This window comes from Eretmochelys imbricata, chromosome 1, assembly GCF_965152235.1.
Source record: "Eretmochelys imbricata isolate rEreImb1 chromosome 1, rEreImb1.hap1, whole genome shotgun sequence".
In the NCBI taxonomy this organism is placed as follows: Eukaryota; Metazoa; Chordata; order Testudines; family Cheloniidae; genus Eretmochelys; species Eretmochelys imbricata.
Window position 1 is genome coordinate 197735382 of NC_135572.1, and position 60948 is coordinate 197796329.

At 40.1% G+C, this 60948-nt stretch overlaps 3 protein-coding genes and 1 long non-coding RNA gene across 7 annotated transcripts in view; 2 read left to right on the forward strand and 2 right to left on the reverse strand.

Annotated features, from left to right (window-relative positions):
- Positions 1-9493, reverse strand: part of CEP97 (centrosomal protein 97) — a 19266-nt gene extending 9773 nt beyond the window's left edge. The window contains exons 1-7 of one of the 2 annotated variants that reach the window (XM_077821239.1): positions 9345-9493; positions 6378-6520; positions 3887-4045; positions 3329-3430; positions 2123-2236; positions 863-1029; positions 1-106 (exon numbers count right to left, since the gene is read on the reverse strand). The exon at positions 1-106 is cut by the window's left edge and continues 59 nt beyond it. In XM_077821239.1, the coding sequence (XP_077677365.1) occupies positions 1-106; positions 863-1029; positions 2123-2236; positions 3329-3430; positions 3887-4045; positions 6378-6520; positions 9345-9396 (843 nt within the window). In that variant the 5' untranslated portion in view covers positions 9397-9493. Of the gene's footprint in view, positions 107-862; positions 1030-2122; positions 2237-3328; positions 3431-3886; positions 4046-6377; positions 6521-8819; positions 8935-9344 lie in introns of those variants that run through there. The other variant, XM_077821246.1, reaches the window with a different exon arrangement.
- A 108-nt stretch (positions 9494-9601) lies between these two features.
- On the forward strand, positions 9602-15735 carry RPL24 (ribosomal protein L24). Its single transcript, XM_077821296.1, has 6 exons — positions 9602-9735; positions 9864-9939; positions 11281-11391; positions 14061-14197; positions 14827-14890; positions 15602-15735. The coding sequence occupies exons 1-6, from the start codon at positions 9731-9733 to the stop codon at positions 15680-15682; spliced, it is 474 nt and encodes a 157-aa protein (XP_077677422.1). The 5' UTR covers positions 9602-9730; the 3' UTR covers positions 15683-15735.
- An 11443-nt stretch (positions 15736-27178) lies between these two features.
- Positions 27179-57865, forward strand: ZBTB11 (zinc finger and BTB domain containing 11). 2 transcript variants are annotated; one of them, XM_077821320.1, is made up of 11 exons: positions 27179-27871; positions 32820-33055; positions 34663-34894; positions 36070-36890; positions 41790-41969; positions 42386-42622; positions 43488-43632; positions 44836-44953; positions 47156-47314; positions 50087-50135; positions 51417-51557. In XM_077821320.1, exons 1-11 carry the CDS (start codon positions 27562-27564, stop codon positions 51420-51422), a joined length of 2493 nt encoding a protein of 830 aa, XP_077677446.1. In that variant the 5' UTR covers positions 27179-27561; the 3' UTR covers positions 51423-51557. The 2 variants fall into 2 exon arrangements, with proteins under 2 accessions (XP_077677446.1, XP_077677436.1); XM_077821310.1 differs by lacking the exon at positions 50087-50135 and adding an exon at positions 54026-57865 and having other exon boundaries at positions 27180-27871; positions 51417-51592.
- Positions 32896-41794, reverse strand: LOC144267412 (uncharacterized). 2 transcript variants are annotated; one of them, XR_013346617.1, is made up of 4 exons: positions 41166-41794; positions 38962-39096; positions 36116-36199; positions 32896-33014 (listed from the first exon to the last, which is right to left on the reverse strand). It is a non-coding gene; the product is annotated as an uncharacterized LOC144267412 (long non-coding RNA). The 2 variants fall into 2 exon arrangements; XR_013346615.1 differs by having other exon boundaries at positions 38962-41794.
- Positions 57866-60948: the final 3083 nt, after the last annotated feature.

The window sequence follows — 60948 nt, forward strand, 5'->3', positions numbered from 1 at the left end:
AGCGGTAAGAGGACAAACAGTGGCCAGATACTGGACTAACTGAACATGCTGGCCAGGTCGATATGATCGTCCTTTACCTTGACTGTAAAGCCATTCTGCTTTCAAACTGGGGGGAGAAAACGCACAGTCATTGTCTTGGCATAAAATCATAGTTGTATACAAGTCATTTTCTTATTGCTAAGCTCTCTTTGTAACTTTTCTTTTACTGCATGCCTTTGCCATATAAATGCAAAGCATGTTCCCCTGCACAAAGGCCAAAGAAACTGGGATCTTCAGAGGAGCTGATGGATAAGAATCCCTCACAAAAAAAAAAAAAAAAGAGGCTGTGAAGTAGAAGATCTATTCTGCAACTGATATTCTAGTCCATGGGCTGGCAATGCTCTTCACCTACCATTCTCTGTTCAATTTTTTAAATTTATTCACTTCACCTGTGTTTATGGCCCTTTTTGTAGTCTATAAACATATGGATGAATGAGTTTATTAGCAGGAATGTTCACTGAAAAACTTTATAAGTATATACTGCAGAATATTCACAGAAAGTACACAGTGAATTTTAAATTGTGAGTATTCACACTGTAAACCTTATAAGAGTTATGCTCATCCAGTCAGGGAGCAGTAATATACCGACAGATACATACCATGTCCAGAATATCTATTCACAATTAAATGAATCATGACAAAGCAGAGACTGAGTATTTTTTCCTCTAAACTCGAAGCATATAGTAGCAAACAAACAAAGACAGAATGGATAAGTACAGTTGATCCGGAGATACATTTCCGCTCACACAAAAATAATATACTACTTCACTTTATCCAGACATATGAACCAATTTAAAAAGAGCAATTAAAAAAATTATTTCACCTCTCTTTCTGAGAAATCACATATCCATCCAGAACTTTAAGATTCAGACACCAGCTGACAATATATGGCCGATAGTCAAATCCAGGAATAGAAGGTGTGGCCATCACACAAGGGTTGTTCATAATTGACAACTGCTCCAACTCAGGAAAGGAAGCCAAGAAAGAAATCTGTAACAAATGATGTCTTTGTTGACAGAAGAGAACTACTCCATGTTTATAAAACGTAATGCATTTCCATTGGTTAGACATCTTGGGCAGAGTACCAGCATTATAGATGCGGTAACTTTTACTTGCAACACATACACTACTTCAAAAAAAGAAAGAAATACTAACAATACTGTGAACACCACTGTCATGTAACCAACCACTTTCCTGCAACACAGCAACCCCCATGGCCTTCGGAAAGAATCACCTCCTTTCAGTGCCCGGATAGGTATAGTATGATTAAATATTTGTGTTATTCTGCATCAGCACAGGAGAGAAGAATGTCTTTCGATGGTCAGGCCAATCAGTAGAAAAGATGGACTGTGACCATGTGATCCTAAGGAAAAGGACGGAGGAATGTAAATCCGACCAAATTAAGGGGTCCCTCCAACATGAAGGCTATGCTGACAATTTGGCAGGAGCAACTACTTATTTATATAATTTTTAAAATAAAATAAATAATAACAACAAACAACTATAGCCAGACTATTTGCCATCTGCTTCATGGTAAAAGAACAGAACAGAGATGGGCCCAAACCAAAGCTATGAATACAAATTTTAGGAAAAGTTTGGGTCCAGGCTGTGCACTTCAGACCTATCCTTTTGAGAACAGAAATTGTTTGTTGGATTTCTCAGCTGTGAAAGCCAGCAGCTGGTCAGATTTGTTCTCACTCTGTAGATACAGGAAGAAAAGCCAGGAGCATTTATTTTATCAATTTGTAGGCAACATCTCGCCCTTGGACTGGACTTTTGGGATCTTTGAGCAATTAAACAAGGAAGGGGAAAAACGACAGCTGAAAGTTAAAACTTCCATCCCAACACATTTCTTTTTGGTTTTAAGGAAAACATCCAAACCAGAGGATCAGCTGGTTCGTGTAGTAGTTCACTGAATGAATCTTTACTACAGAAACAAATGAGTATAAATAAACTCCAGTAGTCTAGCATATTTGGAGAAAGCAAAGCCAATTTTACATACATTCTTGATACTTTGCTCTCAAAAGAACTATCCTTTTTTATTGTAAGTAAAAATTTGAGGATAAATATTCCACATTCTTACCTCGTTCAAGTCTCTGATTTCATTTTCTGCTAAAGAGAGAATAATCAGACTTTGAGGTAGGCAAACAGATGCCATACGAAGTGAGGTTATAATATTTCCATGCAGCAGCAGAGTCTATGAAACAAAAAATATTGTAATGAAATGTATGCTTTTTTTTGTCAAAACATGAACGTTGTGAACAGTGATAGCTGCAGAACACACACACAGTGAAATGACAATGTAAAGATTTGCCAGTGTTTGCAAAGAGATTATTGGTTGTTATAGTCAGGGAAATAGCAATACCTTGAAAAAACCTCACATTTAAAAGCAAAATTTCCCTTTATAAAATGTACGGGTTTAAAGTTTCTAACTACCGATATTTTTAAAAGTACATTTGGAAACGTATCTTTCTCCTATGCAGACAGTTCAGTGCAAAAGAGGTAGCAGAACTTGCTTTGTTCCGATCCAGTACTTAAGAGGAGGAGGAGTAGTTTATTCTGAGGGCAGGTCTATACTACCGCGGGGATTGATGCTCTGAGATCAATCCACCAGCGATCGGTTTAGCAAGTCTAGTAAAGACCCACCAAATTGACTGCAGATCGCTCTCCAGTCAATCCCTGTACTCTACCCATGACGAGAAAAGTAAGGTAAGTTGACGGGAGATTTTCTTCCGTCGACCCCTCACGGTGTAGACCCCACAGTAACTCGACCTAAGGTACGTCGACGCCAGCTACGTTGGGGGAGGAGGGATAGCTCAGTGGTTTGAGCATTGACCTGCTAAACCCAGGGTTGTGAGTTCAATCCTTGAGGGGGCCATTACGGGATCTGGGACAAAAATTGGGGATTGGTCCTGCTTTGAGCAGGAGGTTGGACTTGATGATCTCCTGAGGTCCCTTTCAACCCTGATATTCTAGGAGTTACTGCAGTAGTGTAGACATAGCCTGAGAAGAGAACTGGGAGCCAGGAACTTAAGTTCTCACCACTACTCTCACACCAATTCACTATGTGGCCTGGGACAAAAATTAAAGATTGATCACAAGTGAATCACAAATGCTCTGCCTCAATCTCTTCATCTTTAAAATGGGGATAATAAATTTTTACATACCTCTGTAGTACAGCAATTATGGTGATTAATTAAAATGCTTTTAAAAGTGAATGGATAATGAAAAATGCTAACTGTTTTTTGCAAAGAATAGTCCAAAGACAGAAAGGTAAGGAAGCATTTACCTTTAGAGACAAAAGCTTGGAGAGATCTCCTATCTGAGGTATATTGTTATCTGACAAATCAAGATGTTGAAGAGATGTGCAGCTATTGATCTGATCTATGGTCTACAACAAGAGAAATAATCATATTAGTTACTCTAAGACTTTCTTTTTCTATTAAATAAAAGTTGATATCAACATTCTGCAATCTTTTCTGAAGCCAATTAGACTGGACAAACTGTACCATTTCAAAACTACATTGTTAATATAACTATATTAAAAATGAGATTATTAAGTTTAGTATCTGACCTGCATTTCAAAAGATTACCCAAATCCCTTTATATTTTGGGATTCAGTTATTTAGGTCAGTTTTCCTAGGAGATCCCTTACACAAATACTACCTTTCTCCACTTCAGAGACTGGAAAGACACAAATAATCCCATTAAAGTGAATGGGAATTTAGTGGGCACAAAAATGGAACAGAATTAGGCTATGCCGGGATGTTTTTTCAGTATTTTCCAATTTACCCACTACCGTCGGAAATACAGATTTCAGAAAACGTACAAAGAATAAATATTTCACCTTAAGGTTATTTCCTGCCAGGTTTAGCCACTCCAAGTGCACCAGATCCTTCAGCCCTTCCACATAACCAATACTGTTGTGAGGCAAGTTTAATACCCGGAGCTGCGTCAGTTTTGCCACACCCATCATCCTTACAAGTCGATTGTTGGCTACAGATAGCTGTAGATTGAATATAAGAAATGTTTTATATTTACTATCAAAGCGTATGAACAACACAGCCTATCAGAGATCTTGCTCTGATTTAACAGCTAAATATCCAATCCAGCAAAAATACTATGAATCTAGATTTTCCATTTTCACACAAAAGGATAAGGTGGACAAGACAAATTGCAGAACTATACAGACTCTTTCTTCATCAAACTCTTAAAATCTCATACAACAAACTGGGACAAATTCACCTGGGCTTTTACCTGCTGAAACCAAAGAAACTGAAACCTAGAATGAATTTAGTAACTGGTAATCAGTATTTTAAATCAGCTTTGCAAACTCACCATGAAAATGTACTATTCCAGGATCAAAATCTACTTGCTTATCCTCACCATAGTAGAGAATAAAAAAATAAAATATTTTACACAACTGTTAAAAAATAGTTTTTATCCCCAGAAAAAGAGTAATTTTTAATTATGTTTTAAATACAGACCACGTATAATGGCCACTTTCTACTCTAAGAATTTGTCAGCAAGGATTAAGACCCAGGCAAATGTTAATTCTACAGTCAAGAACTCTCAGAAAACTTGAATCCATATTGAAAACACACTTACTGCCCTTTAACCATGGTGAAGCTACCATGCACTGATACCAATATATGCTTTAATATGAAAGCGTCATGAAAAACTGACCTCGTACATATTTTTGATACGTCAACACCAAGTAGTAAAACCGATAATTTCTTTGTTATAGTTACTCTGATACAATAGAACCTGTGGTTCAGCTGTGAAAAGGATTAACTACTCTGTTTTTCTACTGTAATTTTAGCCGGAATTGAAATTTACTTGTGTGAACTCCCAGCGCATTTGTAGCTCCAAGCAGGTATAATAAATCTAAATCCTAGTCCATCCCAAATGTAATGTATGGGCTTTAGGAATGATGAATTCCTACATGAACAGTCAAAGCACAAATTAAAACAACATTCTCCTAAGCCAATATTGTGAGCACTGGGCTTGAAAGACTCCTTTCATGTATTAGTTTAGATTCTCCTCTGGAAGCTAATAAGGGAACTCAAAAAGACTGTTATTCATGTCTGGCTGGAAGTACGTCGAATGATAGTTAATGATGGACTTGGACTTGTTAGAGATGTCCTGTGGAGACCAGTGCCCTGATCCTACAAACACGTATGCACGTGTTTAACTTTACTACTATGAATAGCCCTATTCATTTCAACAGACTACTCCTGGGACTAAAGTTAAGCATGGACATTAGTATTTGCAGAATCAAGGCCTAAGTGGCTCAGGGCATTAGTGTCAGAATGTAAAACCATTTAATTTTACAGTTAGCATTTTTGCTTCTTGTATTTTATCCTGTTTTACATTTATTTTTTTCTTCACCTCTACTTGTGTTAATAAATTTTTACACCACATTTCAATTTACCAGTCAATTCATTTTAGCAGTTGTATATTGTGTAACTTGGAAGTTTACATACATTAGCACAGGACTCACTTATAACTATGGTCTTACATTTTATGTTGCAAAGGCCTGGCTATTAGACGGATTGCCCTAAAAGTGATATTGGAATTTGTGATAGCAGTAGTTATAAAGGCATGAAAATAAACTAAGTATTTTTCTTTTTAAGCACCAATAAAAAGTTTTTTGACAAAACGGAACAAAGATGAACTATAGGTTAAACTGAAAAGAGTCCTGTTTAAGAGAGTGCAAATGAAAGGAGGACTGCATGGTCTGGTGACAGGGCATAGCACTAAAAGTCATGAGATAGGCGTCTACATCTAGCTGTGCCAGTGTGTGTGACCTTTTGAGTCACTAAACCTCCTAGCACCTCAGCTACACCACATGTAAAATAAGGATAATGATGCACTCTCTTTGTAAACTGCTCTGAAATCCAAGGATGGAAAGTACTATATACATACATATTTATTACACATGGAAAATTTATGTTAAAAGAACATTATTATGGTTGAGTCAAGCATTAAGCATTAAGATTACTTTTGACTTCACTAGGAACTGAGTTCACTCAATATCCGAGTACCAGGCACCAGCATTTTTTTAAGACAATGAAATAATTTTTCTCTGAATTATATAGGTAACCAGGGAGACAATTTGTGCTACTATCAGCTGCAGACCTGTACTGGACTGAAAAAAAGTCTCTAATTTTTAGCTATCACCTCGTCCATTCAGAAATATAGGAAGTTGCGTAGTTAGTTTACTATGAAAAAGGAATTTTTTGAGCTCAATTCATTCATTCTTGTGACAGAATTATTTTAACAAGCACAGTGTGGTTAAGTTATTTCATGGCCAACTCGAACCATATAATACTGACCTGCATTAAGTTCCTGCACTTCTCCAGGTGTTCCAGTTTAATTATTTGGTTTTTATCCAGAATTAGAGTATGAACGTCAGCATCACAGGGTAATGTTGGATCCAACTTTTGCAACCCCTGACCTGACCAATTAACTACCGAACCTTGGAGAAAGGGGGGAAAAAGAAGTAAAGTATGAGCACGTGTGCGGCCAATTCGCAAGCAATATAAACAGACTTGTATTCATGACTAGAGAGAAATAACTGAATTCTATCATTTGCATCTCTGAGACTTTGTCAAATGAATATTTCAGACTGAATAAATGAGAAGAAGGGTGACCCAGCGATTAGGACACTACCTTGAGACTTGGGAGTCCATATTCCACCACAGACTTTCCTGTGTGACCTTTGGCAAGTCACTTAGGTTCTGTGTGTCTCAGTTCCCCTTCTAAAGCAGCAATAATTCTCTACCTCACAGATATGTAGGGGTATGTAAAACATTCAAGACTGTGATAATAAAGTAATAGGTGCCATATAAGTATCTCAGACTGACAGGTAGCTATAATGGCTCTACAAACAATATTATAATGCTTCAGCCTTGAAAAAATGCTGTGAAAATTTTCCATCCCAGTCACCAAATCTTCTCATCATCTTTTACCATGATTCTGGTAATGAAAAATTTAATATATCCCTTGCCTTTCAAAAAATCCGATCTCCTTTGTTGTAGTAGTCATAAGAGAAGGTGCCACAAGTACTCCTTTTCTTTTTGCGAGTACAGACTAACACGGCTGCTCCTCTGAAAACTGCAAAAAAGGGATCACTATATTTAGTGGAAATAAGAGCTAACAAAGATTTGTAATTCTTTCCCAGCGAGCAATCCCATTAATAGGAAGTCGAGGAGATTCATGACACTACTCTGAATAGCAATAACAAAACAGAGCAGAGTCTTATTAATTTCATTCTGCGGCTTCTTGGGAAAGCTACGAGCAGCAGAAGTGCTGGGGCAGTCTGCACATTCAGGAAAATGACTGCATTGTTTTTTTATCTGGAAGGTTGTCTATTTACACCAACTTAAGGGGAAGGAGTTTTTTCTTTTAAATGGCTTAAGTCCCAATACAGAGAAATCTTCCCATGTGTCGCTGGAAAGGTTTTCCCCACTCCCCACCTGCTAAACTGGGAGCATGTATACTAGACTGATTGGAATTTTTCTGACAAAATTTTTTTTATTGTTGTTTTTGAAAAATGCTGTTTCATCAAAGCTTTAATGTTTTGAGGAGACACAGATTTCAACAAAGTTTCTGATGGGAAGATTTCTGATCTTCAAGTGGACTTTCTGGGTGGAAACTTGACACAATTCTGTTTCACAAAAAATGTCCAAAAGGTTTTGTTTTCATTCCAATGTGAAACAAAAAATTTCAAAACCTTAAAAGTTGTCACAAAACAGAATAGTTGTTCTCTGGCCAGCTGTAATGCATATTACAACTCTACACAGCATCAAACTAACTTTCCCATAAGGTCCAGAAATCGGGAAATGCTAACTGATGGGCTAACTGTTCCAGATTCCAGCACTGCCTCTAGTGGAAAGCCTGAGCAAACAGTACACAGTAAAAGTATGCAGTGCTTGAGTCCAGATATATTTTGGGCAAGACAAAATTCTAAAAAGTTGAGACCCACCACTTAACTCTGGGGACAGAGTTAAAACATTCCAGATGAAAGCACTTGTCGTAACAGAGCTGAGAAGGAGGGGCAGTCTCCAAAATAAGTGAAACTTAGACCACTAAAGCTTCAGGATCTACAGCTTCCAATTAGCTCTTTCAGATATTAACCCAGCTTAGGAGGAGGTACTGACTGTATCCTATTTACAGCACATGTAAACCACTCTCCCATTCCTACCCACTGCTGGTTCCCCTCCCACCATCAGCTCAGTAGCAGACCACGACCCTCCAGTGTCAAACTCTGTGGTAGTAGGAAACAATCAGTTCTGACAATCAATATAGGTTCTATATGACTACATTCTTATACTCCTGCTGGAAGCATGCTATGGCTAAAAAGAGACTGTTGGTGAAGAACAGTTTTCAAGCACTGAACTGATAGGCTAAATACAAAATTAACAGTTATGTCTGCTGGTCGCTTTCCCAAACAGAATCAGAGTTAACCGCACATTACTTTTGTCAAGTTCACACTTGTCCACAGAATTCTGAATAGCAGCAGTGGCAATGCTACCTACAAAAGCTATAATAGCAATAGAAACATAAAAGCTGTCTGGAAATTCAGGGAAACAAGGTATATTTCTTATTTATAAGGTTATCTTTGCAATAAGGCCTACATTTTTAAACAGATAAAACAACTTCTGTTTTAGCTCTCTCACTCATGAAGGAAAGCCCCCCGAACAGCGAACAGGATATTTTAGGAACTGTTTGTTGTTATTTACATACACCTGTGGGACTGGATGTCAGCTGCTTACTTGCAACAGAGCCTCCCCCACACCCGAAACCCAGCCACATCTCGTGGGGTGATTTCAGCACCACTCTGGCAACGGGAAGGTGGATGGCAACCAGTGCTATTGTCTCATGGTCTCTCTCAGCTCACTGTTTTGTGGGGGAAGGGAGAAAAGGACAGGTAACCCCCCCCCCTTTCTGACATGACCTGAATGGGGAAGGGACCGACTCGCCTAGCCTCCCCTCCCCCAGTTGCACCCCCATTAATGGGCTCCGCGAGCGACCACAGCCCCCACTTTAGTTGATCCCTCTGCGCCCCATGCACCAGCACTGTTGTGGGGGGAGCGCAAAGCCCTCTGGAATTTGTAGTCCACTCCCTGAGCTAACACCCAGGCTGTGCTAAGGAAAAAACTACAAATCCCATAATGCAACGCGCGACCAACCTACTAAAAGGGTAGGAGAAAAGACACTAAGTAAACCCCTGAGCCCGGCTACCAAGAGTCCCCAGGATCCCTGTAACCCACCCGGCCGGTCCCCAGTGCCCCCGATACCTTCCCTGGCTCCCAGAGCCGACGTAGCCGCCTCGCTCCTTGCCGCCGCCATACTTCCCGCTTGCTAACGACACCAGGCAACCGGGCGCCGCACGCGCTGATTGGCTGCTTTAAGCCGCGAGGAAAAAAATAATTTCTGGGTATTTTAGCTGCGAACCCCCTGGACGAGAAGCCCCACGTCGCCGCCAACGGCCATTTTTAAAGGAGTTGGGAGGGGGGTGGGGGGGAGAGAAACTCCCTCTCGGACTGAAGCCGGGCCGCTGCCTCCCGTGATGCACCGCGCGGCAGGCGTTTCCCAGCGTGCTCTGCGCCGGGTATAGAAGGCAGTTTCCCATGATCCTCTCTTTTTTTTGGCCGCTGGAGTCGTTGGGGCTGGCGGCGCCATCATGAAGTAAGTGCCGCCGCCGGCGAACGGCGAGACCATCCGGCCCCATCCTCCGGGCCGAGCCCCCGCCACGGGGCCGGGCTCCTGCGCGGCGCTAACCCGCTCTGCTTTCTCTCCCCTCCCCTCCCCCGCAGGGTCGAGCTGTGCAGCTTCAGCGGCTACAAGATCTACCCGGGTCACGGCCGCCGCTACGCCCGCACGGACGGCAAGGTGAGGAGCCGGGCTCGGAGCGGGGCCCAGGGCCGGGGGGGTGGGGCAGAGCGCTGCCCTGCGCGGGGTCGTGGCACCGGCTCGAATCCCGCCTGGCTGCTGGATGGAAGCGACCGGCGGCCCGAGCGGGGGGGGGGGGGGGCTGCGCGCTGGGGCCTCGTGTCCTGGCCGCCCTGGCGAGGGGTCTGTGGTGCGCCTGGGTCTGGCAGGCAGCGTCCATGCTGTGGCCTGAGTAGTTCACTCGGGGCTGGGAAAGGGGTGGCTTTACGCATCAGGTCTGAAAATCACTAGGCCCTGCCGAAAGTTTTGAATCCCAAGTAGGTTGATTCACCCGTTTGTGCTGCCAAGGCCAATACGCTGAGTGGAAAGGAGTTCACTGTGTCTGGCTCGCTAAGATTAAACTTCAGACAGATGATCATTTTTTGGAGACCGAAGGTCTTTTGTTTCCCTGTAACCAGTAGGGTTTACCCCACCTCGAGTAGTACAGTAGTGAATCTCACTGCAAACACTGGCCTAAATGTACTGACATTTTTTATCTTGGCGTTATCTCTTTTTCCCTTCTCGCCCCCCAGGTGGGGATGACTTTTTTTTAAAGCATAGATTGTACTACACAATTGGTACCACATCGGCCTGCTTACTCTTGAGAGCATAGCTTGACATGGTGAACATTATGAGAGGGGGGATTTTGGTGAAATTTTGATGTTAGGCATTCACTATCATGTGATCAAGGATCAGTATTAAAGCATTAATCGTTAGTTTTATCAAAGAACTGCCTGCTTCCAGCTCCTGTGTACTTAGTTGTTTGTACTTAGTGGAGGAGTCAGACATTTAGCTTGACACGCAGTATAACCATCAACTCAAGTCTTGAAATTTGTGTTTAATGTTTATGCTTTCATTGGTCACCCAGTTGCTTAAATGGAAAGCAGGGATATAAGTTGGAGTTTGAATTTCTTTACTTTCAAATATCGTATAGCATTTCCGTGTTATTTCTGCCATGAAAAGACTAGCATGCACATTATCAAACATAAGCCTAGAAAATAGTCTTAATTTGCACTCGGATGCTATGTTCCACAGAAGAATGTTTCTGTACTATAACAGACCATTTTTCTTATTAACAATGTAGAGTTTATTTTAATCTCAAAAGATTTTTAAATGTGATGTCATGTACACGTATTTGAATTCTGCTTTAGAAGAGGCCATATTTTAATTAAGAAAAAAAAGAGTTAAAGACTTCAATGCATCAGTGAGGTGGAAAGGATACCTAACATAAAACGTCATTTGTGGTTGTTGGTATTTTACTAGAAACAAAGTTGCCTTAAAAATATTTGTTCGACTTCCCAGGTTTTCCAGTTTTTGAATGCAAAATGCGAGTCTGCCTTTCTTTCCAAGAGGAACCCTCGTCAGATCAACTGGACTGTTCTGTACAGGCGCAAACACAAGAAAGGGCAGTCTGTAAGTATACTTCATGTGTTGTGACTAATACTACTTTAAACTTTCAAGAATGGTTTCCTGGGTATCCTGGAAAAATCGATCTAGCTGCCACCAAGAGGTGAAAGTAAGCCGGTACGGCGTACTGGGGTGGATCGGCTTCCCCAGGTGCAATTTAAAGGGCCTGCGGCTTCCAGCAGCAGCTGGAGCCCCCGACCCTTTAAACCGCTGCCAGAGCCGCCAGCTGCCACTGTTACCCTGGGGAGGGGGAAGAAGGCACTTGTTGGTACAGGGTGGGCTGGGGCTGGCTCTGACCCTCCCCAGCCCTTCCTCTTCCGCCTGAGGCCCTCTTTTGGGGGCCAGAGCCAGCCCCAGACCAGCCCCGTACTGGTAAGTCCCTAGACTTACTTTCACCCCTGGCTGCCACTGACAAGCAGGTAAGTGAAAAGTTTCTCTGGACGCCATAGGGAGTCTAAACCACTGAGTTCTGTAAACCTTCATGTTTGTAAAGAGGTTTTTCAAGCCCTCATGACTGTGAAGACATTCCCACACAAACACTATGTGTAGTTCCAATACTTAGACTCGTGGCTTTGCTAACGACAAGCACGTTGAAATAAAGACTGGTAATCTGACGCCATGCCTGCAGTCTTGGGCAGATATTATTATGTTGGTTCACATTTGAAAGGTGGATATTTGTTGAGCACAAACTACAAATGTATGTTTCAGTAGTACCTTGAGGCCGCAGTCAGGGCCATGCTGGGCTAGGCACTGACAAACTGATTAACAGTTCATGACTTAAAAGTTGATCGGCATACAGTGGGGTTCTAGTTAATCCATTGGTGGTAACTTTGATTATTTTGTTTTTGTTTTTCTAAAAGTGAAATTTTATAAATGCACTGCTTGTGGTGGTATGGTAAACTGGTTTTAGAATGTTATCTTTGCAAACAGCTGGTATCAAAAATGCTCCCGTCTGAAAATTTTGGCTGTGAAGTTGTATCTTTGGAGATACAAAAGCATTTTCATCAGGGCTACAGTATGGTATTTCTTCTGTATATATTTCCAGTGGCCTTATTTATGTTCCAGGGACCTGGGTTTTTAAAGATCGTAATCAGTGTTCTGTAAAATCATAGTAAGTTAGGAGGCTTTTTAGCATTTGGCTTGATTGGAACAGAGAAGTATGGCTGGGATATGTCTACAACCAGGGGTTATCAACCTCTTTCTTTCTGAGGCCTCCCCAATATGCTCAAAAAAACTCCATGGCCCATCTGCTACAACTGTTTTTTCTGCATATAAAAGCCAGGGCCACTGTTAAGGGGTAGCAAGCAGGGCAATTGCCTGGGGCCCATTCCACAGGGGGCCCTGCAAAGCTAAGGTGCTCAGGCTTTAGCTTCAGTCCTAGGTGGTGGGGCTTGGGGCCCTGGGCTTCAGCCCCTTGTGGTGGGGCTTCAGCTTTCTGCCCTGGGCCTCAGCAAGTCTAATGCAGGCCCTGCTTGCGGCCCCCCAGAAGGCCCCAGGCCCCTGGTTGAGAACCAGTGGTCTATACTGCTTTTTCTTTTTTTTCTTTTAAACCCTTGGGTTAATTCCCCAGGCAGTTGTTCCAGTCAACCCCAGAACAAGAGCAAACCTTTGCATCGTGGAACAAATGCATTGGGAGTGTCCACACTAGCCTTTTCTCAGGGGTTGAGTATCTAAGTTAATGGGCAATCATAAAAGTCTAGTGAAATAAGCCCTTAGCCAGAAACCTCCTAAACTCTCTCTTCACAACTCCAGCAAAAGTCACTGGGGATATGTAGCTAAAGTTATATGCAAGTTTTTAAAATTGAGGCCTGGACATTAAAAGCACAAAAGGTAACAAATGTGCATTTTTGGTATAAGAATTGCAAAACGTTCACTAGCACAGTGAGTTATCAAATGAATGCTATTTAGATAAATGGTACTCCTGAGGATTACAGTTAACCTGTTACCAAAACGACACTGTAACAAGACACGCTTTTGATTTCAATTTTTTACACTTAACAGTTTTATTGTTCTTCCTTGCCTGACATAATGTTATGGTTTTTGTACAGCTGTTCTTCACTGTGATCCCTGAGTATCTGCCACTTAAAATAGGGTGGCAGTGTTGAAGCCCCTTGCAGTGTCCAAGCAGCCTCTCTTGATTCTTCTTCCTTTTGGGGTTATAGAAAGCTGTTCTTGAATGTAGGACTTTGGGAAGAGGTCTGGAGAGCAGTGTAGCTGATATTCTGGTATGGAGGGAAAGCTTTTGCCAAAGGGGAAGGTTTTGTAGTATTTCCGAAAGATTCATCTTATGTTTGGAAGTTCATTCCATGACCATTAGAATGAATAAGCTTGATGCAGCTAATTGGCATTCTGTTTCTAGTCAGTCACAGGGAATTTCTGATTAAAAAATTTAATTTTTAGCTGGCTATTTTCTATACTTTGTAATGGTCTGTGAATTCAGTGACTATTATACTGTTGGATTCTGCACATAAAGTGGAGATAGTGGTTGCCATTAGTCAATATTTGCCAAGACAGTAATTTCCTGTTTGAAGTATCTGAGATACCACAGTAATTCAATAGCTGCAGATAAATTGGACATCACAACATCCACTTTGCTAATTGCCCCTTGTGGGGTTTTTTGTTTGTATTTTTGGTTGTTTTTGTAGCACTAATTATTTTAAACCTCTCCATTTTAGGAAGAAATACAAAAGAAGCGCACACGCCGTGCAGTCAAGTTCCAGAGGGCTATCACTGGTGCATCTTTGGCTGAAATAATGGCCAAGAGAAATCAGAAGCCTGAAGTGCGAAAGGCCCAGCGGGAACAAGCGATTAGGTGAGAATCTTTAGTCAGTTGCAGCAATCTCCTTAGTATTTCCAAAATTATGGATTATGATTTCCTTTACAAATCCCTAAACTGTGGAAGAGCTCTGTGCTTTGCATGCTGCAGGCTGTTGAAAACAAACTTAGAGAGATTAGCTACTAATTGTTGGGACTGTAAAATACTAAATCACATAAAATTTGTTAATATTGCTTGAGCTTTTAAAAATTTAGCATTATTTCAATACTTGGGTATGAGGTCAGGGTTTCTTAACGAGACTTGCCATTTTACTAATATTTAATTAAAATTTGTGAGGAAATATAGAGAGACAAGATGGATGAGGTGGTAATTTCTGAAATGCTGAGAAGAGTTCAGGACATGGGAAATGTAGTTTATCATGATACTCAAGTATCTTGTTATATAACTAATCTAAGGGCCTTGATGAACCTTTTGGGATGCTTGATGTGGCTGAAGATAGGAGAGCCAACATATCTTAATTTTAAGTTTTAGTCTCATGGGAACTTTTTAATTACTTTATTTAAATAGAACTTGGCTTCATTTTTGAAAGGGAGCGATAAGGGTGAGTGGGAAAAATAAATAGCTGTGAATTTGTTCATAGTTCTTGCTATAAATATAATTAACAGGGCTGCCAAAGAAGCCAAGAAGGCTAAGCAGGCAACCAAGAAGTCTACACCCTCTACAACAAAGGTAACATCCATTAGGCAATGAATAGGTGCTGTTTGAGTGCTCAAATAAATTTGTTAGCCTCTAAGGTGCCACAAGTACTCCTTTTCTTTTTGCGAATACAAACTAACACGGCTGCTACTCTGAAACAGTAGTATATGGTAGTGCAAAACGTTTTAACTGGAGACTTGGGGTTTCCTTTACCAGAATTCTGAGCTTCAGCATTCTGATATCAAAACCACATTGCCCAGTCTATGTTAAAGCTCAACACAGGTTATTCAGGATGAACAATATCTGGAAGAATAATCTTATGCTTAAAATACTGCTATCTTGTGATCTGTCTCTGAGAGAAGACTTTTTGGCTAAATAATTAGTCCAATATCCCTATAAGTGACTGTGTATTAATGTGTTGATGTATGCCTATTTTGGGAAGCAACAGATCTACTTTGTCCTCCATGTAATTAGTAGCATTATGCTCTCTTTGCATTACATGAATACTTGAGTTTAAACTGTGATAAGGGCATGCTGAAGTGAGTAATGGTAATGCAGCATATATCTATAGTGTTGACAATATTATGCTGTGTCAGTCAGTTCTTTGGTGTCTTACCTGGAGTAGGCTTGACATAAATGTCCTAATTAAATGATTTAGCAAAGCTTTTCAGAGCCAAAAATGGAAATATTTGTTTGGAGAACTAAATTTCATCCCCCGCAATCATATTTAATGTCTCTTTACAGGCTCCCACAAAGGCTGCACCTAAACAAAAGATTATGAAGCCAGTGAAAGTTTCTGCTCCTCGTGTTGGTGGAAAGCGCTAACTTGTCAAACAGTAGTTGGTTACATTAAATAAACATCTGACTGACTTTCATAACTTGTGCAGTGTTTTATTTGTTTTAAATATATGGGCTCATTTAAAGAATGATAGTCTGCTTTGGCTGACTAGGTAATGAAAATATACCCACTTCCTGTACAAAAAATTTACCTTTACTATTGGAAGGCAACAAAATCAAATGTAACCACAATTACATACAGTAGTAACTGGCTTAGTTCAACTGTTAAACATACCGGATTCCAATAAGGCACTCTTAAGGTGTGTCGACACAGCAACTTGTCGCCCACAGCTGACCCGTGTCAACTGACTCGGGTTGCACAGCTGTTTCATTGCTATGTAGACATCTGGGCTCAGGCTGGAGCCCATGCAATAGGACCCTGCGTGGCAGGAGGGTTCCAGAGCTTGGGCTCTCAATCTGGGTCCAGAAGTCTACACAGCAACGAAACAACCTCACAGCTGGAGCCTCCTGAGCGAGCTGGCACGGGCCAGCCCTGGGTTTTTCTTTGCTGTGTAGACGTACCCTTAGAAATTATACTTTGCTTTCTGGGTTGCTGGTAATTGCACTTGCTGGAGGGATCTGCCCTACGGTACAAGCAGGGTCCTCTAGGCTTTGAAATAGGATGCTAGGTCCGCACTGTGCAGTGGTATGAGTAAAGCTGATTTCTTTCAGGAGACTGCTGGAGGGTCAGAATACCACCACACTAAGTATAAACCCCACTCAAATGGTGTGAGGTGAGTGGCATAAAGGAGACTTTTAAGAAGGGTCAAGGGTTTAAAATAGGGCTGTCAAGTGATTAAAAAAATTTATTGCGATTAATCACACTGTTAATAATGAATACCATTTATTTAAATATTTTTGGATGCTTTATACATTTTCAAATATATTGAGTTCAGTTACAACACAGAATACAATGTGTACAGTGCTCACTTATATTTACTTTTTATTACAAAAATTTGCACTGTAAAAAACAAAAATAGTGCAACCTCTGTATAATGAAAGTTGAACTTACAAATGTAGAATTATGTACAAAAAATAACTGCATTAAAAAATAAAACAATGTAAAACTTTAAAACCTACCAATCCACTCAGTCCTACTTCAGCCAATCGCTCAGACAAACAAGTTTGGTCACAATTTGCAGGAGATCATGCTGTCCGCGTCTTGTTTACACTGTCGCCTAAAAGTGAGAACAGGCATTCACATGGCACTGTTGTAGCTGGCATTGGAAGATATTTACATGTCAGATGTGCTAAAGATTCATATGTCCCTTCATGCTTCACCCACCATTCCAGAATACATACGTCCATGATGATGACGAGTTCTGCTCAATAACGATCCAAAGCGGAGTGGACCGACGCATTTTCATTTTCATCATGAGTCAGATGCCACCAGCAGAAGGTTGATTTTTCTTTTTTTGTGGTTCGGGGTTCTGTAATTTCCACATTGGAGCGTTGCTCTTTTAAGACATCCGAAAGCATTCTCCACACCTCGTACCTCTCCAATTTTGGAAGGAACTCCAGATTCTTAAACTTTGGGTCGAGTGCTGTAGTTATGCTTAGAAATCTCACGTTGGTACCACCTTTGCATTTTGGCAAACCTGCTGTGAAAGTGTTCTTAAAACGAACATGTGCTGGGTCATCATTCGAGATTGCTATAACATGAAATATATGGCAGAATGTGGGTAAAACAGAACAGAACATGCAATTCTTCCCCAAGGAGTTCAGTCACAAATTTAATTAACTCATTTTTTTAACGAGCATTGGAAGCATGTCCTCTGGAATGGTGGCCAAAGCATGAAGGGGCATACAAATGTTCAGCATATCTGGCTGCAACGGTGGCTACAAAAGTGCCATGCGAACGCCTGTTCTCACTTTCAGATTGTAAATAAGCAGTCAGCAGTATCTCCCGTAAATGTAAACAAACTTGTTTGTCTTAGCAATTGGTTTAACAAGAAGTAGGACTGAGTAGGCTTGTAAGCTCTTAAAGTTTTACATAACTGTACTCAAAAACAAAACAAAGTAACAAAAAATGCTACATTTGCAAGTTACTTTCACGATAAAGAGATTGCACTACCGTACTTATGAGGTGAATTAAAAAATACTATTTTTACAGTGCAAATATTTGTAATCAAGAATAATATAAAGCAAGTACTGTACACTTTGTATTCTGTTGTAATAGAAGTCAATATTTTTGAAAATGTAGAAGAACATCCAAAATTTTAAATAAATTTCAATTGTATTGTTAACAGTGTGATTAATCATTATTTTTTTTAATATGAGTTAATTTGAGTTAATAACATGAATTAACTGTGATTAATTGATAGCCCTAGTTTAAAACTTAAGACCTTCAGTCTCTTTCTACCAATTAAAAGATCAAAACACATATGCTATTGGGTTGAGTACTTAAAATTTAGTTGGCAACTTCAGTTGATAACTATTCCCAAACCAAAAGCCATATTAAGCTGTTTTTAAGGCTATGAATTCTCATTAGAATGTTGTTGTATTAAAAATACAAAAGCCAGAAGTTATTTGTACTTAAAATGGAGAGTTTGAAAATGCGGGCTTAAGGGCATAATTTGTGTTAAAAATAAACAGGGAAACATTACCACAATAGCTGATGGGTAATACAAAGATGGTATTTAGTTCACTGTCCACCCCCATCATTTCAAACTATGCACAGAGCACTTCTAAATTACAGCGCTTAATGGATTAAACTAATAACAAGAGCTTTGGGTACAACAGCTTGTCTGTTTGGCTGTGCATAGTTTACTTCAAGTCTCCCTCTGTCCTCATTAACCTTTCAATGACTACCTCACCTTTATTTCAACATAATGGCTACATTAGTTGCTGAACTCTCATAGATGACCATCATCTTGCTTTTTTTCCTCTCTCCAAAGTACAGTCTCCATCCTACCATTGTTGGATGTAATTGAATTAGCATCTCTCCAAATCTGTGTAATCATGGAATGATTTCCTTACCAATGGTAAAGCAGATATGCGTTGTTGCTCAGAATCAATGGCTTGACACCCTTAATGTCATTTAGTAAGAATAGTTCTGAGAAATCCAACATTCTTAATATAGCACTTTTCTAGATTCTATATATAAATCTATGTGCCACAATGCTCCACTGAAGCTTGCACCATGACAGCTTCAGTAGCTAATTATTACTTCCTGTCAATGTACTACCGGGCTTGTTTTGAGGGAAGGGAGGAAAAAGATGAAACCCATGTGTTCATTCAATAACTCCAGCAGAGTAGGAGTTCCCATTCTTTAAATCCTTCAGTTATACTACTTTAATTGAGTATGTACTGCCATGCACTCCCTTCATAGCAACAATGTCCATCATGAACTTGCCAAATTGCTCCCTGACTTTCACAGTAAGTAGATATTCCACTCCCACCCCAGTTGAATGGCAAAACTTAGCACAAATAGGTGGGGCCTGGTTATTCAGCCTCCTGTTCGGCCTAGGCTGCAAGATGTTATCCCAGCAGTCTCTGGCTTGACTGGGGTAAGACCAAAAATGGTACTCCAACTAATAAAAGCCCACCTCAAGTTCTATGGGTTTTGCTGCTTTGGGTGCATGGCCTTGCATCAAAAATGCAGTAAACTATTGGTTTGGCTCTCAGCATGTTTGCCACTAAAGTGCAATCATGTTAGCTGCTTTGGAAAAACACTAGCAGACACCTTCCTTTCTGAGTAGAGTGAGAGTTGAGAATCTTGGCTTCCATTTTCAGGCAGATCCTTCACCAGAGTTTCACCTTTTTCTACAGTTCTTTTGGGCTTTCAGAAACTATGTTATCAAGGAAACTTTGAGATAGGTCCCCAAATAACACTGCAATTTTATGTAGTCAATGCAAGTGTGAAGGGGGGGCAAAACTGCAACTGAAACAACATAATTAGGGTGGACATGCTGCATTATTAGAATTTTACACTAGTGCTATCCTATTAGCTCAGTTCTCTGCTGTAGAAAGCCTCAGGTTTAACCTGCAACTGTAGACAGAAACTCCAGAATAACTCAGGTGTGCATCAATTCTCCAAAAATAGCCACATTTTTTTAATGTATACACACATCATTCAAAAGTTTATGTACATTTAGATGAGGTATGGGAAGCTGTCAAGTGGGTAAGATGGTAAGTGAGGTGAAACAATGCTACCCCAAATAAGTATAACTTTTGTAACTGCAACATGACTGATTACACCTTTTACTGTTTAAGTTCATTTCAACACCTTAATGTGATGGTTATTGGTCAAAGCTACCAAAGACAATGTATTAAAAGATTTTTACTGGTTTTGCATAGGCAAGTATACTAACATTAAATTTTTTCACATCATATATTCTTAATTGTCAAAGTATCTCACAAGTTGTTAAACAATTTTCTATATTTTCAACTGAACTTTGCTGACCAGATTAGTCTCACTGAAAGCTGTACACCAGTAGCAGGAGATTGCATGCCCATAGTTTATACTAGAAAGCAGATAGATATAAATGTATATTAATTCCTAATGCATGCTTTCTCCATTTGTAAGCTTTTGTACACATTATGTAGCATATAGTCTGCCTGGTAGAAGGTTTTATTTTGTAATTGCCTATACGTGCAGTACTAGCCTTCAAAATATTTTAGAGAAACTAGTTTTTTAATTGAGTGATACTTATGCAGTGTTAAAAATGACAATACATAGCTTCATACTATAAATATGCAAAAGCTATAAGAGAAAGAAGTGCCTAACAAGTAGTAGTGAAGACAAATGGGCCCTGAGCCAAGCAAGGGGTGTGTTTTGGTGGCTCCTGTGATGGGAGAGGACAGGACGAGTTAGGTTCAACAAGATTTTCAGCTCCTACGGTGCTTCTAGGATGGACATGAGGGCTTGTGGGATTTGTCACAAGATTTTGAGCCATAAGGTCTCATGGGATTTAGCATGAGACTTGGAGCCATGATAGGTTCACAGTGCCACTTCCTGTTTTCTTGTTTCCAGAAGTCAACCCTCCCTCCCTCCTTTATCTAGGTCACTGCAGGTTATGCTAGTTGCCACTTTGAGGCTGGGAAGGAATTTTTTCCCATACCACCAGATTGGCGGTGGCTGGTTAGGTTTTTTGGGTTTTTTTGCCTTCCTCACAGCAAAACCTAGGGTCTGCTTTTGGTCAACAGGACAGCTGGAATTCTCCCTGTCCCAGAGGGCACAGTTGGACCTATGAGAGAATCATTTAGTTCTTGCAACTTTTGGCAGGTACCTAGTACAAGAAACTCCGATTTAGGCTTCTGATCCAAAAGGTAACATAGTGGGCATCCCAAGGGCATCTCTTAAGAGATGGGGGCATCAGGTCTAACCCCCTATTGGCAAATGCGAGCCAGAGCACTACCCCAGGGGCACCACCCAACCACTGCACTTGATGGCAGTACTGGCTGAGGGTTGAGGTCCCCTCTCATCTCAACTCCTGAAAGGGGGAGGGATGCTAGCAGGCAAGTGGAGGTGGCCAGAGACCCTCCTAGTCTGATGACTGGCTCCCCCTGCAGTGAGAGCCCCCAAGAATTGACATAGGATCAGTGGGGTGCAAGTTACTGCATGGGACTGACCCCTGTCAGGAACTTTGGATGTAATTTGACTAATAAAAGTTACTGCCTGGCCTGTACCATCTGTCCTTGCCACCTTCCACGCAATGTGCACAGCAAAATCCATAAACAAGTCCTTGTCTCTGCACTGAACAGGGATGAAGAGCACATTACAGCTCTTAGTAAACATGTCTTTAACAATATCACAAACCCATTTGACCCTGAATCAGACCCAGGGGTACTTACCAATATATCTACTGTACTGTATGCACCATCAGTTGTACAAGAATCTCTACTGAAGATAGCAGATATTGGTGAAGAACAAATGGAGAGATTTGTGAAAGGTGTATTCGACCCTGATGAGACACAGCTTCTTCAGCTCACTCAAGAAATCTGAAATCAAAATATTTGGTGACGTGGGCAAGAAGACCAAATTTAAGTCTGGCAAGGGAGGTCCAGAAACTGTTTTCTGCAGAGCCCTGTCCTTAGCAAGATGCAGTAATTATGTTTCAATAGCACTCAATAGACCCTGTGCCTATGTCCCTCTTCCATGCTGACAGAACAATGAGAAGAACAGACAAAGCGGAATTGGGCATCAGCTGGAAGCTCAAGCTGAAAGATCCCATGAGCTAAAGCATGCAACAAAGAAACCACAGTGTACATCAGAGATGGCATGGCTGTCCTACAAATGATGTCTGGAGACAAATTCCACATATTTGATGAATTGGCTGCTGAGGACTTGAGGCAGGTCCTAAAAGAATTTGACAAATCTAATTATGTAACTAAAGTCTTTGACAGATATGACAACAGTAACTCTGTGAAAAGTACAGAAAGACTGCAGGATCTAAGGTTGGATTAAAAAAAATTCCAGATGATTGATGGATGCCCTGTGCCTCCAAAGGAAAAGGTTTCTAAATGTGGCATCCAATAAGCAGTTGCTTGTAAAACTTCTCTTTGAATATATGGTTCAAAATACCACATAAGCACTCCATATGGAGGCTTTTCTCAGTCCTTAATTTGTAATGAAAGAGGTGCCAGGGCTCAAGCAATTTTTTTACCTTCATAACTGAAGCAACAAGTCCAGAGGTCCCAGGGTTATGAACTGCCAACCCTAGAGGTGCTAGGACTCAACCCTGGCACAAATTAAGCACTGACTTTTCCAATTACGCAATAGTAAATTTCATCACCAGCAGATGTGTGGAAGAAGCCCAAGACTTGTATAGTATTGAGAAGCGGACACAAAGATGCTTCTGGAGGCTGTATAGGCCAATATGGCTTTTGGGTCTTTTGGGTGTCAAAAGACACATAATAAGGTCACACAAATGTTTTGGTCCTTGCTGTTCACTCTTTTCCAAAAATGGAACACATAGATAACATGTGGATTGAAACAGGCACCATTACCAGCACAACTGACAAGCTTTGCTTCACACGTGTGGGTGAAATTTGTGGTGCATTCACTCCCGACTTCTGCAACATACTTTCGGCTGTACACGTGATGTGACTGTGTTTAATTTCAAAGCAAAGGGAGGTTACCACTTCAGAGATCTTGTCAAATTGGGGGAGAGTGAGGGGCAAGCCACAATATCTGCAGCAAGAAAGTTAGTAGCAGTGCTGTATGACCACAGCGAGAAAGAAAAGGTGACCCACTGCATGTGCCTCAATCAAGCCCTCAAAAAGGGCAATTCACTGGCCAAACTCGCACCAGGTGATGACAGTTTTGAAGAGCATGTCAAAAGAGCATCTTGGCAAACGAAGAATTGGATGTTTTCACACACAGGCAAACCAGGTATCGGATCACCATTGCAACATGGATAGGAAAACGTGGATGATGAACTACTTCCTGTATTCTTCAAGGGCCCAATGGCATCTAAAGCTTCTATAAGACTTTCTATGTGCCTGTACTGGTAGGAGTCACTGCAATATCAGCTGTGGCTGTAGTCTATAGTCAGAATAATCTTCCCTGAACAGAAATGGAGCAATATACAGACTTTCTTTCCAACTGCAGTAATTTGTTTATTAGATAGACATGCAACTCAAGAGTATATTTGTGAAGTTTATGCTGGGATGCCAGAATTTTCCTAGGAGGGATCCTTCCATCATCACGAGGAGGGATATATAAGGGATACAGAGAACAGATGTTCCTTGAATGATTAATAACTACGTGACAATATGAAAATGATTTACATTATGTGTGATACTTTGTCTAAGGATCCAAAGATAGCCAAAGTCAGAGTTCCTCTCCCTAAGAACAGAAACTAAAATGGATAAATGAGAATATTGTTAATCAACTGGGCAAGAATCTCTCATAATTTGCATATGAATCAAACCTCTTTCTCTCTCCCAGTCTAGCTAAAAAAGAATTCCAAGTTACCAAGCAAAGGTAACACCCTTCTGCCTATACAGATCTTGAACATAAGAATGGCCATACTGGGTCAGACCCAAGGTCCATCTAGCTCAGTATCCTGTCTTCTGACAGTGGCCAATACCAGGTGCCCCAGAGGGAATGAACAGAACAGGTAATCATCAAGCGATCCATCCCCTGTCGCTCATTCCCAGCTTCTGGCAAACAGAGACTGGGACACCATCCCTGCCCATCCTGGCTAATAGCCACTGATGGACCTATCCTCCATGAATTTATCTAGTTCTTTTTCAAACCCTGTTATAGTCTTGGCTTTCACAACATTCTCTGGCAAGGAGTTCCACAGGTTGACTGTGCGTTGTGTGAAGAAATACTACCTTTTGTTTGTTTTAAATCTGCTGCCTATTCATTACATTTGGTGACCCCTAGTTCTTCTCCTGATTTACTTTCTCCACACCAGTCATGATTTTATAGACCTCAATCATATCCTCCCTTAATCGTCTCTTTTCCAAGCTGAAAAGTCCCAGTCTGATTAATCTCTCTTCATATGGAAGCCGTTCTATACCCCTAATCATTTTTGTTGCCCTTTCCTGAACCTTTTCCAATTCCAATATATCTTTTTTGAGATGGGATGACCACATCTGCATGCAGTATTCAAGATGTGAGCATACCATGGATTTATATAGAGGCAATATGATATTTTCTGTCTTATTATCTATTCCTTTCTTAATGATTCCCAACATTCTGTTCGCTTTCTTGACTGCCGCTGCACACTGAGTGGATGATTTGTTATTTGGTGGACATGACATTTTATGGGAAGCGGTGTAGCGAACTGAGAATAGGCATGATGCACTCACGGTAGCCTGTGTTGTGGAGATGTACGGCAGCATTTTGTACTAGTTGGAGTTTCCTAAGTGCTGAAGATTTCATGTCCAATTATATCACATTGCTGTAGTATAGCAAACAGATGATGAAAACATGAATAACTGAGTCCAGGTCTTGTATTACCTGCAACTGTTGCAAAGTGAAGGCTCAGCATCAGTGAGGAATCCAAGAGTTCCCCTAGACTATGGACTGAATTGACCAACTGTGGATGTGAACCTTGAATCAAAGAAGACTGTATCATGGCTGCAAATGCCTCAAAATACTTTACTCTGCCCACCAGCAACACTTCTGTTTTGCTTGGGTTCAGTTTCAGCCAGTTGTTCTTCATCCATGAGCTGAACTCATTCAAATATTGACCATCCTGGTGGTAGTGGTATGGTGAAGTATAGGTAGAGCTGTGTGTCATCTACATATTGCTGGCACTTGAGTATTTGTTGTCTGACCAGTTCATCTGTGTTTACATATAGATGTTGAAAAGAACCAGAGAGAGAACTGATCCTAATGAACAGTGGTACTGGAACTAGGGATGTTGGGGGTGCTGCTGCACCCCCTGGCTTGAAGTAGATATAACAGACACCAAATACATAGTTTCCATGATCAGGACCTCCACTATAAAAACTGTTCCAGCACCCCTGCTTGTGGAACCCCATGATGATATGGATATTTCAGAAATGCAGATCATAGTTTGATTGTAGCCTCCGCTCAGCAAATAATTGATCTTTCAAATCAATTTTTGGGAATGCTGAAAGGATTTATACTTGAATAAGTATCACACCTGAATGAGTTTCTTACAAAGATCTTGATTCTTTAGTTTCCATCCAGATTGCAACGAAGATCAATTAATGCAGATCCAATTGAAAGATCAGGACCATATTACTGGCTGTATATTCTGCTTTCATAGATACAAATGATTTTAAGAAACTGGGCACTTTCCTTGTCTCCCTTGTTTTAATTTGCAAACTTTATTTTAGAATAGATAACCCCAGATAACATGAAAATCGAGTTCCAAATGTTCTTCTGGTTCCTACGGCTAAAAATTATTTTGGAAAAAAGCAACAATTTAGTTGGTCTGCTAGTTGCTGAGGTTACTGCTTCTCCAGATGAAACCAACAAAAACCCACAGACAATTATGGAGTCGACTGGACTTTCCACTACCAGAATAGTTTTTAATATAATTTGATAATATAAATCCCTTTACCCTGGTCAAGGATTGTCACCAATCCTTAATTCCTGGTATTATATTAACAGAGGTGATCCTACAGTTTACCGTTGCTGCTTTGTGGGATTAGTTATGGGTCCTGAAATCACTTTCAGAACCATCAGTGGTGAGCTGGAGCCGGTTCGCACCAGTTTGCGCGAACCGGTTGTTAAATTTTGAAGCCGGTTTAGAACCGGTTGTTAAAGAATACAAGGAACCAGACAGCGTGCTGTGAGGCAACTGGAAAGCTTTTGAATGCTGTAACAAGAAAACACTCAAGCACATGATTAACTTTAGGCAATTTTTACTCACCCGGCGGCGCTCCAGGTCTTCGGCGGCGGGTCCTTCACTCGCTCAGGGACTTCGGCAGCGGATCCTTCAGTGCTGCCAAAGACCCAGAGCGAGTGAAGGACCAGCCGCCAAAGTGCCGTCAAAGACCTGGAGTGAGTGAAGGACCCGGTTTTTCACTTTTGGCAGCTATCACTGAGAACCACCACCAAAAAAAAGGTTTTGGTGTGATGGTGAGCAATGGGACACAAGGACATGTTGGGCTGGTAAACACATTCTGCATCATGCAATATTGCCAACTGTTATTACTTTAATATTTGGTGCTTTTAAACTCCAGCTTGTGGAATCAAAGAGATTGCATGAAAATTGTAGCTTCCTTAAAAACAGCCCTTGCAGTTGCAATGGTTCAGCAATCAAAGGACAAATATAAGGAACACAATATGTATGTTTTAAAATCTCATGATTTTTGATTGCTTGGGGCTGGCAACCCTCACTTAAGGTTACAGTGCTATTTGAACATAATGGGGGATGCTTTTATGTACGAGGTGTGGTACATAACGCCAAAATATTGCGTTGCTTCGTGATCTCAACCGCTCTGAAAATAACCAAACACAGCCACAAGGCTGAGTGGAAATGAATTGCGCACAGCCATCACTCACTCCCCTTACAGACGGGAGAGTCGGTGATGGACTCAGTGAGCCTATAAAGGGCAGTTCAGTATTTTGGCGAAACGAGCTTTGCCCTATTTCAAGATGGCTGCTCCTGTAATTTACGCCTCCCAGGCTAAGGAGAGGTTTTGCCCTAATTCAAGATGGCGGCGCTCCGACCCCACTTCAGCGCTTTTTCGCTGTGTTCTAAGACAGTAGCAACCAGAACTCAGCGGCGCACTCCTTGCCCTGTTCTAAAATGGCGACGTCCCAACCTCAGCCCTTTGGCGCTTTCGTCCGATTCCAAGATGGCGCCCCGCAATACACGTTGCGCTCTCGAGGCACCCCCGCCCCAGCTACCTCCTTGAGCCCCTCCCCTGCGCTCAGGCTTCTGACCTCACTTCCGTTTGTGCAGCAGCCATTTTGTCTTTCCGTTGCTGCTGCCCGAGCTTCTCCCTCCCTCCCGCCGCCGCTGGCTGGGAAACTCCAGTTCCCCCCCGGGCCCAGCTCCCTCTGGACCCGCTGCCCAGGGGGGCCGCTGCCTTCAGCCTCCCACCGCCTGCCCAGGTTGCCTCGTAGCGCGTACCCGCGGATCTGCGTCTCTCGCCCCCTCCCCCCCCAGCGGCGCATGCTCTGCCGGGCCCCCGGCCGCGCGGACACCTGGTAGCGCCCCCCGCTGCCCGAGGGGCTGGGGCGCCCCTCAGTGACTGGCCACGGGACCCCCCAGCTCTCGGGGAGACGCCCCAGGGCCCTCCCCTACGCTGAGCGCCGGAGACACCCCACAGCTCCCTAGGGGCTGGGTGCGGAGGCGGGGGCCCAGCTGCCCCTACCCGGGGCGCGCGGCTGAGGCGCCCCGCGGAGAAAAGCGGGGGCCTGGCTCGGCAGGGGCCCCGTCGCCCCCGGCACCCGCGGAGCCGGTCCCGCCCAGCCCGGCGGCGCCATGTCCAGCGAGGAGAGCTACCTGGCCATCCTGCGCTACCTGACCAACGAGCGGGAGCCCTACGCGCCCGGCACTGAGGGTAACGCCAAGCGCAAGATCCGCAAGGCGGCCGCCTGCTACGTGGTGCGCGACGGGACCCTCTACTACCAGCGGCGGCAGCGGGACCAGCAGCGCTTCGCCGAGCTCGAGGTGGTGCTGCAGGCCGAGCGCCGCGCCCGCCTCATCCGCGCCGCCCACCTCGGCCCGGACGGCGCCCACCGCACCCGCCTGCAGACCTGGCAGGGGCTCTCGCAGCGATACTGGTGGAGAGGTGAGGCGGGGCCCGTGTCCGCGCGCCCCGGCCGGGAGGGGCCGCCCCGGGGACAGCGGCGTGGTCAGCCCCGCCGCAGCCGGAGGTGGGGAGCGGGGTCGCGTGGTGGGAGGCGCCCGGCCGGGGCCGATCTCTCGCAGCCGCGCGCTGAGCCCGCTCGGGGAAAATGGGCAGGGGAGAAGGGCACCTGGGGACGGTCCTGCGCGGCTCCCTCGCTCTGCCGCCGCACGTGCAACCCGCCCAATGGCGTAGGTGGGGCGCGATATGCAGCTGGCCGCGGGAGCCAGCCCGCGTGTTTGGGCGGGGCTCCGCTGGGGAGCCCGCCAATCCCTGGAGGGTGTGTGCGAACCCCAGCGGTGCTCCCCAGCCCAAGTAGCTGAGCGCCCTGGTGAGCTGTGTGCCACAGAGCCTGGGGCATCTGTCAGGCAGGGGCCAGGAATTGGCTACACCGTTACTAGCATGGTTTCAGAGTAACAGCCGTGTTAGTCTGTATTCGCAAAAAGAAAAGGAGTACTTGTGGCACCTTCGAGACTACCCAATTTATTTGAGCATAAGCTTTTGTGAGCTACAGCATCTGATGAAGTGAGCTGTAGCTCACGAAAGCTCATGCTCAAATAAATTGGTTAGTCTCTAAGGTGCCACAAGTACTCCTTTTCTCGTTACTAGCATGTTAACTACATTAGAAGCAGGATGCTTGTCAAACAGTCAGTGGGGCCAATGGATGATTGAGGTATTAAACAGGTTTCAGAATAGCAGCCGTGTTAGTCTGTATTCGCAAAAAGAAAAGGAGTACTTGTGGCACCTTAAAGACTAACCAATTTATTTGAGCATAAGCTTTCGTGAGCTACAGTTCACTTCATCGGATGCTGTAGCTCACAAAAGCTTATGCTCAAATAAATTGGGTAGTCTCTAAGGTGCCACAAGTACTCCTTTTCTTTTTGAGGTATTAAAGGGGGACTCAAGAAAGACAAGGCTATTGTTGAGCGGCAAAACAGATTTTTGCATCGGATTTCACTAAAGAGGATGTGAGGGAGATTTCCGTGACTGATTCATTCTTTTTCGGTAACTGATCTTTATTGACACCTCAATCTAGGTCAATTCCTCAGAAGGTTTTAGAACAAATTAGTAAATAGTAAAAGGTCCCGAACCTGATAGTATTCAACAAAGAGTGCCAAAGGAACTTGCATATGAAATTGCCGAACAATTAACTGTGGTATATAAGCTATTACTTAAATCAACCTCTGCACCTGGTGACCTGAGACTAGCTAATGTAACACCAATTTTTTAAAATGTTCTAGAGGTGATCTTGGCAATTACAGGCCAGCAAGCTTAACTTCAGGACAGGGCTAATTGGTTGAAACTATAATAAAGAATAGAATTATCAGACACATAGATGAAAATGATATGTTGGGGAAGAGTCAAAAAAGCTTTTTTGAAGGGAAATCATGCCTCACCAATCCCATAGAATTCTTTGAGGGGGTCAGCAAATGTGAACAAGGGGGAATCCACTGGATATAGTGTACCTGGGCTTTCTGAAAGCTTTTGACAAAGTCCCTCATCAAAGGCTCTTAAGCAAAGCAGGCAGTGATGAGTAAGAGGGAAGGAAGATAGGAGACAAAGGATAGGAATAAATGATTAGTTTTCACAGTGGAGAGAAGAAACGAGCAAAGGGTCCTGCAAGGAGCTGCACTGGGGCCGGTTGTATTCAACATATTCATAAATAATCTGGAAAAAGGGATAAATCGTGAAGGTTGCAAAGTTTGTAGATAATACAAAATTATTCAAGATAGTTAAGTCCAAAGCTGACGGCGAAGAGTTACAAAGGGATCTCATAAAACTGGGTGACTGGGCAACAAAACAGCAAATGAAATTCAATATGGATAAATGCAGAGTAATGAACATAGAAAACATAATCCCAACTGTACATACAAAATGATGGAGTCTACATTAGCTGTTACCACTCTAGAAACAGATCTTGGAATAGGCGCGCTGGAGCGGGGCCAAGCCATGTGGTGCCTCCCCTGACCTAGCACCCTGGCAGGAGCGGGGTCAAGCCACTGTCCAAAGTAGTTGTAACCTCTCCCAGTCTGGTGTCATCCACAGATTTTATTGGCATACTCTCCACTCCATTATCCAAAGTCATTAATGAAAACATTGAATAGTACCAGATCCAAGACTGACCACTGTGGAATCCCACTATATATGCCTATCAAGTTTGACAGTGAACCATTGATAAATACTGTTTGAGTACAGTCTTTCAATTAGACCACGTTTCCCTAGTTTGCTTATGAGAGTGTCATATGTGTTTAAAACATTAGTAAAATCAAGATATGTCGTGTCTACTGCTTCTCTCCCCTTCTCTTGACCCCTCACCCACTTTCAATAGGCCAGGGAGGAAAGACCTAGAAAGAAATTAGTTTGGTTGGCTTGATTTGTTCTTGACAAATCCATGTTGGCTCTTCCTTATAACCCTATTATCATCTAGATGCTTATAACATGGTGGTTTGATAACTTGTTCCAGTATCTTTCCAGGTATGAAAGTTAGGCTGGCTCATCTATAATTCCGCAGGTCCTCTTTGTTCCCCTTTTTAAAGATGGATATTAGGTTTGCCTTTGGGACCTCACCCATCCTCCATGAGTTCTTGAAGATAATTGCTAACATTTCCGAGATTGCTTCAACTACTTCCTTAAGTACTCTGGGATGAATTTCATCTAGCCCTTCTGGCTTAAATATATCCAACTTCTCTAAATAGTTTTTAACCTGTTCTTTCCCGGTTTTGGCTTACGCCCCTTGTTATTAATATTAATTTTGTTGAATATCTGGTCACCGTTAACTCTTGGTCCATCTATTTTTCTGTTTTTGTACAGTGACTAGCACGGTGGATTTTGGTCCATGCCTAGATAGTACTACCATAGAAATAATAATGCTTAGTCATTCCTCGTATCTGTTTATTATGGGACAGCTTTGGATGAAGCATTCTTACAGTTAATTTTCAGTGACTATCACTAGCTCGGGAGGGGCAGGGCTGGGATGTGCCTGAAATCTGTATTTCCTGGTTCACAGGCTTAAGTATACATACATTTGACATTCTGGAAGGGTATGAAGGATTGCCCATCAACCTTAACTCTGAGTTACCCAAGTTTTGGGCCTGTCATAAACAGTTGGGTTTTGCATCATGATCTTCTGAAGTCAGCAGGCACAGGTTCTCTTTTTGCACTAGCGGGAGAAATTAATTTGAATTGAAGACTGTGAGTATGTTTACACTACGAGTGCTACAGTGGTACAACTGCACAGTAGATCCACCCCCTCTAAAGGCAGTCGCTAGGTTGACAGAAGAGTCCATCTGTCAACCTAGCTGCATCTAGAGTTGGGGGCTAAGTCAGCCTAACTATGTCGCACAGGGCACAATATTTTTCAGAGCCTTGAGCGATGTATTTAAGTAATGAGAATGCCTTGGGAGCTGCCCTAAGACATTTAAATCTAAGTACTGTTAATTCAGGTGCCTCATCTCAGCTGCAGGTGTTGAAGTATTGGGAATAGTTTACACCCAGATGCCCTAAACTCACATGGAGCCTCATTAATTTCAACAAGTATCCATGTGGACATGGGTCCACATGCATAGTGCCAGTTGCAGGATCAGTGTCATAGGTTGTAAAGCTAGGTTCCTTTGGAATTAAATGATACATAAATGTAAGATTGGAAGAAGCAATCATGCACAAGTCCTTCTGGAATGATGTTTGACCTAATAAGTCTAATAATCTTCAGTACTTCCACCATGAACGAACTGTTAATAATCAGTTGATTAAATGGAAAGAACATCCAGTCACTAAAGCCCTTAAAAGCAATGAAAATGGCCACTTACACAGTTATCCTCTTTTAACATACCTTGAACCTCATACATCACATTAATCATTTCACTGACCATCTCCATATACCTTCAACATTTTGACAGTTATACAATTCAGACGCTATGTTCTTTACCCTCACACTGTAATAAAACCTTAACTTTGACATCAGCAACATACATGTCTGTCAGGCACCTGCATACTTGTGAACTGTCTAATGTGGTATTTTATCATTGGGATGTATGAGGAACAGTGAGTTGCAGACAGGTGAAAGTATAATTCAGGAATCTTTGAATGCTTTTGTGCTGTTCTAACCAATGGGCAGACTTTCTTTAAATTAATCTGACATAAATGCAACAAAAGCTAGGGTTCTGAAGAAGTGTCTAAGACTATTCTTGTCCCAGTGAAAACTATGTGAAGTAGGGAGTAAACTTCTTTCCATATGGTTTGTGATATTTTATTAGAGTTGGCTGAAATTTTGCAAATTTAGTTTTGATGTAAAATGGCAACCAAAAAAACTGACAACATTTTCAAGAATTCCCATCCCCACCTCTTTCCATTTTTAGGCCAGCTCTAGATATTTTCCCTTTAAATGACTTATTCATTACAAAGATTTTTTTTTTTTTTTTATAATTTTTGGGCTATTTCTGGCTTTACAAACTGGGTTGAGCTAGCCTGGTAGTGTGGCAACAGAATGGAGCATTGGTGGAGATAATGGTTTAATAATGACTTGGTGATTGATTCATCTTCCTGGTTAAATGGAATTTGGCTATGTGAAAAGAGGGGATTCAGTACTGGTGATGAGGTATGTTTATAAGTTATAAATAATGCAGGCAATCCTGGAGGGTGTTGTACATCTTCATTTCCTGATAACAGCTGGGATACAATAATGGTAGTCATGTATATTCAGTTAGAAAGGGAAAACATAGGCTAACGGGAGCCAGAGAATGAAAGTGTAGAAAAACAATTGGACCTGTTTTTCCCAATAAATACACAATAGTATGGATGTAATACATCAGTAAAACGACAGATTGCCCTTTCTCACGTGTGTAGCGTAAAAAGATGACTAACTAATGAAGCTTTCATTAATACTTTTCCTTAGGTATTCTTAAGCAAGTTAAAGATTACATTAAAGAATGTAGTAAGTGCCAGGAAAAGCTAGATCGTTCTAGATCCCTGTCAGATCCTTCTGAAATGCTGGAGGAACTAGGACTGGACACAAGATCTCATGAAGACAGTAATGAAACAGATGATGAATTAAGTAACACTGCATCAGTCCCAGCTGCATCACCAAAACCTGTGAAAAAGAAACCAATAGCAAAACATGAGCTTGTATTTGTAAGTAGCATTTTATCTACTTGTAAAATTATAAGATGTTAATTTAACCCTCTTAATCAACTTATTATTTATCATAGCTCTTACTAGTGCAATATGATCTGATACTAAATTTCACTGAATGTTCAAGTAAAATAGAGCATATTGCAATGTTTAGAAACTGAGTGTCCAAATATCTGTTTTTCTGTTGCCCTACTCTTCATTTTTGTTTCACAAATGATTGTGTGTGTAGGAATTTAAAAAAAAAAAAAAGTTCCACAGTTTTTTGATTTCTGTATATTTTTCTTTGTTTCTATCGTTTTGTCTGTTTTCACATTGTGCGAGTATAACTTTAAATAAATGTCTAAAAGGGACAGTGTTAGCAAATTGAAATAATTAATTAAAAGTCTTGCTTTTTTCAGATGAGCTGATCTTTTTTCAGGGTGGACTCGACTTAATCATGGTTTTCTACGTAAAAGTGCATTCTTTTTGGTTATTATAACCTTAATACATATTCTTCACAACTCAGAGATAGATGTAGGTTTCATTTTTAGAAGGTACACACTATACATTTTTAAACAGTGATTTATTTTGAAAACTTTTCAGATTGCTTTTACAGCTATATCAGAAAATGAATCATTGTTTGGTTATTTCATTTACCAAAGGTAATTGAAGCAGATACTGTATTTATGAAGTCATTGGATGGTGAACTATCTCCAATTCAACAAGTTAATCATAAATATTTGGAGGATTTTCTTGCCACGCTGTATTAGGAGGAGAATGTCACCAGAAAGACATTTAAATTGTTTTATTTAAGTAACACAACAACGTTAAGTATTCTGGATTTTTTTTCTTCAACAGCAAACACATAATATTTTAACAAAACAAGCATATGTCCTTCACGTCTCACATTTATCTCCAGACTTCTTCCACTTGTCCATGTCTTTTTAGCCCCCAACAATCTTCTGTTCGTTGAACTTTTTGAAACTTTGCGCTTTTAGAGAGAGGTAAGGGATTGACTCTGTGCACACAAATTTGCAGAGGGACAATAGAGTTGAGGTCTGTTATTTCTCACTTCTATTTATTTATGTATGTATGTAAAAACATTTTTGCTGTTAACAAGCATGTTATCTCTGGAGGCACAAATCCACAGTTTGAGAACTGCAAAACTAAGCATCTCTGATGGTATCTTCTAGACTGAGTCCCATTGGGTAGATGGAAAGATTAATCTAAATAATCTATACAGAAGCCTGTGGAACCCCATAAGATTGGGTCCCTAATCCATGAACTATTGGAATTCATTTACAAAACTTTTCTTAAACATTACACGAATATATTGTCTCATACTATACAATTAGAATTTATAATCCCTGTTCCATGATGAGATATATTTGAGCTATAATGTATCTTAATTAAAACTATCTTTAGATAAGTTTTTTCCTCAAAAAGCATTTCATCAACAAAATCTGATTGAAATTTAAAAAAATCAATTTTTTTGTTTTTTTTTTTAAATAATTCATTTTTATCCACCCTGTCTTTTTTTCAGATAAGAAGAAATGTCTAGTGCTCAGTATGAATGCTTAAAAAGATAAATATAAAGCAACTCTTTGTAATGGATTTGTTTATGGCAGGTTGATAGTAAAGGCCTTGTGAAGCAGTCTTCTTCAAAACATTCTCTGTCAGTTTTAAACCAACTGAACCAACAGAGGCTTTCCAATCAGTTCTGTGATGTTACTCTGTTGATTGAAGGAGAAGAGTACAAAGCACACAAATCTGTCTTGGCAGCCAATAGTGAGTACTTCCGGGAGCTTTTCATCGAAAAGGGAGCTGTGTCCAGTCATGAAGCAGTAGTGGATCTTTCAGGTAAATAGGCTCTAACTTCAAAAGATTTTAAGCAGAAAATGTTAAGTATGGCTTAGTGAATATGGTGTAGTAGCTTCTGAATATGTAAGAAGACTGAGTATTTGAGCTCACTTCTTGATTTAGAAATGATGTGGGTTTTTTGGATTTTATGATAGAAGAAACCATTGTGATCATATAGTCTGACGTTATGCATAACACAGGCCATAGAATATCAGCCAATAATTCTTGTGTAGGCTTTGAATAATTATTTTTTAATCTGCTTAGTTGTGTTCATTCTTCATATTGGTTTATTGCCTTTAAAAGCAGGCAAATGCTTGAATACATAAAGGAATGTTTATTATCTTCTGGAAGAGTTCTTTTGCCTGAGCAAACGCTTTTGGTCAAGTGGCCATGTTATACAACTATAGGCAGCAGAAAATTTGACCCTTCAAGTCTCTTGAAGCCAGGAGAATATTAATAAAGCTTCAAAAACTGTGTTTTCATGACAGAAGTTATTGTATATAGCACATGGGTGAATGCTTGGTATGTTGGTCTACTAGTACTGGCCTTTCTTCTTGTTTCCTCTCCAATTCCTATCCTTCTGTAGTTTAGATGGATGAACAAATTGACTTTTAGCATGATAGTCCAGAAGCTGCCCAAAGGTAAGTTACAGTGGTTCTCATAATTGTGGTTGGAAAAATATACATTTTAAAATAAGTTAGTCTCTATAAGTCTCTTGAACCCCTATAAGTCTCTCTCTTTTCTCTCCTCTTTCTTCAATCCTCTACTACATCAGTTTTAATCTTACTCCTCCTACACTTTTTCCTTCATGCAAGAAAAGCAAGAAGATACCAATTAATTTAGGGCCAGGATTTCTATTTCAGAAAGGGTAGCAGTACCAAACTTTATTTAGAAGCAGTTTAAAAAAAACTTCGTTGAGAACTGCCTCAGTTGTATTTTAATATTGTGATCCTAGTGTGTTTGAATCTGCAGGCTTCCATGCTGGGAGAACACTTCTGCTATGAGTGAGATACTAATTGAAACCATATGCAGCTGCTGCATCAGCTAGCTGATAGACATTACTCTAAAGCAGAGACCCATCCAAATTAAGGGGTGTCCATTACGGATTAGCTTGGAACAATTTGGTGATCTCTATTTGTTTTCTATAATCTCACTTCTTGTATTACTCCATACAGGTTTTTGCAAGACAAGTTTCCTTCCTTTACTGGAATTTGCTTATACCTCAGTGTTAACTTTTGACTTCTGTAGCATGGCAGAAGTTGCCATGCTAGCCCGGCATCTCTTCATGTCAGAGGTCTTGGAAATCTGTGAAAATGTGCACAAACAGATGGAAGATAAACAAATCACAGTGTACCAAAAGGGAAATATTCACACTGTAGAGTCTACACAGAGTTTACCGGAGCAGAATGCAGTTGAAACACAGCCTGTGGATAGTGCTGAACAGCCTTTACCTACGGAAGTGGTAAACAGTGAAGTAGTAGCAACTATGAATGGAGCATCTCCCAGTACTGGACAAGAGGAGGCAATAGCACTGCAGTCTGACCCTCAGACTTCAGAGCCTACAGGGGATATAACTGAGCCTACAGTACAATCTGTTTATAGTGAAACAACTGGAAATGAAATAAAAATAGAAATGGTACAGAGCATTGCAAATAACATTGTTTCTGTCATGCAGTCTGAGCCTCCGGTGGCAGAGGAGATGGAAACATGCGCTGCGACAGAAGTTGAGGCCGATCAAAATGAGAGCAGCACAGCAAAGGCAGAAATCACTTCCGAAGAGTCTTTAGAAGCACTTAAGCAAAAACGTGGCAGGCCATGTAATTCGGAGGGCACTCCAGTGTCACAACTTGAGAGCATCGTCTGCAGCCAAGATGATACTTATAAAAGCAAACTTCGTCAGCGTTCTGTTAGTGAGGGTGGATATATCAGATTGCACAGGGGAATTGAGAAAAAGCTGCAGAATAGGAAGACAAACCCCAAATCAGCAATACAGCAGGTATGAGAAATATCTTTTTTCTTAGAACCATACTCTGGTTTTCAGTGGAAGAAAATCTTTTTTTTTTTTTTTCCAAAATAATGTAAAAAGACCACTTTCATTTAACTTCTAAGCAACACCTTGGACAGATAAATATTATTTAGTGTTAATACAACATTAGTGTAAATAAAAATAATTGCTAATACATGTGACAGATATTTGTGTGAAAACAACCAATATCCAGATTTCTTGCAGTCTGGTGATCTTAGTCGGCGTTTCACAAATGCGGCCACCAAGGGTTTTTCTTGCCGCCACAACCTCGTGGGCAGTGACTGGGGAGGAGGGGGGCAAAGCATTCACCCCTTCCCTGGGGCCACCAGTAGGGGTTGGGCCCTGCCCCCCTCTGGAGCCACAAACACTAGAGGAGCAGGCAGCCAGTGTGAGTTTTTCCCTCCTTTCCCAGAGGCAATGGGGCTTGGGCTTCTGGCTTTAGCCCTGGGGCTTTGGGCGGCAGGCTCTGGCCATGGGGCTTCTGGTTCCAGCTGCCAGGCTTCAGGCTCTAGCCCCACCCTCGCCCACCACCCCCTATCGCACAGGGCCCCCTGCTGCCTCCCTACACACACCTCCATTCAGAGCTTAATTTTTCCCCCCGGCTTGCCAGGGCTGAGTAAGTCTGCTGTGAAAAGCGATATTAACAAACCTACAAATATCAGTTTTCACAGGAGCAGACTTACTAGCTAGCAAGTCTAAAAACAGAAGAAACAACAACAAAAAAGAGAAAAACATTCAAAGCACTTTATTTTATTTCTATTCTGTTTAGGTCCAGTAAAGAATAGAGACAATTGTACATTATTTTTATTATTGAGTCTGGAAAAAAAACCCTACATAAATAAATTACAATGATTTGGACATGGATATGTGCATATTTATTTGTTTTTCCTAAAGTTAATTAAATATTTTAGGAAAAATTGTCAGAGCGGCCACCAGCAAGAGTTGGTGGCCACATTCTAATGCCACCAAAAAATTTCTTGTGAGAACCCTTGTCTTAGATTTACTGTTGCTCCAGCACATAGAAGTATATATCTTATATACTCAAAATATTCAGCTCATTTTAAGTAATTTTTGGTGCCTTTTTATGCCATAATTGCAGGTGTGTGCGCTCCCTTAAACAGAGATTTTTAGATGGGGTGTGTATATGTGGGTGGGGAAAGCCAGCTATTTAAATGCATCTGACCATTTTACCAATGAGTCTCCAAATTTTGGAGGCTTGAAAATAAAGTATATTTTAGGAGAGAAAAGGTCTGAGACTGTTAGTTGCATCACTGTGTAGTTCTTAAATGTGGCCCTAAATCAGAGCATTGCCAACCTTGCTATTAAGCTTGCAGATTGGGACAATTCTACTTATAGATTACATAAGAAATTGAGTGAAGAACTTCTAAGGTTGCAAAGTTGAGCGCTCATATTAGGAAATGACAAAATTAAGGTTGTATGGGCAACCTTAATTCAACCCTTTTGTGTGTATGTATTATGATACAGTCTTCAATTACATAGTCACATGCATTTTTTTTCCACAGGACCCACTGCCTCTCTTAAAGAGCACAGGATGGACGGCTTTTACTGAATTCAATATTTCTTTTAATAAAATTTGCATCCCAAGATCTTATTTACCACGCACCATCTAAATGCTGCATTGGATACAGAATTATTAATTTCCCTTGGGGCTTTTCTATAGAAGCTCTCACTGTAGTATCTAAGTGCTTCACAAACACTAATGAATTTATCTTAACAACATCTCTGAAGTGAAGTGGTGGTATTATTCCCATATAACAGTTGGGGAACTAAGACATGGAGGTTAAAGCCTACTCAGTCAAAAGTGTCCCATAATTTTGAATGCCTTGAGACACTTGGGGACTGATTTTTTTTTTAATTTTTTTTTTTTTAAGACTTTTCAATTTTCAAGCATAGTTCCCATTTATTTCACTTGCAACTGTGAATGCTAAGCTCTTTTGAAAATCTGGCCCCATTTGTGTCAAGTTAAACACCCAGAATATGGGACAGTGAAAACCTGACACGTTTGGTTTAAGTGACTTACCTAGCATCACATAGAAACTGGTAGAAGCAGGGATAGATTCCAATTTTCCTAGGCAACATTCAGTTGCCTTAATCATAAGACCATCCTCTCTTCCTTCAGTCCCATGCCACATTCACGATTCAGCCCTTCCAAATTCTGTAACAAATGGGGAGTCATACAGACAACAGTTTCGTTCACTACACAGCTCTGATTCTTTTTCTGAGCAGTCTGTCCTGTGCACTGAATGAGACAAGGGTCTTGGGGAAAAAGTAGTATGTGATCATGTAATTTAATTAAAGACTATCAAAAATGCATATGCACAAGGGGGCCAAATTAAGATTGTATGTGCAACCTTAATTCTGGTATTTCCTAACTCAAGTGTTTTAATTTGCAGTTTTTTAAACATACTTTTAATATAGACTTCTTTGTACTTGAGTGCCTAAGTGTTTAAGAAGAGCAAACTGGAAAAAAAAATTCATCAGATGGAACCATAGTCCACCCCCACATGAGTCATCAATAGGATTGAAACCTTAAGATCCACAGCCCAGTCCTCTGCCACTTGAGCTAGTAGAATAACTGTGGTGGTAGCAGTAGGAGGTTGTTATCCTTCTTGTGCAGCAGCTATACTTTGCTAGTGGGTTTCGCAGATATTTACTGACAGCAGAGGAAATCTGCATTTTGGCAAATCTGCAGCAAAAGTGTTCTTAAAATGAACAACATGTGCGGGGTCATCATCTGAGACTGCTATAGCATGAAATATATGGCAGAATGAGGGTAAAACAGAACAGGAGACACAATTCTTCCCCAAGGAGTTCGGGACCCAAATTTAATTAACACATTATTTTTAAACAACTGTCATCGGCATGGGAAGCTTCCTCTGGAATGGTGGCCAAAGCATGAAGGGACATACTAATGTTTAGCATACCTTGCAATGCCGGCTAGAAGAGCACAATGCGAACACCTATTCTCACTTTCAGGTGACATTGTAAATAAGAAATGGGCAGCATTATCTCCCATAAATATAAACAAACTTGTTTGTCTTAGTAATTGGCTGACAAGAAGTAGGACTGAGCAGACTTGTAGGCTCTAAAGTTTTACATTATTTTTAAGTTATGTAACACTAAAATCTACATTTGTAAGTTCCACTTTCATGATAAAGAGATCTCATACAGGTACTGTAGTGCAGTGAATTGAAAAATACCATTTCATTTTTACGGTGCAAATATTTGTAATAAAAATAAAGTGAGCACAGTACACTTTTTATTCTGTGTTGTAATTAAAATCAATATATTTGAAAATGTAGAAAAACTCCAAAATATTTAATAAATTTCAGTTAATAATCTATTGTTTAACAATGCAATTAAAACTGATTAATTGCAAATAATTTTTTTGTTAATCGCGTGAGTTAACTGCGATTCATTGACAGTCCTAGTTTCTCCACCCACCTTGCTCCAGTTTCCTCTATCCTCACTACTCCACATTTCTCATGGACTACAGACTATCTTTGTACACCTGACCTACTGACCTGTGAACCATCACATAGCAGGCATAGACTCAACTTCTTCTATTCCACATGTCTCTTTGCTGTCTGGAGATTATCAGCATATTGCCTTGCCATATTTTTAACGCATTCTGACCCTCTGACAGTTCACCCATACACTATGGTCTAGCAGATTATGCATTTGATTTTTTTTAAGTGCCTGTTCTATTATACTAGGCATTCTTATTAAGTATTAAACATATATTTCATATAACTATTTGTGAATCAAGCAATCTGTCCTCACCCAAAAACTAACCAGCTGAAAAACTTAGCGGGTCTGCCTTTGTCACACTGCTGTTCTCCTTCTCAAAAGCCAGAGGCAATACATAGACTTGAATCACACTTTCTCTTAAAACACAGCCTGTGCTGGAGTTTCATTCCAGAGACTTGTCTACAGAATGTAATAGCCCCTGTTTAGCAATTGGTAGCTAGTATTAAGTGTAGCTGCATTGGGCTGACTCCTAAAATATAAACGTGGACATAAAGGGGTTTCCACCATTGAGATAACTGCTAATCTGCTTCAGGCTGAAATTGAACTGGGAGGATTGATGTTCTCAGCCATGGAATGTGCCCCATATTTAGGTAGAGATGTGGATTTGCACAGACAGCAAAGAGTTCAGGAAAAGAAACCGGAGCACAGTCTGTCCTGAGACAGTCTCTCAGCTAGTTTACTTGTGATACTTACCTAGACTTTACTACTACTGGGAGAATGAGAGTAAGAAGAATTTCAGGAGCTGTCTTGTATTTCTTACTATCTCTCAAACAGAGCTTTTCTTTAAGTGATTGGTAAAAATAAACTAGCCCAGCTGGTTTAGCTGGCTATTTTGTTTTAGAAAAGCAAGCAAAAACACTGAGAAGGGAACTTGAGTGAAGAACATAATTTTGCTGACTCCATCTGAAACAGAGGAGACGGTCACTTGAAGTGGAGGAAGCTGTGTTCTCTGTCACTTGGTTTTCCTAAAACAAAAGATTTCTGATTTGTAATAATCACTTTTTCAAAGCAGGCATGTGCACTGAAAACTCAGATATTGAACCTTCTATCTAGATTTTACTAAGGTGGCATCCAGTTTATGGTAAAACATTGTTCTTAACATACGGTCTGCAGTATCGTTGTGGGTTCAGTTTGCTTTTAAACAGGTACTAGAAACTTAGAGCAATTTGTTAACACTAAAGTAGTTACTGCCAATGTAATAATATCTAGCTCTTATATAGTAATATTAAAAGTAATGAAGGTTGATGCTTAAAAGCAAGCGTGAGACTGAAAGAACGTAGTACTTTTTATTAGAAACTATCATTGTTTTCCAATTAGGTTGCCATGAAGTTAGTGCAAAGAGGGAAGAAGATGAAGCAGCCCAAAAGAGATATCACAGAGAACAGTGAAGTGGAAGCTCAGATCAAATGCACTGAATGTGGGATGGTTTTTCAGAGGCGTTATTCGCTTATAATGCATACACTGAAACATGAAAGAACTAAAGATTATAAATGCCCGGTAAGTTTGTCTTTGTAAATTTTTCAAAAATTCCTCTGAGTTGGTAATTGCTCTTAATGTTGCTATTAGCACATACATTTATTTTTGTCTTATGGATTTAGAAAAGTCTGGAAGTGAATGTTATTGGGAACTGGTCCAATGCAAAGCTGCTTCTGCCAGTAGTTGCCTCTGCACTATTTTAATATTTACAACTAATAAATTAAGAACCTTACCTGAAAGTAAGTTGAGATGTAATGCATATTTATAGTTTTAATAGCTGGATTTATAGAGTAGCTAATCATATTACTGTGATTTTATGTTTTATTTACAAATGTGAAACTTTTATTCAAAGGTTTCTTAAAATAAGATAATTCAACAGTTTTGAAATAATTTAAGAAAATAATGCACATTATAGCTCCATGTATTTTCTTTCCTAGCTATGTAAAAAAGAGTTCCAGTATGGTGCCTCTCTGCGTGCCCACCTTGTTCGACATACCCGAAAAAATGAAGTGAGCACTGCAACTGCTAGTATAGAAGAGACGGGAGCGTCAGTAGTGAAAGGCAGAACTAAGCGGGAGTTTATATGTGATATATGTGGAAGAACTCTACCCAAGCTCTACGCTCTCAGAATACATATGCTCAAACATACAGGTGTAAAGCCACATGCATGCAAGGTAAAGAAAATACATCCTTTCCTGATGTCTTAGAAATTTGAAATGACTTCTTGATTCACGAGTAACTACACTGCACCTTACAACCTAGGTTAATCTTAATCACTTCACAGTGCTTGTGTGAAAAATAAGTAATGTAAGAACTTTGATTTAAATATAATCTGAGATTGAAGAGGAATTAGAGGGAATGTAATTTCCCAAATTGGAATTTGGCTGGAACACTAGAGTTAATGCCCCTTCTCCCAAGACAATGTCTTGGGATTTTTCATTATAAATAGTCAGGATCTCTGTTTTTATGATGTATCCAAAGATGACATCTCCAGCAGCACAATGCCATGCAACCCCTGACTTGGAAGTTGGTTCTGTGTTGATTCAAATGGAGGAGCGCCCATCCAGTGATTTACTAGTACTAGTCTTGGGTTTTCCTTTGTTCTCCGTTTGATATGCTAACCCATCCTGACTGCTTAGGTGGAACAGCATGTCATGTTACAAACATTTCATATGGTGTGATGGTGGTTTGAATGACAACTACCTCAACGTTCCATACTTATCTGGGAAAGTGGCCTTTGCCCAAATATGCCTATGGCTATGTCTGCAACAAGAAATAAGGCAAAATAACCACAATGTTAAGGACAGAAATTTTTTTTGCAGTTTGTACAGTGGTTTCCTGCTGACACAAAGCCACAAGCATGATCAGCTAGGTTTCCCAAGTAGCATACTTTTTTTACATTATATTTGAAGAGAAGGTAACATTTATGCTCTGAAAAATTTATGATGAGATGCAATACTGTCTTTGTCTCAATGACTTGTAAATTTTAAGATTTATGTGATCTTGTATACTTTATCCAACTGAGTTTTTTCTTCATAGGTCTGTGGAAAGGCATTTACCTACAAGCATGGATTAAAAATGCATCTGGCTCTCCATGAGACACAGAAGCAGTTCAAATGTGACTTGTGTGAAAAGTCTTTTGTCACAAAACGGAGTCTTCAGGAACATATGAGCATTCACACAGGTAAACAGTGGGCAAGAGTGGGAGTAATGAGAACCATGGTATGGTGATAAATACTTCGGGGAACATAAAAGTTAATCCATTAACTCTGTTGACTTCTGTAGATAATTGAAGTGTAAATTATTTTCTAGCACTTCACTCTTTACTCATTGTGATTTACACTAGTTTCCCCAATGTTCTGGCAGTGTTTGTCTGCATGTGACTTTATGCTTATGATCTGGGAGTTTCATGCCTTGTCAAAAAAGCCATCTTCATTCCACTGGAGTTCTGAGGCTTTTGCCCCAATTTAAATGTTCTCTCCAGCTTCACTCCACAAGGAGCCACCACGTTGCAATAGCCATCCCCTTAACTAAGGAATAGAGGACTTGTATAAGAACATGTGAAATTAATGAGTTCACAGATATAAGGAACTGATAGGAAAGCTTGAGGGTGAAAAGAGAATGTGAGATATGACAGTATAATAGTTTAGTGTGAACTTTAGGTATTTTAAGGTAGCTTAATATCTTGAAGTCCTGTGCATTTTTATTTCCTGGAGTGTGATGTATTAAGAATTGGGTACAAAAGATTGTTTTCCTTTACAATGCAGTTTTAGGTTCCAGAAAATAGAAGGGTTTCTACATACCTTCTTACAAATATCCTTTTGGCAGTCTAGTATTCAAGAACAGCCTGATAGGATCTGGGAATTTCCTGTTAAGGTAGCCTCCCATAGATCCAAGGTCTGATTTCTCTTCCCGTGCCCCCCATTCATGTATGCTGAACTATTACTAAAGTTGCTGCAGATGCTGTGCTCTGACTGTTTGCAATCTATTTCTTCAGCAGTAAATTGTTTGTTTTTTGTTTTTTTAAGATTGTTCAGAGTTAAGTTAAGAACAAATTATAATTAAAGGCTATGAGATTTTTGTCTGAACCATTTTAAGTATCTTATGATACAGTAGTTTAAAGTTGTGACTCAGCTTCTTCTTCAAATATGTACAGCAATATTATCCAAGATTATACCAGCATGTAAAGAATATTCTTGAAAATCCCAACTAGATTCCAAGTGTATATAATTAAACTTTCCTCTTCCTGTAGTAATAAAGCTCTGAGTACTTCAGATGAATTCTGTAAAAGTTATATACTCCCTTTAAAGCACTGCAGAGAGTTGGGGCTCAGATAGGAGACTTAGCCTTTTAAAGTACTTTTTTGTTGTTGTTGTTCTGTTTACAGGAGAATCCAAGTATCTTTGCTCCATTTGTGGGAAGTCTTTTCATAGAGCCTCAGGACTTAGTAAGCACATAAAGAAACACCAGCCAAAGCCTGAAATTCGTGGCTATCAGTGTACTCAGTGAGTATAAATTGACCTTTAAGTCCCTGGATTATTAAAGATAGTTTTACTTGTCTCTCATGCTGCAGTTGGTCACATGGAATTATTTAGAATAAAATATGTTAAGCACTGGGGTGGAAAATGCACTTGTGAAATTCATATAAGGACAAATGCAAAGTACTCCTCTTAGGAAGGAATAGTCAATTTGCACACATGCAAAATGGGAATTGACTGTCTAGGAAGGAGTACTGCAAAAAGGTGTCTGGGGTCATAATAGATCACAAGCTAAATATGAGTTGATGTTGCATGGTTGATGTTGCAAAAAAAGCAAACATCATTCTGGGATGTAGTAACAGGAGCATTGTAAGCAAGCCACAAGAAGTAATTCTTCCGCTTTACTCTGCACTGATACAGCCTCACTGGAGTATTGTGTCCATTTCTGGGAGCCGGGGGCCCACGGCCGGCAGCTGGGGACCAGGAGCATGCGGTTGGGACCCAAACTGGGGGCAGGGCTGGAGCAGAGGTGAGGGGAGAGCAGGGCTGGGTGGCGCTCCTTCCCTGCTCTGCGCTGGGGCTGGCCCGGGCCCTGCTGCGCCCCCCTAGTGGAGTTCCCCTCACAGTTTGGAGACCACTGACATAAAAATTACAAGGAAGAGAGAGAAAAAAAATTTTGTAACATCTGAGGATAGGACAAGAAGCAATGAGCTAAAATTGTAGCAAGGGTAGCTTAGGTTGGACATCAGGAAAAACTTCCTAACTCTCATAGTGGTTAAGCACTGGAGTAAATTGTCTAGGGACATTGTGGAATCTCCATTATTGGAGATTTTTAAGAGCAGGTTAGACAAATGCCTGCCAGGGGTCGTCTAGATAATATTTCATCCTGCCACGAGGTCCCTTCCAGTCCTATGATTCTATATATTGGAGATGAAAGGCTTGATTAATATTAACCTTGATCATGCTTGTCCTCACCCCAGATTCTATTTAGATACGGTTGTTTGGGGTTTGTCTTAGGCAAACCTTTACACATCTGGGGATCCTCTCTGGCACACCCTAGGTGGTTTGTCAGATGAAGAAGGTCGTCTTCTCTGACAACTTTGTCTAAGAGCTTCTCTCTTTTCTATAAAAGTGGCAAAGAGTCTTGTGGCACCTTATAGACTAACAGACATACTGGAGCATAAGCTTTCATGGGTGAATACCCACTTGGTTGGATGCATGTGATGAAGTGGGTATTCACCCATGAAAGCTTGTGATCTAATACGTCTGTTAGTCTATAAGGTGCCACAGGACTCTTAGTCCGGATCTGTAAAAGCGGCAAACACGGCTACCCTTCTGATCTCTTTTCTATATAGTCCCTGTTGTTAAGTGACTTGGATAATGGGGCATTATGTCAGGGAGAGGAGGAGGCTTTCAAACAAGATGCCTAAGAAGCAGAGTTTATTGGTCCACTAGAGAAGAAGCACCTTCTTGATCATGCATATTCCTGTGGTTTGCTAAAGAGGAGCTGGTGAACCGTGGCCTCCCATGGAGCTGTTATGGGGTGGCATGGATGAGGGGAGGCATTAGGAAAATTTGGGTTGAGGGACTGGCAGGGGGAGTGTCTTTGAGAAGCAGAGCTAGCAGTTGTGATGAATGTGCTTGAGCAATCTGAACAGTAAAGCAATTTAATGTCTGCTTTCCTAGTCAATCCTCCATGGTTCCAAAAAAAGAGATGCCAGTTCCTTCATAAGCATGGCTTTTCTAGCTTATAGAACAATACTTTGTGTTCTGTAACTTGTGATGTCCTAACTCTCCATAACTCTCTTTTGTTTTTTTGGGTACTGGATAGGAGTTATACAAACCTTTTTTCCCTATAACAGAGCAATTAAAGGAAATCAGCTTTCTATAACAGATAAAGGGAAAATATGCCTGAAGCCCATAAGATACATTCCAGATCTTTAAATTAGCTGCTATTTCTTTTAATCTCCCTTAATGTAGAAGAGGATTACATTGTTAATATAATGGTTGACACTGTAAACCTTGTCTACGTCATGAAGTCTTCCAGTCTTTTAAAATTACCGATATATACTGGGATTTAGGCAACATGTAAATGATAAAGTACAGTGTTTTTGTGCCATTGAAATCGTGGTCCAGGATCCTCATTTTTGAACAATCCTCCCTCCATAGTTATCTTCATCTTATTATGATCCTGTCTTATGTGGGAGTCTGAAACCTTTATTGTTACAGATGCGAAAAAAGTTTCTATGAAGCTCGAGATCTCCGCCAGCACATGAACAAGCATCTTGGTGTGAAGCCGTTCCAGTGTGAGTTCTGTGGGAAGTGTTACAGTTGGAAGAAAGATTGGTATTCTCATGTGAAGTCCCATTCTGTCACAGATCCTTACAGGTGAGTGAGGGTCAGTTCACAACTGTTGTAAGCTGAGCACACTAAGGTGTTGCCGACCCACAGCTCTAATTACACCAGTGAGGATCTGCTTTTGAATGACATTGCCAAGAGCTATCCATAGTTAGAGGCATGTAGCTTTCAGCAACAGATATAAAAGAATAACTTCATATGATGATCTCAATTGAAGAAGAGGATCTTGAATGTTTATGGATCAGTGTCCTAACAGAGAAAGCACAAGATGGGGTGCTGGCTGGTGTCTACTACCGACCACCAGATCACACTGGAGAAAAGGATAACTGGCTTCTTAATATATAGGGCGGGAAAAAGCTGCGTGATCTTGGGGGACTTCAATCTGAGTGACATGCTGGAGCTCCCAGGATGCCAGTAGTAAAATGTCCTTGGAATTTCTAAAACTGGTAAAGGACAATTTCCCAGCAAATGTTGCTTCCAACATGGGGGAATTCTATATTAGACTCATTTTGACAGATAAAGGTATTGATCACACAACTGAAAATTAGTGGTTGCTGAGTGATGCAAGTGATCGTGACTTTATTACATTTGTTGTGTGCAAACAGACTGAAGTGCAAGCCAGTAATACATACACACAGACAGACATGCACTTGGTGCTTTAAAAGAGGTAATTTCATAAAGCTGAAAACAATTATGAGTCAAATTAGCTAGGAGAAAGTGTTTTTGCCCCCAAAACAAGAATCCCGGAATTCAGAGAGAGAACTTAGTTGGCTTAAAAAAAACAGTGTGGCTTAGAGGGGAATTGAAAACAGCTCACGCTCTCATGCGCTCTCTCTCTCAGTTGTGGGATTGTTTCTTTTTGGGCAGAATTCCTTTCCCCAGCTGATTTGACTTATTGTTTGTGAAAATGGTACTTTTAAAGCACTGTGTTTGTGTGTTACTGGCTTGGACTTTATTCTGTTTGCATACAACAAACGTAGTCAAGTCATGATCATTTGTGTCACTTTGAACAACCATTAAATTTCAGTTGTGTGATGAATATATATATATATAAAATATAGGGGGAGGGGGAGGGAGGGCTTGGAAAGATTAAATTTAGTAACACATATCTGGTTTCACTTTCCCTCTTAGACATTTACTGATTTTAAAAAAAATTAATCCTTCCAAGTATAAATATTAATTAGAAGCTATCAACTTCCCCTTTTTTTCTGTTGGTTTTGTGTGTTGTCTCTCTCTCTCTCTCGTTGGATGATTACATTTTTATCAGTATATGTCAGTAAATGTTGATTTCTCTGTACACACACAAACTGACAAAAATATTTCTGTTGTTAGTAATCAAAATTTACAGATAGGCAAAGTAAGAAGAATTCTGTTTGAGATCTTACTAGAGTCAAAATTCAGTGATTTAGACTTTTGAATTAGACTTGTTACAAATAGAATAGACTAGAGAATTAATAGTATAAACAGGTGTGAGTTGGAGTTTAAGGATATTTACATTGTCAACATGACAGGTCAAAATATACAGTTTGTGTTTTAATGGTTATAAAGCTTTAATTGTCTGACCACCCTTCAATCATTTCCCACAACTCTGGACATTTAAATAGATAAAAATCTAAAATAATGCTTAAAAATAAACATCAATATCTGTTGAAATTCTGGGGAAAAAAGTCAAATTCTGCAAAGCCGAGTTATATTAATTACTAGAAATTGTAGAAAATGATAAGAGAAGCAAAAAGTTACAAGGAAAAATCAATAGCCAGAAAAATTAAAGACAATAAGAAGGAGTTTTTTAAATATGTGAGGAACAAAAGGAATCCTAACAATAGTATTGGTCCACTGCTAGACGGAAATAGTACAATTGTCAATAATAATGCAGAAAAAGCAGTGTTCAATAAATATCTTCTGTGTTTGGTAAAAGGTCAGATGATTTCATAATCAAAAATTACAGGAGAGTGATATAATGCCAATCAACATGGATTTATGGGAAATAGATCCTGTCAAACTAACTTGATCTTTTTCTGATGGGATTAGATTCTAAGGCCAGAAGGGACCATTGTGATAATCTAGTCTGACCTCTTGCATAACACAGGCCATAGAACTACCCCAGAACAATTCATGTTTGAACTAGAGCATGTCTTCTTGAAAAAATCCACTTCTGATTTAGAAATCCACCACAACCTTTGTCAAATTGTTCCGATTGTTGATTACCCTCACTGTTAAAAATGTATGCCTTATTTCCAGTGAGAGAGAGGTAGAACAAGGTCCAGTGGTTGGAAGCTGAAGCTAGACAATTTCTCACTGGAAATAAGGCATACATTTTTAACAGTAAGGGTAATCAACTCTAGATTGAAGAGCTCGTTATCAAAAATTTACTCCCATGTTAAGAACTTGCAGACTGTGTTCATGTCACCCCTTAATCTTCACTTTGTTAAGCTAAGTAGAGCAAGCTCCTTGAGTCTGTGGCCTGGTCTACATTTAAAAATTAGATCAACAAAGTTGTGTTGCTCAGGGTTGAAACAATTTGCTCCTTGAGCACAGAAGTTAGGTTGACCCTAATCCCTGCTGTCAAGCTAGCTATTGCATCTTGGAGAGGTGTATTAACTATATTGATGGAAACGCCTCTACTGTCAGTGTAGAAGTGTCTGCACTACAGCGGCATAGCTGCAGCTGTTCTGCTATAGCACTTGTAGTGTAAACGTAGCCTATCACTATAAGGCATGCTTTCTAATCCTTTAATCATTCTCGTGGCTCTTCCAATCCCTTTCCAATTTATCAACATCTTTCTTGAATTGTGGACAACAGAACTGGAGACAGTATTCCAGCAGCGGTCACACCAGTAACAAATACAGAGGTAAAATAACCTCTTTATTCCTACAAGTTTTGATTTATGAAGATACTAATATTGATGTAATATACTTAAACTTCTGTAAGGAATTTGGCATAGTGTTGCACAATATTTTGATTAAGAAACTAGAACTATACCAAATTAACATGGCACACATTAAATGTGCTAACTGATATGTCTCAAAATGTAATTGTAAATGGGAAATGCTCATCGAGCAGATGTTTGCAAACCACACAGATTGAGAGAGTGGTAAATAATGAAGAGGATGGATCACTGACACAGATGGATCTGGAACTACATGCAGTTCCCTTCAGTATCTTCAGGGAAAACTGAAGGCTGGTAAAGTTCCCCATGGAATGCTTTCAGGAAACAAAATGGGGACATCAGAATTACTGGGCATCCCTAGCATACACTTCAGGATCCTGAATCCCATCTGTTCATCTGTAAACCTTGTTTAGGCTTTTATAAAAGATGCAGCACATGGTTAGCATTTTAGTTCATATCCATGAGGCCTTTCCTGTGGGTGGCAAATTAATAATTGTACATGAAGGAGTCATGGTTATGTTAGTTGAATACGTGCATTTCTTAAAACATTTTTTCCCCTAATGTACAAATAGCACAAACTAGGTCATTAAGGCCAGAAGCAAACTTATTAGTACGGAGAATATAAGCTATACTATGTTAAAACATTTTCTTTGCATTAATAATGTACAAATAAAACTGTTTGATGTAGCCAGTACTTCCAATTTCAAATATCATCTAGAAAATAGCATTGAGAGGATTCAGTAGGGTATCCCCTAAAGTGTCTGAGGAAAATGGGTAATTCAACAAACTTAGTTACTTGGAGTACTTTACCTCTGCCCTCACACCTCCATCATTCTCCACATATGCCTGCATAGTATGCATCCTCAAAGATAACGATATGAGCTACAAATAATAATGCATGTGAAACTTTAGGGGGATTAGTACGTCTTGTGCAAAGTTAGAAATGTTTGGTTATTAATCTGTGTGGTTTTGCTAATGTGGAATGGTGAGTGGAAGTTTGTGTCTAGGATTAAGAAAGCATGTGGTTGTAGTCTCATGGCACAATAATATTTTAAAATCTGAAACCATTTCTCTTTACATTGGAGCATCAAAATCTAATATCTTTAATTATAAAACTGGCATTCCTTTAAACTTTCCCTATTTGAGTTAAAAGGCGTTTTAAAAGCTTAACCTAAAATAGGCATGGGATAATGATTTCAAGCATGTTTTCTGTATCTAATAGGTATTCTTTTCACATTTTAGATGTAATGTGTGTGGCAAAGAATTCTATGAGAAAGCTTTGTATAGAAGACATGTAAAGAAAGCCACTCATGGGAAGAAAGGGAGAGCAAAGCAAAATCTGGAACGTGTGTGTGAGCACTGTGGAAGAAAATTCACCCAACTGCGAGAATACAGACGACACATGAATAATCATGAGGGTACACAGAAAATAAGTGATTGTGTCCTTTCTGTAAAAATACTAGTATTTTAACAGATAATATGTTTAGGGTCCCCATGAGTGGGGAGCCACAAGGAAGTAGTTATGGATTATCAAGTCAACAGAAAGTAGGTTTACACTCATCCTGTTATTTAACATATTTCTAGCAACTTCCAAAAGTAGACATTAGAATCCTTCTAAAACCTTATAGCACTGGTCATGCAAGTGGATACAAAAGGTGTATTCTCAGTACTCTGTGAAGGGTTGTAATAAAAACACATTTTCAGGAGTTTCTGTGAGACTCCATTAAAGTTTTGTGTATGTGGCAAGGAATTAATATTGTGTAAAAATTATAAAAATATTCAACTTCTAAATAAATGCACCCTCACCTCTTCTCCCCCCCCCCAAAAAAAAAAAAAAAAAAAAGAGAGAGAGAGAGCAAGAGTGAGTGATTGGTTTCAAACACTTATAAAATCCTAAAAATATTGTTTCCTTTTTTTGGACTGAAATTTGTCAGTTCAGTAGTTTACAATGGAGATTAAAACCTTTAAGCATTTTGGGGACAATATGAACAAAACAGTTGTAATTAAAAAGTTTCCAATATATGCAAAAGCATTTCATAAGGAAGCTCAGCATGAGACTTGGAATAATTGAATAGTCTGACTATGTGCTTCTACACACAAGTTGCTATATTGTGGCAAAAATCACTTTTTCTAAACATCTTACCCATAAAGGACTGTTAATAATAAGTCTAAAATCTCATTCGCTGCTGGGGTAGAAATTTAAGTGTTTGTTTACATTAAAAAAAGAAGCACCTATAATGTCCCATAATTTTCTGCCATAAATCTGTAGCAGTGGTAATATAGGAAGTTAGCACTAAAATTGTTTCTTTTGTACGTCAGTGCAAATAGCGATCATACATACATTATGCATAATAATTTTGCTATACACTGACTTGAGGAAAAAATAGTTTCAAACTAGGGATTTCAGGCTCAGTGGAAGATGGACACACAACTTTACAGAAATTAACAAAAATCAGTGGAGTAGGATTTGGTTTAGCAAGGTGCCAGGCAGTACATTTGGAGGAGAGATGGTACCAAACGGAAAGGCAGAATGGGAGACATGGGATGTAACAGTGAGACTCTGTGCTCAAGGCACTCCTAAGGCGAGACACACAGTATGGAGATATGCTCCATATAAGTGCCTGTGTAAAGTTTCGGGCTTTTTCTATGCCTGCACAGATCCCCATTAACTGTCTGTTGCATCTCTATGAATAGAGATTGTAGCCTCTCCAGGCTCATTTCATTACCTTTCATACCTCTCTACCAGTTAACCAAATCTGTTACTTCTACCTCTCAGATTTAAATGAAAATTTATAGTTAGACAAAATATGGTTTTAAGAAATAGAAGCACCATCAACACAGATAGAAGCTTTAAAACCTAATCTCTTGGTGGCATTTCAGAATGATATATAATGGCATGAAATAAAAAGAAACTTCACAGAAAAGGTTTTCTGATATAGTTACAATCAAATAACTTGGTTAGGAGATGGTTTGTTGGAGATGTTCAAAAGCAGACTAAAAGCAAGATCCTTTAAGGGAAAATCCTGTCCAGCAATAGAATAGTTTAGATGGGCCACAAGGTTTTTGCCAAGCCTCTCCTCTTCTGATGTTCTGTAACTTACAGGCAAAGCACAATTTAGTAATGATTATGTTGTAACTCTTGACCTCTATCTGTGAGGTTCAGCTATACTTCTAGGATGGGATTTCCTAACCCACTCAGCATTGGCCTTCAAAGAACAAGGCCATGCTGAGTACTTGTGAAAATAGCCCCTGTAACCTACTATTCATTTGTATTTTACAATAGGACCCAAAGGCCCCAGTGCACTACAAACATAAAGTAGGAGGCTCTTCCCTCCAAGAGCTCAGTCTGGATTAACATATCTGATATAGTTGTGTATCCTTCCCTTTAGTAGACTCTTGCTCTGGGCTGAGGGGTTTTGTAGCACTCTTCAAATATCATATAATGCACTCAAAATTTGTAAATAAGATTTTATTCACGTCTCTTTTGCTCTGTGATATGTGACTAGCAATTTTGTATTCATGGTTACCTATGAAAACAGTGGTTTTCAACATTTTTTCACTAGTGGACGCCTAAAATATTTCAAATGGAAGTGTGGACCCCTTTGGAAATCTTTGACATAGTCTGTGGACTCCTTGGGGTCCACGGACCATAGGTTGAAAACCACTGTTCCACGGTAGCGACAACCTTTCTCCGACCCCTTAGACATAGTCTGTAAACCCCCTGGGCTCCGTGGACCACAGGTTGAAAACCACTGTATTAGAATGTTGTCTTTTGGGCCTGGAATTTGTCATTCTCATTTACACAGATTTACAAAAACTAATAATCTTCCTTCTCTTGTTTTGGTGATCAGGTGTTAAGCCTTTTGAATGTCTGACTTGCGGAGTAGCCTGGGCTGATGCACGTTCCTTGAAGCGTCATGTGAGGACACATACTGGAGAACGACCATATGTGTGTCCAGTATGCAATGAAGCTTACATAGATGCCCGGACGCTACGGAAGCATATGACCAAGTTCCACAGGGATTATGTACCTTGCAAAATTATGCTGGAAAAGGACACCCTTCAGTTTCATAACCAGGGGACGCAGGTGGAACATGCCATCAGTATTTTAACAGCAGACATGCAAGAACAAGAAACGGAGATTAGCATTGGCAGTGAGGAGATTGAGACTGTAGTAGTGGCAGGAGAAACAATTGAAGCTATTGAAGCTGTTGCAGCTACTGAGGAATGTACATCAGTATCCACTCTTTCTGACCAAAGCATCATGCAGGTGGTGAATTACGTATTGGCACAACAGCAAGGACAGAAAATAGCTGAAGTTACACAAGCCATTGAAACTGTAAAAGTAGAAGTGGCCCACATTTCAGAAACAGAGTGAACACCATCTCTGACAGAGCAAGAAGAGTGCAGTATTGTCATGTAACAAGCTAAGTATTAACTGTGAGTATTTGAGGCTTACAGTAATACTGACTTTCAGATACAGAATCTCCTATATTGAGTTTCTTGGCTGCAGAATGATATCGCACAATGCACTGGTTAAAAAAAAAATAAAATAAAAGTGCAGATACTTCAGTACAGAGCAAGAGTTTGGAAGACTGATTTCTGTATCAGTCATCAATTAGTACAGAAAGGTCTAAAAATAAAATATTTCCTGTGTAATGGCAGTAAGTATCATGTTGTAAATTTTTTTATAATCTTTTACAAAGAAGCTGTGCTAGAATTGTACAGCTGTTTCAGTAGCATTTTGCTTTTGTTTTAATATGTATTTCATCAGGGTCAGTGAATGAAGTTTAAGTGATGGGTTCTGTCGTCTTTTCTTTCACTCCCCAAATCAGGGGATGTTGGACTGCTGTGGAGTGCGTGTTGCCTTGTGAAGGGCTGGAAACCTGTGGTATGGGGTCTTTTGCCTTTAGGTAGACTTGCTAACTGTGTATAAATCTACAAAGTGCTCCAGGAATTTTGCAAAATTAGCTTAAACTCCTCAGGACTGTGTGGCAGGTCAGTAAGTACACTTAAGGATTTTGCAAACCACTGTAAAATGACTTGCATAATCATGTAACTGTAACCAAATTTACTCAGTGAAGTCCATTGGAATCTGGGGAAAAAACTGTCACTGGTGAACAGTTACTTCCATAAATACAATGGGATCAATAGGGCTACTCAAATAAGTAACTGCTCTTCAGTGTGAATAAGGGGTTTAGTCTGGCCCTATATGTGCAACCCTGTTTAATTTATTTTGCTAGTTCAGTTGTGTAAACAAAGCTTTACACTGCTTCATTGTACGTATCCAAGGCAGGCAAACTAATGATGGATGTAGAACTCTTCTAATTTTATATTAAATTTATTTGGAAATTTCCACATGAAAAAAGTTAAGTGTAATTGAGTGCAGTTCTTTGGGAATGGGACACTGTATAAATCATCTGGTTTTCCAACTTCTGTATCATGGAGAATTGTTATTGAGAGGTGGGGATGGTGGGAGTTAATAATTCCAAAATGGGACAGACAGTAGCACTAGGACTGAATAATATGAATGTCATAATATCATGTTAAAAACTAAATTTGTGACACACATGCTGGAAATCTCCAAAGGCCTATTATACCACAGCTATATAAAAACATGTGTAAGGCAGGCTGTTAATCCTGTTGCATTTCCTCATCTTTGTGGAAGAACTTTCAGTCCCTGTTGGTTAATGTGTTAAAATAAAATGAAGCGGAAATATTTGTTCTAATATTAAAGAAATCCCATGCAATGAAGTTGCTAGTATCTTTTTCACTGAATGTATAATTCCCCTGGCTTTTGCTGGAAGCAGAAGCCCCGCCTCTGTCTCTACCAGCCCTGCCAATCTCTCATACTTGATCAAATCATTGTATCATGGCCACACTGTTGTGTATGTATTGAGAGACCTGCCAATCCACTTTCATGTGTATTAAAACAACATATATGTTTGGCATATTTGAAATTCATTATCTTTCAGTACAATACAGCTCCAGATTGAAGGCAACAGAACTATAGCAATGAATGAGAGAGACTGTCATCCAATCCTATATGCGCAACAGGTGAAAAATGAACAACTTAAGCATGTATGTACATGAGGATAGCTGAGACCACCTTTGAGTTAGTATCCTTACATTAGTTTCAGCCTGTGTGGTGATATAATCTACTCTCATTGTGTAAGATGCATACTGAGAGTGTTTAGTTCAGGGACTAAAACAGAAGATGTAGATGGTAGTTTTGAGTTCATGTTCTGAAAGGATATAGCATAAAAGCTTGTACTGCAAAAGTATTCAACAGGGGTAAGACCACTGGTCCCTGCTAGATAAACTTAACAAATTTGGTTATATTACAATTTTCTTGTGCGGCCTGTGAAACTGGCTTGCCTTACACATTAACAAAATATGGGGCAAAATCCCTGATAAGGTGTCCAGCTCATTTGAATTAACATTTCTGTAAATGTTCCATCGCTTAGCTGAAAGATCTCAATTTAGTAGGCTGTAAAACAGACCACTTCTGTGTATTTTGCATGCATGCAGATAAGCTGTTGAAAATCTTACTTTTTTAAAAGCAATAACTAATGTAATTACATTGAGTTACTGCCTTGGGTCTGAACTGAGCTGTAGGTTACTGTATTCCAAAGATCAAAAATGTCTTCTGTGAGAACCAAACATGATGGCGATTTCATATTATTCACCTACACCTTGTAACCTCTTATAATTGTGCTAGTCTCTAAATATTGCAATGGAGTAAAACTGCAGAAAACAGACACTTGAAAAAATAGTGCTAGTTGTATTTTCCTGAACACTTGTATACCCAAAAACATTTTGGAGAAGCACCCTGGAAAGATCAGTCTATCATAATGTAAGCTAAAAAGAGAGGTAAGTGTAACAGTTCTTATAGCCATTATAATGTGAAAAGATTTGAATAGATGGTTAGGTAAATTTCCAAATTTTCTGAGTACTAGTAATTTATGCATAAGTATATATTGATAAAGTTGTGAGGAAACATGTTCAGGACAACTATTTGTAAATATTGTTTAGAGCTTCAATTGTATATTCAGTGTGCTACCTTACAACACAATACTTGTTAGCATCTTAATTAATCCTTGGGTACCTTTATTTTTCATCCTTCTGGAGACAAAGGAGTCTGTTGAATTTAAAAGAAGAAAAGTATAATGCCTTCTGTAAGAACGAAAATATGTTTTAATTGGCGTTTTATGACCTGCCACTCAATAAAATTGCAAAAAGGTTGGTAGATAAACAAAAAATCAAGCCAGCAGTGTGAAAGTTAAAGGCTACAGCATCTCTTGCTTAACATGTACAGTTGTGCCTTAATTTTTTTCAGAATGGCATACAGTAAGTAGGGGAGTATCATTTAACTTGCTGTTCCTGGATTTGTGAGGTTGCCTTTATTTATTTATTTTAAGTACACCTCTTAAATTACTAGTTTGAGAGGTTACTACCCTACCACAATTTATGTGAAATCAGGCCATGAACATGAGCATTTAAGATTGTTGAAGCTAGATTTTTTGTTTATAAAAACTCATGAGAAACTCAGTCTATTTCTGAAGTATTCCTACTGAATTCCTGGACATAGTGAATTAAACATTTTTGGTTTGTATATTCTGCTGTTTTGGTGTTAGATGTATAAAGTTCTGGTTATTTCTGTCATTAAATAAACAGATCTTTGCCATTAATTATTCTTTTAAGCAACTTTCTTTTCAGAAAAGCGCATTCCAGAATTATATTTTTTTGTGGTATGTAGCCACAGAATTCATGTTTAATTGCAAACTACTGAAGGGCCTCAGTTACTGGATTGCAGTGAACAGCTCCAGTTTTACAATTCTGGATGGCCAGATTAACTCCTTCCTAGAGAGTTAGATCTGAAGAACATTAATCATAGCAATTTTTCATGAATTTGCATTAAAGTCTCATGAGACCTTAAGGTCACTGGCTTTTTATTATGATGTGGTGGTCCCTTACTGCCCCCCACCCTTCATTTGAAAGGGGACTGCTTTATGTTCAAGATCTTTGCATATTTTACTTAATTCCAGGCTTTCTGCTATATAATTTATGAGGTAGGACCACGGCCTGCTCTCTCCCACCCAGTTGATTTCCCGGTTTCTTATGTATGTTGATAAGCATTCAGTGTGTTGGTAATTTTTGTTTTGACCAATAACTGAAATTGTAGAAATTGTCTGGGTAAAAGCTGGAAGTTTCCACAGTTGGGAACTAGTCCCCCACAAAAGATGCAATAATGGCAGTGAATTTTGCTATCCAGCAAGCACTCAAGGGCTTTGGTTCGGAGGCAGAGAGGAGCAATCTGTTAGGCAACAGCAGAGACTAGTTCTGATTTGGAATGTGTTGGGGGGAAGAGTGTGAATGGAGGTTTGAAACTTGTTCCATGCCCTGTTAATCCTTGACACCAATTAGCAGCATACCCTCTCACCTTGATATGCCAGTATGTCCAACAATAGTGAACACTCGTATCATTTTGTTAATGATCAGTGATGAACTAGTTAAGATTATCACTTAAATTGTCACCTACAGAGCAAACACCCAATTGAGATCCCACTTCTCTGTTGCATTATTTGTTTTCCTGCAGGTTCAGGCAGACATTGCTGCATCAGTTTATGTGCAATTCATATTTTGGTTTTCTTTGCACTCACGGTTGCTATAGACTTGCATTCTTTTATGGTTTGTCCATTATTATTCATAATAAACATTTATATTGCAGTAGTGCTTAGAGATCAGTGTGTAGTTTGTTAGTTGAGTAGGAGAACACTGAGTTACAGATTGCAATCAATATTACGTGCTAGTTTTACAATTACCTTAACACGAGGATGCCAGTAGCCTTTTCATACAACTTTTTGCACAACAGCAGTTGAAAGAACATCTACAGTGGGATTTGATTACACATGGATATTAAATGCATTCATGTTCAGACTTTGTACTACACGAAGCAAGGTACAGACTCTTTGCAAATGAAACAACCCCTTTGTTCCCCTACCGATTTAGCTGATCCCCTCATAAGCAAACCCACTCAAAATAAATTTAAAAATTGTGGAACTAACATGATGTTTATCACCATCACATTGTTCACTCTGCTTGTGTATTTTATGCCTTCTCTCCTCCTGGGTCTGTCTTGTCTATTTAGACAATATTGTCACATTGTGAGAATAATCACTGGAATGACTTATCAAGAGTCATGGTGAATTCTCCATCACTGACAATTTTTAAATCAAGATTGGATGCTTTTCTAAAAGATACACTCTAGGAATCTTTGGAGGGATGTTAACGGCCTGAGTAATACAGGAGGTCAGATTAGATGACCACAATGATCCTTTCTGGCCTTGGACTATATGAAATTATGAATTGTTTCCTTGTACTTGCCTATCGGATGTCTTCTGTCTTAAACTGTAAGCTTTTTGAGGCTGGGACTGTCTTTCTGTGATGTGTGTTCAGCACCTAGCACAAGGGGGTCCTGGTCAGTGACTGGGGCTCCTATGTGCTACAGTAATACAAATCATCCAGTCTTATCTTCCTTATGCTATTGTTATCCAGGGGTAGAAGGAAATGCATAGAGAAGAATTTGAGATCAGGAAAGGAGTGAAGGATCCTGGGCAGGTGCCTGCTTTGGGGCAGAATCAATCATGGGGTAATCCTATCTGCAGAATTTAGGCATGAGAAGGGAGTTAACTCATAGTTGGTTAACTACTGTCTGCTCAGGAAATGTGCTAGATGAGGGATTCTCAACCTGGGGGTCTTTCTAGGAAGGCAGGGCAAGCCAGGCCAAATTTGAGTGAAAAGGGCATTGCAAGTTGGCACTATTGTAGGAGGGTTGATCCAGTTTTTTTTAAAGCAGCTTAAGTGAGGCATAATTCAAAAAAGGTTGAGAACCTCTGTGCTAGATAATTTGTTCCTAGTAGGTGAAGGGCCATGGGAGTTGCACCAAGAGGATGGCACCATTTCAACAGCTTGATTCCTTCCTGAAAGAGGGAAGGGAAAGGCACCCCGTTGCCTCTTCATAGAATAGAATACAGTGCAGCGCTGTTCTTTGTCAGGACCTGGACTGTGGTTCCTTCCCCAAGTCCAAAGGAATAAAATAAGTACTGTGGATAAGATTCTGGAAGCATCCTTGGGGGATTCCCCTCTCAGAAGCCATTCATCCAATTGCAGGTAAATACATATTCCTTGCCATCTCAGGTGGGCAGCCACTACTGCCAGGTACTTTGTGAATACTCTCAGCAGGACTGTAGACAAGCTGAAAGAGTACTCTGTATGGGTAGTGGCTGTAGCTCACTGTAAATGTGTCCTGAAGATCAAGAGCCGCAAATCAATGTTAAACTTCTAGAGAAGTGATGATTGAGGCTAGTGTTACTAATCAATATGAATTACAATAAACTTTAGTCATCTCAAGTCTAGTAAACTCATTTCCTCTTTCTCTTTGGGATATAAGGAACTAGCAAGCATAGAAACCCCTCTCTCTGAAGTCCTGAGGTGGTACTACTGCGGTTCTTAATTGATGTAAGAAATCCACTTCTTCTCTCAGTTGTTTCATGAGATGGATCTGTGAAGAGGCACAGCGGGGTAGAGAGCAGGCTCTGGTGCCTGAAAAAAATGGGATTGGGAGGAGGACGGTGGGATTGGCACACAGCTCTTGACTTGAATATCAAACCTCTTGATGGTAGAGAGGGACGGGGCTCTCTTGCAGAAGCAGCAAGACTTCTTAGAGGAGTAATAAACAGGTGGCTGTTGCCAATAGGAGGAAGTTCTGTCA

What these genes read in the sequence shown, in the direction of transcription:
- ZBTB11 (XM_077821310.1), top strand. Translation starts at nt 27,562, where the DNA reads ATGTCCAGCGAGGAGAGCTACCTGGCCATCCTGCGCTACCTGACCAAC. An exon ending in CGTGGCTATCAGTGTACTCA is followed by an intron (nt 44,954 to 47,155) that starts GTGAGTATAAAT and finishes TTATTGTTACAG; the next exon opens with ATGCGAAAAAAGTTTCTATG. An exon ending in ACACATGAATAATCATGAGG is followed by an intron (nt 51,593 to 54,025) that starts GTACACAGAAAA and finishes TTTGGTGATCAG; the next exon opens with GTGTTAAGCCTTTTGAATGT.
- RPL24 (XM_077821296.1), top strand. An exon ending in AACACAAGAAAGGGCAGTCT is followed by an intron (nt 11,392 to 14,060) that starts GTAAGTATACTT and finishes TCTCCATTTTAG; the next exon opens with GAAGAAATACAAAAGAAGCG. An exon ending in CAGCGGGAACAAGCGATTAG is followed by an intron (nt 14,198 to 14,826) that starts GTGAGAATCTTT and finishes TATAATTAACAG; the next exon opens with GGCTGCCAAAGAAGCCAAGA.